This window comes from Nicotiana tabacum, chromosome 8, assembly GCF_000715075.1.
Source record: "Nicotiana tabacum cultivar K326 chromosome 8, ASM71507v2, whole genome shotgun sequence".
Classification (NCBI taxonomy): domain Eukaryota; kingdom Viridiplantae; phylum Streptophyta; class Magnoliopsida; order Solanales; family Solanaceae; genus Nicotiana; species Nicotiana tabacum.
The window spans coordinates 44565740-44637828 of NC_134087.1; the positions used below are offsets into that span (position 1 = coordinate 44565740).

Sequence of the window (72089 nt, forward strand, 5' to 3'; positions counted from 1 at the left end):
TTGTACACTTGTTTGTTTGATACACATTGCAAATCGTGTCACGGGAACCGTACCCACGATCTACAATATGTTTAATTTATTAACGTTATTAGAAGTTGCGGCCGGGTCACATAAATGTACCCCCGGATTTGGAAATTATATATCACAACTACGTCACGGGAACCGTACCCGTAGCTATGATAATTTCATTATAAATGTGCCTAAAGCAAACTACGAATGTTCAAAGTATTTTCTACACTACTTAAGAATATTCAAAGTCTTTTCCACACTAGTTTTTGCATTAATGTGAGGGACATAGATTATGGGATTCATTTGTGGATGGCACGCCTCAATTTATTTCAAAAGATTGTACTCAACTAAAACAAACTACGGATATTCATATTTAAAACTAATTTGAAGTTCAATATAAAGCTACTAATTATATACATGCTTGGGGTATATGTGTTGGACCTTTAATCATTTTGGATAAGGGAATTGGGCTAGCAGTAGCCCTTTGGTTACTTGGTCAAGGACAAATCAGCGTTGAAGCGGCATTAGGCTCAGAATTTAGCCCGGAAGCAAAAAGAAACTCAAAGGCCTTGACATGCCTGCTTTTGATCACGGCTGCCCTGATTTCTGATTGACCAAACATAATAAAGAAGAGTTGAAATGATTCAGGCCCTTTAACTCAGAATAAAACTGGCCTTTCGTGGGCTTTGGATTTCCAGCCCAATAAAGCCTTGCTAGGCTATGTGACAGATGAGTGAATGCTAGTCTGCCTAAATCGAATTTCAACAGGCCCAGTCCAAGAATCACGAGGAATCATATTTACTTAATTACTTTGCGACTCACCATTATATTTACCTTTAAGAAATCAGTGAAATTGAAAGAAATCTACATTTTGACGTCTAATGAATTTTTCAAACCTTGCCATGCATCAGTAATAGAGAAATATTGAAGGACAATGCAGAGTTCCCAAAGTCATGAATACATTCAACTAAATAAGAAATAAATGCTAGTTTAATAATACTAGGGAAACATGTTGAGTCATTAAATCACCCCACAAGCCAAATATAATCAAGTTTTACTAGAATCTAACTATGACTAAATAATTCTATCAAATTTCACGGAATACATAACTAAAGAGTTTATATTACAATGAAAATCTAATATGAATGTCAGTTACTAAAAAAATAAAAAAAATAACATTTTTGGCATTTTGTAGCATCACGAATGGGGCCCGTAGCCCCTTTTTATAACAAAATGCTCGATTCTACACATTTAACCTTTACTTCATGAAATTAAAAGCTCCATTTTAATATATGGAATTCAGACTTTGGCCTGCAGTTGCTCAAGCTTCCCAAACCTCCATTTTCCATGTTAAGCACATCACTAGCTATGGCTTTAATACAAATTTTTATGAGACCAAGAGTTATATGACTAAATGTATCATAAAAAGGTTAAATGTTGACTACTAACATGCTCCAACAGGATGAACAAATATCAACAGCATCTGAATTGGAATAGTCTTAACTTTTAAAAAAATTCAACTAATGATTAAGTAAATAAAGAGTTGATATTAATAGCTGATGCTAACAGAGAAACATAGGCAACACATGTAGCAAAACAAATACAAAAGAACTCAAACAATAGGCATAGTCATGGAATCAGCCAACTAAGGAACCTTATTTTTATACCTCAAAGAGAAATACAAAGGTGTTTTGGCATACCTAAAAGCAGCAGGTAGCAACAGAACACCAGAAATAGAAAATGAAATCCTGAATCGATGATAGCTAGCCCAGAACCTCACAACAGTCAATAGAAGATGAGCAAACACAGCAACTAATAGCTGTAAATCTCAGAAAAAGAAATCCTCACATTCAATACATTTTTCGACTTATGAGAACCAGAAATCCCAAAGAGATTCTTTAAGTTTTTGCTAAAATCAGAAGGAAAGGGAATCGACTACTAATGAAACAGTAGCTAAACTTTTAGAGTATTTTTTTAAGGTTCTGAAAATCTATCTTAATGAAAGAGTAATTTTTCTTTATATATGGCATACAAAAACAGCATCCAAAGAATATTCTAACCTAAATTCTTTGGATAGTACAGCATATTGACAGAGAATAATGTACATCTGTCCATTTTTCAGCATCTTTTCCAACAAATTCTGGACAGCTGGTACATTTCTAAAACATTCCTCTTAGGTTTGGGCCAAATGTCATGGCCAAATGGCCCAAGCTCAATACAACTTAGGCCTTGACTGATCAGGCCTTCATTGGCCAACCCAGAACCCAAAAATATGAATAAAATTGTACAAACTAACCTAGCAAAAACCAATCAACTAAAAAATTAAATTCAATTAAACTAACCTAAGACAGATTATAATTAACCTAAACATGCTAACAAATAAACTAAATACTGATTAAAATTAAACTAAGATCTACTTATGATGCAAACAGAGCTAATGAAGAAAACACAATTAATAAACAAATGGGAATATTAGTGGTGAAATCAAATTGGTACTTAAAGAAGGGGGAAATGAGATTTTACCCCATTTTAACTCAGAAAAAGTAATGATAAAGAATTTGAATTGAACCGATGAATTCTAGCTGGAATCCGGCGAACTTGTCCGAATCTGATGATCTCGCAATGACTCAAAACTATCGTCAATTGATTGATCTTGTTGAGAGCAATCTATTAACGTAAGATTTAGGCCAAAACGAGTCGGAATTGCACGAAATCAGAGAAGGTAAAAGGAAATTAGGGTTTGCCTTTTTTGGGTTTCAGATCCGAAATTAGGTGGATTTAGTTAGAATTTAGGGAAAACTAGTAATGGATTTGGAAAGAAGGGGAGGTGAGGATTGCATGGCACCCTTTTGGTCAGATTTGGAGTGTCGCCGCCGTCATGAGGTGATTTCCGGCGGGCGGCAGCTGGTGGTGAAGGGTTGGGGAATCCTAGGCGGCTAGGGTTTCAATTTTGGGGCTGGGGTGAGAGGCAGATGAGATTCTTTGGAGGGTTAGGGGATTTTCGGACAGATAAATGGAAATGGGAAGCTCAGTTCCCAGGCATTGGATCATTGAATATCAACGATTGAGATTTAGCTGGGCAAAACGACATCGTTTGGGTGTCACTGAAGGGCTGGACCGGGTAAGGGATTGGGATGAGTGGTTTGGGCGGGGCTTTAAAGTAGCCCAATTTTAAAGAAACAAGACCAAAAAATATGTTCTACCTATTTTTTATTTTTGTTTTTCCTTTTCTTTTACTCTAATTAATTAAAATCCTAAACTGCATCCTAAATTAATTTAATTTGAAAAATTAAACTAATTATCTAATTATAAAAACTATAAAATTAGTTAAACCTAAATTAATGAAGAGGAAATTACTAAATTAGCATTAAAACTAAAAATGTAAAAATGAATAATATTTTTTTGTGATTTTTATTTTAATAAAGTAATTAACTAACTAATTAATCCTAAAAATATGAACAAAAAATCTAAATACAATGCATGAGATTTTTTGATATTTTTGGGGCATTTTTCATGATTTTGACAAAATTAAATGTGCACAAAAATGCAAAAAATTAATAAAAAATACTTCAAAAACTCTAAAAATTGAAAAACAAATTAGAAAAAATCTATTTCTTCAATTTTGTAGGAGTATCTTTTGGTAGGGCAAAAATCACGTGCTCACACTTGGGAAAGTCATGTTTAGGTTAGAGAACAATGAAGAGAGTGCAATCTTAACTCTGAAGGGGGGCGGATTTGTGGTTAGGATAGGAATATACCTAGTGACTATGCTTAATTAAATATCATAATCTTAATGCGTTCTTAATAGATTGATTTCATAGGAATATAAGCGTTAATCTATTTTGAATAGGCAAGTAGTACTTCAGGAGAAGGTTATGAGAGCAATTATTCGATTAATTAGTAACCATGAGTGAATTTTATGAAAGGGAAAGTTAACTAGACCACAATAGGATTGGTAAATCAATCACAACCTTGGAATATTTGTCTCTACTGAATACACAACAACCATTTTACTGCTTGATAATTTAGTTACTATTTAAAATTATTATTTAGTATAATTACACTCTTGAACCCGAATTGGCTCGACTGAATAACAATCTTGGTGAATTTAGTGGGTAGTTGATAAAAGTCTCTGTAAATTCGACACTCGACTTATCATTTTATTACTTGTACGACCATGTATACTTGCGTGTGCGTTTGGAAGAAACAATAGACCTAAAAGATGTAGCCAAGCTAGTGTCGGAGACACCATCATATTAATATACAAATGTAGTCCTAGTCTGTCAATTTCCCATTGACGGTGTACTTGAGTTTCTTTTATACACCAGGCCGGCATGCGTTTCATATATAATAGCCTCTAGTACCCTAGATGATTTACAGTTCACATCAAATTTGACAAAAAAAAAAAAATTAATTTTAAGTGAAAACCATGAAATAGAATTTTATCCAGCTGTAAAATGCCAAGCATTGCAAGGATCAAACCAATTTCATTCAAATTAGCCATTTGCATATCAATCAAACAAATAAATTAATGTTATTAAGATCAATGCGAGAGCAAGAAGTTCTTCCTCCAGTATGCCCTTCAACTTCATCCTAAATCAACTATTTCTTCATAGCATTAGACTTAAATCAACTGCTTAATAACAAGAATCAAACACAGCAAAAGAAAAAAGGGAAAAAATGGAATACGAACAAAACTAACCCAAAAAGCTATTAAGACAAATCATGATAGCAACTATTTTTTTTTCTGACTAGACCTTCAATATGTTAGGACCGAAATAAGTCAAATGTCATGCAGAAGCTAACAAGTAAACCTTGAATAACGATAAATCAGACAACAAAAGAGAAATCTGCCAAAGAGATACAAACATTTAACGTGGTTCGATCAATTGACCTACGTCCACAAGCAGAGATGAGCAATCCACTATATAAAAAGAGAGTACAAAATATCGATAAAATAACCTCACGAAGAGGCAAACACAAGTGACATATTAACACTTGTCCCGCAAAGTTCTTCCCCTAAACACGGCTCTCAAATCTCATATGGCTACATTGTGGATGTTGCTGAATGAGAAGGAATGATCTTCAATTTATAGAACTTCAAACATTTTCCTACAAGAAAAGGGACTATCCAAATATGGAAGAATTATATTTTCCTTCTAGCAAAAGAAAAACCCAATTATGGTAAATATGTTGTTCTTTCCTTCATGAGATAGGAAAACCAATTATGGTAAGAAAACCTGGACAAACACCAAACAATTCTCCCCCTTGGCCTGAATTTTCTGACAAACTAAACTTGATCCACCTTCTTCAGATAGCCTTCAACAGTTCGCATTTCCAAATCTCCACTGCAAAGTTTGTCTCAACGTGGGTAGCACTCCGGTCAAATTTCTCAGACACAAACTCATTATTACCGTCAAATAGCTTGCGGCTTGAACTTAATCCGCCAAGATGAACTTGCTCTGATACCATTTGTTAGGACCGAAATAAGTCAGGTGTCATGCGGAAGCTAACAAAGTAAACCTTGAACGACGATAAATCAGACAACAAAAAAGAAATTTACCAAAAGAGATACAAACATTTAACGTGGTTCGGTCAATTGACCTACGTCCACAGGCGGAGATGAGCAATCCACTATAAAAAAAAAGACTACAAAATATCGAGAGAATAACCTCACAAAGAGGCAAATACAAGTGACACACTAACACTTGTCCCATAAAATTCTCCCCCTAAACACGACTCTCAAACTCCATATGGCTACATTGTGGATGTTGTTGAATGAGAAGGAAGGATCTTCAATTTATAAAACTCCAAACCTTTTCCTACAAGAAAAGGGACTAGCCAAATATTGAAGAATTATATTTTCCTTCTAGGAAAAGAAAAACTCAATTATGGTAAATATGTTGTACTTTCCTTCATGAGATAGGAAAACCAATTATGGAAAGAAAATCTGGACGAACACCTAACAATCCTTCGAATATGCTGACAAAGGCGGTGGTTGCAGATAAACATGAATTTTGCAGAAAATTGGCAGGTATAAAGCTTGTCAATAATTCCTCTACTTGAAGACATATTTGGCCCCTTGGCTGGAGGGGGAGTTTGTTGGGGTCATGTCCATGTTGTCCAACCAAAGGCCCAATGGTCTAATCCTATTCTCTTTTGGTTTCCATTCCTATTCGGAATTGGATTCGGTGTTTATTCCTATTTAGAGTTGGTTTTGGTTTTAAGAGAAAGTATCACTCATGATCTATAAATAGGAGAACCTTGGAGAATCATTCCATTCTTATTGATACAAGTCTTTGAAAGACTTAAGCACATAAGAGTGGTTTTTGAGAGAGCTTTCGTTAAGAGAGAGAAGAGAGAAGAAAAATATATGTTATTGTTGCAGCTTTGTATTCCGACTAGCCAACTTCAAATCACATTTTCCGATTCGTTAACCGTTGAATCCAGCTGATATTTTGATTAAGTGTTAGTAACATCTTGATATTTGATCTGAACGGTGAAAATCGGATTTGGAGGTCTGTAACATCTGATTTCGAGCCACGAACAGAAGCTTTATTTTTGTGCATTCTCCTTTTGCTTCAATTGATTAGTTGTTGCTCTTGTTGCTATTATTGCTCCATGTTTGGTACCTGTTGTGCAGCCAATTTGGAAAACTTTTGTAACCCTCTTATTGTTATAGTGGAGTTTTTTGGATCTTTGTGATCCCCTGGTTTTTACCTTCGATTTGAAAGATTTTCCTAGTTAAAATTTGATGTTCTTTATCTTCATTATTTCGGGTTTGCCTTTTCCGCGACATAACACAATAGCCAAGAAATATTTTGATAATCAAGACATACTAAAGAAAAAGTAAGGAAAATTAATTAGCTTACGCCTTACAGAGATAGATAAGATATTTGCAGTAAAGATATCCGGTCATAGTGGTGGAGTATATTTCTCACAATCATTGCTCATATGAGGACAATCCCATTAAGGTAATACACAGGCAATTATAGCATATGTCTAGACTCAAATCATGGCCTTATTTTCTTCCATACTAGGAATGGCAAGAAGAGGAATGGCCTTCCTCAAAGTAAGTCCGAACTGTTCCTCCATATCCAAATTCTCTGGTGCCATCCCTTTTGGTAACTTCCAACTAAATGGTTGAACAATAGAAGCCAACATCAAATTAACCATCCTTATAGCAAGTGGCATTCCAGGACAAATTCTCCGGCCGGCGCCGAATGGTATATACTCAAAGTCCCTTCCTTTGTAATCCACACTTGAATTGATGAATCTTTCAGGCATAAACTCTAGTGGTTTTTCCCAGTATTTTGGATCTCTCTCAATTGCCCATGCATTTACGAGAACTTGGCTGTTCTTGGGCACAATGAAATCGAATATTTCTGTGTCTTCTTGAGCTTTGTGTGGTAAGAGTAATGGAGCTGCTGGGTGTAGTCTGATGACTTCTTTTACAACTGCTTGAAGGTATGGAAGTTTGTCAATGTCTGATTCTTTCACTGGCCTTTCTGTGCCTATTTGTTGAAGAATTTCTTCTCTTAATTTTTGTAACTTTTGAGGATTTCGAAGAAGTTCTGCCACTGCCCATTCTGTTGTTATGGCGGACGTGTCGCTTCCAGCAAGGAATAAATCCTGTCGTCAGATCACAAATGCCATGACATTCACATACAAAAACCTATTAACTTCTTATAAATCCAGAGTTTAATGTAAGAATTTTCTTCCCTCTTCATTAATAATTATTTGGATCACGCTTTATTTTTCTTACTTTAGTTGAACATTAATTAGTCCCTTCACATGCATATATTCACAACTCCAACAACCAACTTTACATAAAACGTTCAAACTTTAATAAGCTTGAAAACTCATTTCCAAAAACAAAACATAACGAAAAAAAAGAAGGAGAAGATTTATAGGCGACCGTATATCAATCCTGGCTCCATGAAAACCCACATGTATTCCTCCTAATAGCACAACGTGTTTTGTTTTGTGATATAATTGAAAGTCTTAAAATAAGTTTGACTTTGTTGGCTGATCTTTTTCTTTTTCTTGTTTAGTTTCAGTACGTATTCTTCGTCGATCTTGATAAAAAAAATGCACTAAAAATGTCCAAATTTGATAAGCTTAAAACTCCTTTCAAAAAAAAAGGGAGAGAAAAAGAATTATCCGAACAGATAATTGTCCTCTTCACTTTAATAATGAAAAGAAAATTTTGCTTAAACATAAAGAAAAATTAAAACGAAAATAGGAAGAAAAAAAAAAGAAAAAAAAAAGAGAAGAAAAACAATTACCAGGATAAGCGGTTTGATAGTTTGGCGATCAAATCCAGACCCTTCTTCTTCACATTGATCAAGTAGTACATCCAAGAAATCGCCTGTTTTCTTCATCCCTGACGCTCTATCTTCTACTCTCTTCTCAATTACTTGGTCAAATATCTCATGCAACCTTAAATATGCTGGCTTTATATGACGTTTCACTCCTTGTAAATCAAGCCACCGTATAAACGGGAAATAATCAGACAAGTTAGGTTTCACTGAATCCTCCATAATTATCCCAACCAAATCCATAAACTCTTGAACCGTCTGGAATTCCGGGTCAACCAAATCAATAGAGAAAATAGTGCTCGACATTAAATTCAACGTCGTCGCGAAAGTAACGCGTCCTATGTCAACAGCTGCACCGCTTTGACACTGCTTTCTCATATGATTCACTAGTTGTGCAACCTTCTTGTGACGTATTTCTTGGAGAGAATCGAGTCTTCGGTTAGTGAACATTTGTGTGCTACATATTCTTCTCCTGTTTCTCCACTTGTCGCCTGTGACCCAAGCTAAGGTGGCTTCTGGATTTGGTTGAGCGGTGATAGCATTGGTAACAGTGCGTGCTGATAATGTTTTATCGTGTTTTTGGAGGATTTCTTTGGCTGTTTCAGGTGAGGAGGCTACTATGGTAGTGACTGAACCTAATTTTAGAGTCATGAGAGGGCCATGGATTTTGGCTAGGTTGGCTAGTGAATGATGAGGTTTTGAACCTAGCTCTAGTAGTGAACCGATTATGGGGAAACCAGTAGGACCAGGGGGTAGCTTTCTGGATTTAGAATGGAGATATGTTTTAAAGAAGAACCAGCAAAAAAGGGAGATGCACAAGAGAAGGATAGTATGAAGTTCCATTTTTTCTCTCTTCTTTTCTAGTGAATTGATACAAATTAGAGAGCCAGATGTACTTATGTAGAGTTTAAATTAAAGAGGCTCCATATACACTTCTCTTTCCTACATTGGCACGTAATAACTAGGTGGTGAAAGTTAAAGGAAAAAATAATATATGACTACAACTTAGGATCCGATTGGAAAGCCACCTGGCAATTACAATTGGTGTAATTATTAGTGTAGTATTTATACAGACTAGTAATTATACAGTTGTATAATTACGACGACTTGTTTGTTTGTTATAGTGTAATTTTAATGTAATTACAAGTTTACTGTTTGGTTGCACAAGTATAATTACACAGTTAGATTAAATTTTAAATGAAGTAATTATCAAAACTTAAAAGTTAATATAATAAATATATGCCTATAAATTTTTATAAGTATAACCTATAAGTATTATATATATATATATATATATATATATATATATATATATATATATATATATATATATATATATATAATATTCGAATCCTACACTAATTAGTAATCACATATTTATAACTAATATAATAAAAATAATTTTTATATATATTCCAAATTAATAATATTTAGTTTAGATACTTAAAAAAACTAAAAAGATACGTTTCATAAGAACATCATAGAATCCATATTTGATAAAATAAATTAACATTTATAATATAATATCATAACATTATTCAAATGTTTGAATGTGAACCAATACTACTAAAATAAGTAAAATTGGAACCATGGATATAACATAATTTCAAATTTTCAAAAAAAAAATAGCTTAACATATGTTAAATTCCAACGTAATAATAGTAAGTTCCACTACAATGTAAGATTTGAAAACATATATAATAAGTTTATAACCACATTTAACAACGAGATTTTATTTTAATTGCATCACTCATTATATGTCAAGGTTGATAATGACTCATTATTTGTAATATTTGGAGGTGTAGTTTCAAAAAATAAAATAATAAAATAAATAAATAAATAAATAAATAAATAAATAATAAAATACAGACAATTACATGAAATCACAAGAAATAAAGGTAGAAAAATAAAAGATAAATAATGTACAAAGAAAAATATATTTTAAAATTTTTAAAGAAATTAAAAAGTAAAATAATAGAAATAAAAATTTATAAAGAAAATAAATTAAAATTAAAACAAAAAGGAAAGAAACTAGAAAGCAACATTGCAATTACACAGTGTAATTACCACCAATTCTTACCTCTCTCTTCAGAATTGGAGAATGTAAATATACCCCTCCAACCAATTTCATGTTGACCAAGTAATTACTTGGCCAAACAAACATGTCAAACTGTATAATTACACTCAATTACACCCAAATCCAATTCCTATGTGACTTTCCAAACAGCTTTTAATTTGGTCCCTTCGTTAGTGATAATTTTTCTTTATTCTGATTCCTGTGATATTTTGGTTAAGAAGTTTAAGTTTTTTGTACAGACAATATAAAATATTTACATAATCAGATAATTTATAATTATAGATAATGTATTAATTGGCAATCCGGTAAAATTGGTACGTAATTTTGGTGTCGCAGAGTAATGACAACTTAATTAAAATGCCTTTTACACTGTGGATGTGTATAATTACCTAAATCCTTTGGTTATAAACACATAAGATCCAAATAAATCATTTTTGCAAGAATTTACAAGTAGAGGGACCAGAAACATAATTTTCACATTTTATTGATTTGTTCTATCTTAGAAGAACATAAAATTTTCGTTCGTTACATAATAGTTAGATAATGCAGTCCCATGCACTTCAAAATTTTCTAAGGAAGGCGAGCAAATGTTAGCGTAAATTGTCAACTTCATTATAGGTAAGACGCTGAAGAGCTTCCGTATGTGTTCTTCGCTTTTCATTTCTAGTGCTGTGGTCAATTTCCTCGATTCATTGTGCGTAATCACAAAGACCGAACGCTTTTGTACATGAATTTTATTATACTAATAATATATATCCTATTAATAGGTGAAGTCGGGAAGAGCTGTAAAATTAAAGAAATCACTTGGGACTAGGTAATTGCCTATATGCAAGACTGACACCTTGATTTATTAACTAGCTTTATTCTTTTCTTAGTAAAAGAAATAATGGTCCGTTCTCTTTTCGGTGCATCACTACAAATCAAAGAGAAAAAAGTATTTTAGTTTTGATCATTTTATATAGGCTTAGAACAGGGGTTAAGCACTTCTTGTTGATAAGTTGTCGTATTCTTAAAGCTGTGGCCGGAGTTGGATGTTCTCAAATTGAAGTCATACAAAGTAGTAAAAGTCTAATTAGACATGAATTATAACTAAGTTCAATTATCCCTTACGAAAATTCAAAGGGAATTTTGGAAGGTTTAGTACCTAAATTTTGTTCTGGCATTTTCCTATAATTTGAACTGAATGATTATGATGATATGACTAGTGTTTTTGTAAAAGAAAATGAAATTTGAGTCTAATTCTAAATTAAAACGTTATCCTATGAGTTGTGGATTGCGCCAAAGACCATACAAGAAAATAACTATTTATCCGTTTCAGGAAAGTGATCCATAAGCTTAACTCAATATCCAAAATTAATTTATGAGGCAAGTATTGCTCAAAATAAAATAAGAGACAATAATTTATCCCTTTAACCAATTTGGGGCATCATAACAGTTTTGGAGAATTCCAACTCAAGGAGCTGTAAGAACACTGCAATTGTCAATAATGGCTAATTCTGTTCTTCTGCGGCAGCAAAAAATTAGGACCCCTTGTTGTGTTTCCCGTGCTCCGTAATGTATATGGCTCAACAACGGGACATGCCGTCACGTCCCGACCCACTTAATTCTAAACGGGATGGCCTATGTAAAACGGGACACGTGATGGGACGGGATGGTCATTTCGTCCCATTTATCTCGTCCCGCCTATCCTGCGTCTTTTTTAATTTTTTTTTTGGGAATGAATTATAGCCGTTGGCTAACGGCTTCAATTGTAAACATAGCCGTTCCCAACGGCCAAAAAGGGTCATATTTGGCCCCCTCCCTCCAAAAAAACCCCTCCCCCAAACTTTTAATATAATCCTTAAGTTTATTAAATTATAATTTGGCCCAATTTTTTACTATAAATACCTCACGTCCTTCTTCATTTTTTCTCACAAAAATCAATCTTTCTCTCTCAAATCTCTAACATTCTATCTATATTATTCTCTCAATTTTCTCACAATCAAGTGATAAGTTTCAAGTATTTGGGCAAATTTTTGGAGCAACTTTCAAACTTCAAATTAATTCGTCAAGTATTTGGAGTAATTCTTGGGCAATTTCTTCAAGTTTCGATATTTAATCATGGTGCACTCGTTCCATTTCCTAATTTTAATATATAATTTTTGCGTATCGTTTTTGTGCTTAATTTTTGTGTTTACTTTACGTGTTATATTTTCGTATTTCATTTGTGTATTTAATTTTTTTGTTAACTTTTTTAATTTAATTTCGTATTTAAATTATGGCACCTAAAATGTATATGGCCTATTTTAAAAAAATAGTAAAAAAAGTAGTAAAGGTGATAGTAGTAGTCTTAATCCTAATCCTTCTCCTAGAATTAAAAAATATATAGTTGAAATGACTCATGTTGATGAAACTTCATTTTCCCAACCCCCGCATGTTATAATATTAATGTTAGAGAACAACTAGATCATGAAACTTTACAAAGATAATTTGGCAATAATATTTTTATTGAGGACGAAGAAAATGAGGAAGAAGAATTAGATGAAACACCCCCTAGTCCCATAACACAAGCTCCAACTCGGAGTCAATCTCAGTCTGGAGCTTTACCCCATGTACCTCCTGTAAGGGGTAAGCCTAAGGTTGAACGTCCCAAAACATCACTTGTATGAAAATATTTTAAACATGATAAAGTCAATCAACGTGTTATATGTGAAAAATGTAAGCAACAATTTGTACACAAGACTAGTAGAGGGACGGGGGTTTAGCCAGGCACTTACATAAGGAGCACAAATCTTTATGGATACAAGCTAACATAGAAGCCGGAAAAAATTACGGATGCTAGCACCGGTACTGGCGCTCCTTAGATAATACTTCTGCCAACACAACCGCAACAACTAGCTTAAGAACTAGACTTTGTCAAATTAATCCGGTAATTTTTATGTTAGATGTGCATGCCGTATTTTAAATTTGGTTGTAAAAGATGGTATAAATTTATTTTCTTGTGCTTGTAGTAAAGTACAACATGCTTGCAGCTATATTTTTAAAGCTAATAAAATAGTAGACTTCGTGAATTTGCTCAACAATGTGCTAGTGCTAACCTTCCATATAGAAAAGTTCCAAAAAATATATGTACTAGATGGAATTCTACTTATGAAATGCTTAAAGTTGCTTATGATTATCGGGTGCCTATACAAAAGGTATTTAATATGCATAATGGTATCCCCGCTGATCAAATTATTGATTCTGATTGGGATCAGATCAAAGAGCTTACTAAATTTTTAGAAAAATTTTATTATGCTACAAAATAATTTTTTGGTATATATTATCCTATTGTTACACAAATATTATGGTATATTTGTGGAATTTCTGTTATATTTGTTAAGTATAAAATCAACCTAACTTATGAATCGGCCATTAATGAAATCATTGCAAAATTCAAAAGGTATTTTTTTCATATTCTAGTTTATTTAATTTTTACTCTACTTAACCCATCTTTAAAATTAAGAGGTGCAAAGAAATTTGTTCGTAAAATTTACGAGAATTTAGAAATTCAAGAAAATGAACAACCATCGCTCGAATACTGCCAAGCTAACATATATTCTTATGCTAGATCAATGTTTGATAAATATAAATCTATGGAAACAACAGGTGGTGAAATTGCTCCTTCTACTTCTAAGTCTAGAGTAGAAGTTATATGGGAAGATATGTATTATATAACAGGTTTTGATTCCTCTATTGATGATGAACTTGATTCTTATTTTAATCAAGGATTGAAAAATATTAAAAACGAAGAAGGCAACGAACAACTTTTGGCATGTTGGAGGGAGTGTGGCAAGGATTTTCCAACACTTTTAATAATGGCCCGATATATCCTGGCTATTCAAGCATCGTCCGTAGCTGATCACGCCCAACTATTATAAAAGGGACTAATTGGTCGTTGCAAATATAATCTGGTTTACAAGTCCGGAGTCGAATCCCACAGAGAACTAAGGCTTAGCTACAGTTGTTCAATATTGCTAAGAAACACAAGTTCAAACAATTTCTTAATTATAAAGATTATGATGTTTATTTTTATCTAATTCACTAACAAATACTAGAAAGCAATAAAGCTATCAATTAACAAGGATAAGGATTGGAGACAAGATTAAGGAAGTCTAGAGTCATGATTTCCCCTATTGTCAGAATCATTTTCGCTATGTTTTCTATAAATTCGCCTAAGTATTCTCTACCGATCATGAGCACGCTGACTGTCGTAACTCTCTCTCTCGAGTAATTACCACAATTTACTAGATATATTCTCTCGAATTACGCTAGCTGACATTAAGTACGGCTCACTCGGATCGCACCCAAGGTTTCGTTATCCCGAATCCCACCTTAAAACCCTTCGTATTGATCCCTTATATACTTTAGGAGTAATGTTTTACAACAACTACCTAAATATGTACTCTCTCCCGAGTAATACACACTTAATAGGCACAGTAGATTGAGAGCTCTTCAATCAACCACAATAATAACGTAGTTGAGCAAATAGAGAAAATACTACAGGAAATCTATAATAACGTAATAGGAAAATCATCCTCCAATAGGTTCCATCAAAACCCTAGATAAGAAATTAGCTATTCATAATAGTATGCATAACCACAATACTAGAATTCATAACCAATAATGAAAATAGGAAGAAGGAAGTGAAAAACTTGTAGAAGAATTCTCTGTCTTGCTCCTAGTGTGTTCTTGTCTCCTTAGGTCGAATCCCCAATCTCCTTAGGTCTAAATTATGTCAAAAGTATGTCCCTCGTCTCAAAATAGCATTTTTACATGTATTTATATCAAGTAGGGTCGGGCCCAGACGAAAATACCTTCTCTCACGTGAAATAGGACAATCACTCTGTAAAATTTGCACTACCGCATGATCGGCTCCAATCCTACACTACTATAGAGTGGCAAGAGCGGTCGATGCAGCTTTTACCCGAAAAGGTCGGGATCGAATCCACAAGGAGCTAAGATATTTGGAGTTGGATTCCAATCTAATCTAACAATGTGCAGTGTTCTTGATTGCACTTCCAATTATTCTTTTGTTTGTTTGATATTTCTAATTTAATACTGATGATGCACGAAATTAAGCTAAGTAGATATTTTTGTAGGGTTTTTTAAATTGGTAAAAAGGCACTAGGGAAGTGATTTACTCCTAGGTGAGTATCTAACGGGATCTAAAAGTTAGGGCAATAATGTTGAAATTATTATATAGCCAATGCACGTAGCTACTCACTCTATACATATCGATAGTTTGAGTGACTTTGCCTTAATTGGCTTTCTCAAGCCCAATTGGGTGTTCAATTTGTGCAAGCAAAGTTAGCTCAAGTCGGGTATTATTATCTCTAGGTTTAACCTTTTAATTGGGGTTATCAATCTCTTGAATACACCTCAATTCCTTGTTGGCCTAAGTTTCCTAGACTTAAGCTCTCTTTCTCAAGAAGAGCCTAAGTCAAAAGGCACAAATTAGCATTTGCAATCACAAATTCAACATAAAAAGCACAAATCAGGCCAAATATCAATTACTCATAAACATCTAAGCCCTAAAGTAAGAGACCCATTAAATACCCACACTAGGGTTGAGCCACAACCCTAGCTAATGAGTTTAGCTACTCATAATTAAAGAAGAAATCATAGATTGAGATGAAATAGAAGCCATAAAAATTAATTAAAAGATAAAAGTCTAAGAATAATTGTTAAACAAGCTCTAAAATTACTCAAAAAGACAAAAGTAGGCAGTTCACGTGCTCAGATAAACAAAAGATGACCTAAAAATCTGAAAAAGAAGTATTTATACACAGCTAAATTTTTCGGACAAAAATACCTTACAGAGGTACTGCTGACAACGGAAAATAGACCCCTGCAGTGCTTGGACTACCGTAGCCGCATAAAATCAAGCGCGGACCGCGGTCTTCAACTTTTAGCTACATACTTAGTTCTCTAATTCTGGCTACCGTTGAGGGCGGTAAATGCACCGCGGCTGCGCTAAAGCTACCGCTGCCGTATAATTCCACCGCGGTCAGCGGTGACTTTATAAGACCATAATTAAAACTCTCTGATCTTTTCCACCGCGGACCGCGAGATCAAAACCACCTCAGCTGTAATGACCCGCCATGTTGTTTTAAGAATTAACGCCCTAATCCCCTATTAACAGCTTTCCCCGTGTTTGTTTTTGCTATTTTGATTTGCCGCGATGTTTGGTTTTGAGTTTTGGAGTGTTTTGGGACACTTAGTCCCTAAAAGAGAGCTTAAGCTTTCGAATATGGACCGTAGTCGGAGCAGTGTGAAGACGGCCACAGTTTGGAATTCTGTCAGTTCTGTTAGCTCCGTTGGGTTATTTCGGGCTTAGGGGCATATTCGGATTGTATTTTGGAGGTCCGTAGCTTATTTAGGCTTGAAATGCCGAAAAGTTGAATTTTTGAAGTTTCCGGTTCGATAGTGAGATTTTGATATCGAGGTCGGAATGAAATTCTGGAAGTTAGAGTAGCTCTGTAATGTTGAAGTGACGTCTGTGCAAAATTTCAGGTCATTCGGACGGGGTTTGATAGACTTTTTGATCGAAAGTGGAAATTGGAAGTTTTGGAAATCCTTAGTCTTAGATTGGAGAGCGGTTTGTGATTTTAGCATTGTTTGATCTGATTCGAAGGTTGGAATAAGTTCGTATGATGATTTAGGATTGGTTGGCAGGTTTTGTTGAGGTCCCAGGGGCCTCGGGTGAGTTTCGGGTGCTTAACAGAAGTTGAATTGGACTTAGGAAAATTTGATGTTGGCTGAACCTGTCATAACTGCACTTGCGTGAATGGGACCACAGGTGCAGCGCCGCAGAAGAGGCTGGGTGACCGTAAAAACGGGATTAGCCCAGGCTCCAGAAGTTGCAGGTGCGAGGGTTGGACGCACCTGCGGGATCGCAGGTGCGGTGAGTGAGTTGCAAAAGCGGAAATGGGAGTTTAATGAAAAGTCGCAAGTGAGACTTGGTCTAAGCAGAAGTGGGACCGCAGGTGCAGTCCCAGAGCCGCAGATGCAGTTTCACTGGTCAGAAAAGGGGCAGAACGAGGGTTTAGGCTCAAAACTCGGAAAATTAATTTGGGAGATCGGGATTTGCGATTTTGAGAGAGATTCTCACCTGGGTGTTTTGGAAAAGTAATTCTAACTCGATTTTGATTAATTTCCACAAATCTATGCTTAAATTCATCCCTTGAATTCGAATTTAGGGTGAAAGTTTGGAGAAAAAATTGGGAAAAGTTCTTACGCCTAATTTTGGAGTTTTGATCAAGATTTTGATGTCGGATTGGAGTAACTTCTGTATATATGAACTCGTGAGAGTGTGAGGTTTCCGAATTTGTAAATTTTACTCGATTCCGAGGCGTGGGCTCGGGGGCATTTTGGTCATTTTCCTAATTTTGCGTATTAGCTTAGAATTAATTAGTGGAATCAGTCACTTGAAATTATATTTATATTATGCAATTGATTTGAATAGAATTGGGTCATTTGGAGTCGAGTACTCATGGCAAGAACGTGGTTTCAGGTTGATTTTTGAGTCGGTTCGAGGTAAGTGGCTTTCCTAACCTTGTGTGGGGGAACTCCCCTTAGAATTTGATATTGTTGATATTTGAAATGCCTTGTACGTGAGGGGGCGAGTGCGTACTTGTACTAATTGTTGAAAATCTTGTTTTCATTAAGTAACTATAACTGTGTTTCCTTTCCTGTTTATACTACTTGCAATTTAAGCCTACTATTAGCTTAGGGAAGCATGTCTAATTTACTTAATTGCTTTACTTGCTCAAATTGCTTTATTTGAATTATGTGCAGCATGCTAGGTTAGAAATACATGTTTACCTTGGTATGAAATTTGGATTGAACTGAATATTCTCCGTGTTGTTACTGTGTGTTTACTTTGGGACTACGGGACATTATCTCAGGAGATCTACTTGCATGTTTTCTTTGGGACTACGGATTTGTATTCCGGTAGATCCCCCTGCACATTATATTGGAACTACAGGACTACACCCGGTAGATTCCTCCAATACTGAATATTTACATTTGGGACTACGGATCGGGATTCCGGTAGATCCCCGCGCACTATGAGTTGGACTACGGGAAAACACCCATGAGATCCACTTATATTTCCATTTGGGGACTACAGGACGGTATCCTGGGAGATCCCTGGTTGTTATCTCTGTGTTGAGTTGTATTCCTTCTGTGATTATTTTGTCTCTGTTATAGTTGTTGTTATTCTTATTATCATGAGTTACTTCATACTGTTAGCATTTAATTATATTGTCGTATTCTATATTGTTTTACATCATTTTTCAGCTATAATCAGTAGGGCCCTGACCTTCCTCGTCACTACTCGACCGAGGTTAGGCTTGGCACTTACTGAGTACCGTTGTGGTGTACTCATGCCCTTTCTGCGCATGTTTTTCATGTGAAGATCCAGATACTTCGACTCAGCCCTACTACCCTTGAGGCTAGGCGATTCTCCAGAGACTTCGAGGTATATTGTCGCGTCCGCAGACCGAAGAGTCCCTTTCCATTCTCTCTTATAGTATTAGCCCTTCTGTATTTACTTTTGTTTAGACATTCTAGAGTTAGACACTTGTAGTTATTCAACAGCTTGTGATTTCATGAGATTTCAAGTTTTGGGAAGTTGTTCAGTTTGATAGTTATATTGTATATGCCAAGCGGCATCTTTAAACCTTCACTATGTTTATTCTGCAGTTTTTATTTGTTTTATCTGTTGTTTTTCCTTTTTTCTGCAATTGTTAGGCTTACCTAGTCGTAGAGAATAGGTATTAACACGATATTTCATGGAGGGCGAACTGGGGTTGTGACAAGTTTGTATCAGATCTCTAGGTTCATAAGAGTCATGAATCACAAGCCAGTTTATTAGAGTCTCGCGGATCGGTACGGAGACGTTTGTACTTATCTACGAGAGGCTATGTAACTGTTAGGAAAATTCCACTTTATTTGATTTCCTTGTTGTGCGAGATTTTTGATATCACAATTTTAAACTTCTATCTTCTATTCTCTTACAGATGGTAAGGACACATGCTAGCAGAGATGATCAGGCACTCACGCCCCCTACTGGAGCCATCAGAGGTTGGGGTCGGGGTAGAGGCCGAGGATATGCACATGGTGCAGCAAGAGCACCCGCGCGAGCTGCTACCGAGGTGCCACCAGCAGTTCTAACCTGCTACGCCTGCTGCTACTACCACTCCAACTCTCCAGGAGATTCTTGCACAGTTCATGAGCATGTACACCACTCTAGCTCAGGCAGGGTTGCTTCCCCTTGTTGCAGCTACATCTCAGGCCGGGGGAGGAGCACAGACTCCCGCCACCCGCACTTCTGAGCAGCATGTGAATGTTGATCAGAGATTATCCCTGTACAGCTTGCAGTCTTAGATAAGCCCGAGGACAGGGTTGTGGCTTCTGAGGCTTGAGAGGTTCAAGAAGTACAAACCTCCTGTATTCAGTGGTCTAGCATCAGATGATGCTTTGGGATTTCTAGATGAGTGCTACCGTATCCTCCGTACCATGGGTATATCAGGATCGAGAGGGGTTTCCTTTACTACTTTCCAACTTCGAGGAGTCGCCTATGAGTGGTGGCGTACCTATGAGTTAGACAGTCTAGATGAGGCAGCTTCTCTGACTTAGACTCTCAGATATGTTCCTGAGACAGTATGTTCCTCAGAGCTTCAAGGACGCATGGCGCGCAGAGTTTGAGCATTTGTACCAGGGTGCTATTACTGTCTCGGAGTATGATGTCTGTTTCACTAGCTTGGCTAGATGTCACACCTCCTTTTTCCTACACCCCATAAAGGGAATAAAGGAGTTTTTCCACTTAAAGGACAATCGGAACGGGATTTAGTTTATTAATTATTCAGAGTCGCCACTTGGGAAATTAATGGTGTCCCAAGTCACCGGTTGAATCCCGAACTGAGGAAAAATAAGACTCTGTTACAGTCTGCGAAGCAGAAATCCGAGTAAGGAATTCTGTTAACCTGGGAGAAGGTGTTAGGCATTCCCGAGTTCCGTGGTTCTAGCACGGTCGCTCAACTGTTGTATTTGATTTTATCTGATTTTAGTACATGCTAGCTTATGTGCCTTTTATTCGTGAACCGCTTTTTATCTTTGCTTAATTTATAAGAATTACGACGTCATGAAAACGTATTTCGAACCACGTCGCAATCAATGCACCCGTGATTGTCAACGCATTTCGACTCCGTCGAGATTTGGATTTGGGTCGCATCAATGCGCACCCGAGTTTACGAAGGTAAATTATTTAAAACATGCCTAAAGATTCTATCGTGTTATTATTTTGGGGAAAAGCCGTGGAATTCACTAAACGACCCTCCCAAATTCTAATTATTTTATATAAACATTATTGAGGGCCCCGCAATGTAACAATTTTATTTGGCGAGGCTCGTCTCAAGTCTACTCAAAGGTCCAATTAATTAGATAAAGGCCTAGCGTGATTTGAGTCCAATCTAAACGAACAGTTGAGCTAACCTTAATAACTAACAGAAATGATTAAAATTGAATTTCAAATGATTAAATGAACTCAAACATGCGCAAGGAATTCTAAGCAAATGGAAACTAAAGGATTAATGAAAAGAATTCTCAATTCACGAAGCTAAATTAGTTCATCAAATATCAGAACAATTGCTTAAATTCGAGACCCTAAAAGCTACTATCGACTAAAATGCAGTCAATGACAGTCCCAAAACTTTGGTGCAAAGTAAGATCATTTTCTCAGCAAGCAGTCATGGTCGGACTCAGATCTCAATACGAAGATGCTACCAACTCGAGTACTCATCTCAATTTCCTCAATTAATAACACTCAATGGATTAGGACTAAAGTAGAATGAGAAGCTATTTTTTCAATTCTCAGAACTTCAAACATGAGCACAACTCACACAACTGAACATCGAACTTAAATTTTAAGTCCAAACAATTGAAACAAACAGACCAGAACCATTAAAAAGGATCAATTAATGCGAAACTACCACGAATTCAAGCTGATCTTTAGCTAAATCAGTAGCATATCTCAACAGATCCTAAAACTGAAAAGAAGATACCAGAGAATATGGTCCTATTCTGGAAGAATGACAGGATGAAGGGAATTAGACACATCAAACCGGGCTTATGGAACTCGTTTCGAGCTTATACGAACAAACTGAATCCAAACACTTACAACAAGCTCAAGAGAACACACTACTGAACCATGGATCATTTGAACAGTAATAAATCTCTTTATCAAATAGTTAATCAAGCTGATTCTAACAGCAAAGGACGTGTTTCACTAATTCAAACGACCAAAAATCAAATCTGACTTTAATCAAACGCATTCGTCAAACAAATCAGATTCGCACCAGTATTGCAGGGTAGACAATTTTAGAGTCCAATTCATATGTAAACTAGGCTAAACAGAACCAGAATAAATATGAACACATTGTTCATTTGAAATTGACGATACTTGATTCAGAATATTCTTCAAGCTTGAATAACCGTCAAGACATGTAGGTAATGAAAGACGACTATTCAAATCGACTTCTACTAAACTGAAAATACTCAAATACATCATACTAATGAGAATGAATTCATTCAACACGAGATTCGATCCCAGCACAAACAGAGCATTCGAAACAGACACACATAGTTCAAATCACTAAAACGAAACAGAATCGCAAGAACAGAGAGATGAAGATTGAACCTGAAATTTCGAACTTCTTTTGATAACAAAATCGAAAGTGATTACACAGTTTCGACTCCAAACTTTCAGCAATAAAATAACAGCAGGTCAAGGCTCGAAGCACAGCCAAACCAGTAGCAAAGACGAGCAGAAATCAGAAGTTTAGACAGCGAGGAACTCAGAAATTCTCAAATGAGCTCCATTTGTGAACCAACTCCATCACAAGCACGATTAAGCCAGAGATGATATGCAAAGAAATCGAAACCCTTTTTTTAATTATTTTTTTCGTTTTCTGATTCTAACAAAGGAAAATAGAATTCAACGCAAAAGAAACTCAAGCCATTTTTGGTATATTTTCTGTATTTTCTGGGATTGAAACTAAAAGAAAATCCAAAACAACGAGGGTTCTGTATCAATCAAACCAACGCCAAGAATCAGAAAACCAAAATAGAAATTAGAAATCCAACTTCCGAACTTTTCTTTTCCCAAAATTCTTATCCGAAAACAAAAAAAAAAATCCCCCTCTGAAATCCCAAAATCCCTCTAGTTATTAGGCAGACACCTGATGAATGAAGGGCTGGGATTAATCGGAATCCATCCCACGCTCTCCATTCATCTAGCATATGTCTTCTAGAGGCTTCCAATCACGTGAAAAGGGAATGGGGATGAGAGAATCTGTCAGAGGTCGTTACAAAGATGGTGACGAGGAGGGAGGGGGAACGCGTAAGGTGGGATGTGATCTCACTCGCGTGGTTTTGGGCTGGAAAAGGGTTGGGTTTGGGCGTGTTGGAGAAGAAGAACAGTAAGCATCTGATTTAGGGATTTTGGTTTTGGCTCTTTGTATCGTGTGTGTATTAGAGACGGATTGGGTTTGGAGGGTATCTGGGCCGGATGGGGGCGGGTTCTGGGTGAAATTCGTTTGGGCTGGGGAGAGTAAATTGAAATGGCCCAAAATGGGTCTCTTATTAAGAGGACCAAAATTCTTTTTAATTTCTTCTCTTTTCTTTTCAAATTAAAATAAAAACCTAAATTAACTCTTGAAAACTAAATTGACCTATCAAATTATATTAAGCTTTAATTAATAATCGACACAATCAATTAAATACCAAATTAGAAGAAAACTAGCGAAACTCAAAGCTAAGAATTAAGCAATGCACAAATAAATTATTTTTTGTGATTTTTCTAATTTGTAAAAACCCTAATTATTAATTAATCTAAAAATATGTGAAAATAAGTCCTAAATGCGGATGCAATGTATATTTGGTATTTTCATTAGTTAAAAAAATGCAAAGACAAAAATGCAAACAATTAATGTAAAACGTCACAAAACTTCGCAAAATTGCAAACACTGAAAGAAGTTATTTTATTTTGAATTTCTGGGAGTAATTCATATAAGGCAAAAATCACGTGCTCACACTAGACATGCACCAGCTTTGGTTCCTATTGTTCGCGAGAGGGTTCGCCAGTTTATTGCTCATTCACAGCATCAGGTCTAGCATGGCTCGTGAGTTGGAGATAGATACTTCTTATTAGCAGGTGGTGATCATTGCTAGGAGAGTGGAGGGTATGCATGCTAGGGATAGAGAGGAGAGGGAGGCCAAGAGGTCTCGAGAGTCGAGCTATTATTATGGTGTCCGTGCTCCAACTGCAGTTCGTCATGGTAGGGGTTATATGAGTCCTCCCATTCATTCAGCTCTTCCAGCAGCCAGTGGTATTCCAGCTCCTCCTAGGCTTCAAAAGCCTTATTATGCACCTCCAGTATCTAGTGCGCCTCCTGCGCGGGGGCTTTCAGTTGTCAATCCAGCAGACCTGGCCTGAGCCAGTCACAGCCGTCATGTCCTCACAGAGCTTGATTTTAGTATGGTGACATACGCCATATGGTGAGGGATTGCCCCAGACTTAGGAGGGGTGCACCTCCACAGATTTCTCAGCCACAGCGTGCCCCCATAAAGTTCTCAGGCTATAGTTACACCTCCAGTTGCTAACCCACCTACTTAGCCAGCTAGAGGTGGAGGTCGGAGAGGTAGCAGTTGCCCTAGAGGGGGAGGCTAGGCCAGATATTATGCCCTTCCTGCCCATACTGAGGTTGTCGCCTCAAATTCTATCATCATAGGTGTTGTACTAGTTTGTCATAGAGATGCATCAGTTTTATTCGATCCAGGCACCACCTATTCTTATGTGTCTTCTTATTTTGCCCCACATTTGGGTGTATCTCGGGATTTTTTGAGTTCTCTTGTTTATGTTTCTACTCATGTGGGAGATTATCTTGTTGTGGATCGCGTTTATCGGTCGTGTATGGTTTCTCTTAGTGGTTTTGAGACCAGAGCTGATTTATTATTGCTCAGCATGGTAGATTTTGATATTATCTTGGGCATGAACTAGTTGTCACCCCATTATGCTATTCTTGATTGTCACGGCAAAACTGTGATGCTGGCTGTTCCAGGTGTACCGCGAGTAGAGTGGAGGGGTACCTTAGATCATACTTCCAGTAGAGTTATTTCATTCCTTAAGGCTCACATATGGTTGATAAGGGGTGTGACGCGAATCTAGCTTATGTGAAAAATGTCAGTATTGATACCCCTACAGTTGATTCAGTCCCAGTAGTACGGAATTTTCCTGATGTATTTCCAGCTGATCTTCCAGACATGCCACCCGATAAAGATATTTATTTTGGCATTGATTTGTTGCTGGGAACTCATACCATTTATATTCCTCCGTATTGTATGGCCCCTCCTGAGTTGAAGGATCCGTTACAGGAATTGCTTGATAAGGGTTTTATTTGGCCCAGTGTATTACCTTGGGGTGCTCATGTCTTGTTTGTGAAGAAAAAGGATGGTTCTATGCGTATGTGCATTGATTATCGCCAGTTAAACAAAGTTACAGTGAAGAATCGTTATCCTTTGCCTCATATTGATGATCTGTTTGACCAGCTACAGGGTGAACGAGTGTTGTCTAAGATTGACTGGCGTTCAGGTTACCATCAGTTGATGATTCGGGAGCCAGATATCCCGAAGACTGCTTTCAGGACTCGGTTTGGTCATTACGAGTTCCTTATTATGTCATTTGGGCTGACCAATGCCCCAACAGCCTTCACGCATTTCATGCACAGTGTGTTCCGGCCATATCTTGACTCGTTCGTCATTGTCTTTATTGATGAAATTCTGGTATACTCCTAGAGTCGGGAAGATCATGAGCAGCACCTGAGGATAGTGCTTCAGACTTTGAGGGAAAAGAAGTTATATGAAAAGTTCTCGAAATGTGAGTTTTGGTTGGATTCCGTGGAATTCTTGGGCCACGTGGTATCAAGTTAGGGTATTCAGGTGGATTCGAAGAAAGTGGAAGCAGTGCAGAGTTGGCCCAGACCATCTTCAGCTACAGAGATCCGCAGTTTTCTTTGCTTGGTAGGTTATTACCGTCGATTTGTTGAGGGGTTTTCATCTATTGCAGCCCCTATGACCAGGCTGACCCAGAAGGGTGCTCCGTTCCAGTAGATGGAAAAGTGTGAGGCGAGCTTTCAGAAGCTCAAGACAGCTTTGACTACATCCCCAGTGCTAATATTGCCTACATGTTCAAAATCTTATACTATCTATTATGATGCCTCAAGGATTGGCCTTGGAGCGGTATTGATGCAGGACAGTAAGGTAATTACCTATGCATCTAGACAGTTGAAGGTACATGAGAAGAATTATCCTGTCCATGATTTCGAGTTAGCTGCTATTGTTCATGCCTTGAAGATCTGGCGTTATTATTTGTACGGTGTGCCTTGTGATATTTATACTAAAAATCAGAGTTTGTAGCATCTGTTCAAGCAGAAGGATCTTAACTTGCATCAGAAGAGGTGGTTAGAGCTGTTGAAGGACTATGATATCACAATTTTGTATCACCTAAGCAAGGCCAATGTGATGGCCGATGCTTTGAGTCATCGGGCAAAGAGTTTGGGGAGTTTGGCTTATTTACCAGCAGCGGAAAGGCCCATGGAGATGGATATTCAGGCCTTAGCCATCCAGTTTGTGAATTGGATTGTTTGGAGCCCAGTTGGGTTCTATCTTGCGTGGTTTCTCGATCTTCCTTGTTTGACAGTATCCGGGAGCGTCAGTTTGATGACCCTCATTTTTTTGTCCTCAAGAACAAGGTTCTTCATGGCGATGCCAGATATGTGACTATTGGTGATGACGGGGTATTGAGGATGTAGGGTCGGGTATGTGTACCCAATGTTTATGGGCTTTAGGAGTTGATTCTAGAGGAGGCCCATAGTTTGCAGTATTCCATTCATTCGGGTGCCGCAAAGATGTACCAGGATTTTAGGCAACACTAACGTGGAGGCGGATGAAGAAAGATATAGTTGGGTTTGTAGCTCGGTGCCTCAATTGTCAATAGGAGAAGTACGAGAACCACAGACCGAGTGGATTGCTTCAGCAGATAGAGATTTCGGAGTGGAAGTGGGAGAGGATCAACATGGACTTCGTAGTTGGACTCCCACGGACATTGAGAAAGTTTGATGCCATTTGGGTTATTGTGGATCGTCTAACCAAGTCCGCATACTTTATTCCTGTATGTACTACCTATTCTTTGGAGCGACTAGCGGAGATTTATATCCGAGAGATTGTTAGTCTGCATGGTATTCCAGTTTCCATCATTTTAGATAGAGGTACTCAGTTCACATCATGGTTCTGGAGGGCTATACAACATGAGTTGGGTACTCGGGTAGAGTTGAGTACAGCATTTCACCCCCAGATGGACGAACAGTTCGAGCGCAATATTCAGATTCTTGAGGATATGCTTTGTGTGTGTGTGTGATGGAGTTTGGAGGTTCTTGGGATCAGTTCTTGCCACTGCATGAGTTTTCCTACAACAACATCTATTAGTCCAGCATTCATATGGCACCGTACGAGGCTTTATATGGTAGGCGGTATAGGTCCCTAGTGGGTTGATTTGAGCCGGGTGAGGCTAGGTTAGTGGGCACAGACTTGGTTCAGGATGCTTTGGAGAAGGTTAAGGTGATTCAGGATGGACTCCATACAGCCTAGTCTAGACAGAAGAGTTACACGGACCGGAAGGTTTGTGATGTTTCCTATATGGTTGGAGAGCGGGTTCTGCTTTGGATTTCGCCTATGAAGAGCGTTATGAGATTTGGGAAGAAAGAGAAATTGAGTCCGAGGTTTATTGGTCCCTTTGAGATATTGTGGCGTGTTGGGGAGGTTGCTTATGAGCTTGCCTTACCTCCCATCTTGGTAGAAGTTCATCCGGTATTTTATGTTTCGATGCTCCAGAAGTATCACGGTGATCTGTCGCACGTGTTGGATTTCAATTCAGTCCAGTTGGACAAGGATCTATCCTATATTTAGGAGCCAGTGAAAATATTGGACAGGTAGGTTCGGAAGTTGAGGTCAAAGAACATTGCATCGGTGAAGGTTTAGTGGTAGGGTCACCCGGTCGAGGAGGCAACCTAGGAGACTGAGTAGGATATGCGCAGCCGTTACCCTCATCTTTTCACTACTTCACATATGTCTCTATGCTTGTTCGAGGATGAACGAATGTTTAAGTGTAGGAGGATGTAATGACCCGGCCGGTCGTTTTAAGAATTAACACCTTGATCCCCAATTAATAGCTTTCCCCGAGTTTGTTTCTACTATTTTAATTTGCCGGGATGTTTGGTTTTGAGTTTCGGAGTGTTTTGGGGCACTTAGTCCCTAAAAGAGAGCTTAAGCTTTAGAATTTGGACTGTAGTTGAAATAGTGTGAAGACGGCCTCGGAATGGACTTTCGTCGGTTCTGTTAGCTCCGTTGGGTGATTTTGGGTTTAGGGGCATGTTCGGATTGTGTTTTGGAGGTTCATAGCTTATTTAGGCTTGAAATGCCGAAAAGTTAAATTTTTGAAGTTTCCGGTTTGATAGTGAGATTTTGATGTCGGGGTCAGAATGGAATTCCGAAAGTTGGAGTAGCTCCGTAGTGTTGAATGTGACTTGTTTGCAAAATTTCAGGTCATTCGGACAGGGTTTGATAGACTTTTTGATCAAAAGTGGAAATTGGAAGTTTTGGAAATCCTTAGGCTTGGATTGGAGAGTGATTTGTAGTTTTAGCGTTGTTTGATGTGATTTGAAGGTTGGAATAAGTTCATATGATGTTTTAGTATTGGTTGGCAGGTTTGGTTGAGGTCTCAGGGGCCTCGGGTGAGTTTCGGGTGCTTAACAGAAGTTGAATTGGACTTAGGAAAATTTGATGTTGGTTGAACCTATCATAACTGCACCTGAGTGAATGGGATCGCAGGTGCGGCGCCGCAGAAGCGGCTAGGTGACCATAGAAGCGGGATTAGCCCAGGCTCTAGAAGCCGCAGGTGCGAGCTGTTGGATGCACCTGCGGGGCCGCAGGTGCGGTAAGTGAGTCGCAGAAGCGGAAATGGGAGTTTAATGAAAAGTCGAAGGTGCGACTTGGTCTACGCAGAAGCGGGACCACAGGTGCGGTCCCAGAGCTGCAGATACGGTTTCACTTGTCAGAAAAGGGGCAAAACAAGGGTTTAGTCTCAAAACTTAGAAAATTGATTTGGGATCTCGAGATTTGCGATTTTGAGAGAGATTCTCACCTAGGTGTTTTGGGTAAGTAATTCTTACTCTATTTTGATTAATTTCCACGAATCTATGCTTAAATTCATCCTTTGAATTCGAATTTGGGATGAAAGTTTGGAGAAACAATTGGGAAAAGTTCTTAGGCCTAATTTTGGAGTTTTGATCAAGATTTTGATATCAAATTGTAGTAACGTCTGTATATATGAACTCGTGAGAGTGTGAGAATTCTAAATTTGTAAATTTTACCCGATTCCGAGGCGTGGGCCCGGGGGCATTTTGGTCATTTTTCTAATTTCGTGTATTAGCTTAGAATAATTAGTGGAATCAGTCATTTGAAGTTATATTTACATTATACAATTGATTTGAATAGATTTGGGCCATTTGGAGTCGAGTACTCGTGGCAAGAGCATGGTTTTGCGTTGATTTTTTAGTCGGTTCGAGGTAAGTGTCTTGCCTAACCTTGTGTGGGGAAACTCCCCTTAGGATTTGGTATTGTTGATATTTGTGATGCCTTGTACATGAGGTGACGAGTGCGTACTTGTGCTAATTATTAAAAATCTTGTTTTCATCAAGTAACTATAACTGTGTTTCCTTTCCTGTTTATACTACTTGCAATTTAAGCCTACTATTAGCTTAGGAAAGCATGTCTAATTGACTTAATTGCTTTACTTGCTCAAATTGCTTTATTTGAATTATGTGCAGCATGCTAGGTTAGACATACCTGTTTACCTTGGTATGAAATTTTGATTGAACTGAATATTCTCCGTGTTGCTGCTGTGTGTTTACTTTTGGGCTACGGACGGTATACCGAGAGATCCCCCGGCATGTTTACTTTGGGACTACGATTTTTATTCCGGTAGATCCCCCTACAAATTATATTGGAACTACGGGGCTGCACCCGATAGATTCCCCCAGTACTGAATATTTACATTTGGGATTCCGGTAGAACCCCGCACACTATGATTTGGACTACAGGAAAACACCCATGAGATCCACTTATATTTCTATTTGGGGACTACAGGACGTTATCCTAGGAGATCCCCGGTTGTTATCTCTGTGTTGAGTTGTATTCCTTCTGTGATTATTTTGTCTCTGTTATAGTTGTTGTTATTCTTATTATTATGTGTTACTTCATACTATTAGCATTTAATTATATTGTCATTTTCTATATTGTTTTACCTCGTTTTTCAGTTATAATAAGTAGGGCCCTAACCTTCTTCGTCACTACTCGACCGAGGTTAGGCTTGGCACTTACTGAGTACCGTTGTGGTGTACTCATGCCCTTTCTGCGCATGTTTTTCATGTGCAGATCCAGGTACTTTGACTCAGCGCCTACTATCCTTGAGAGGCGATTCTCCAGAGACTTCGAGGTATATCTGTCGCGTCCGCAGACCGAGGAGTCCCTTTCCATTCTCTCTTACAGTATTAGCCCTTCTGTATTTACTTTTGATTAGCATTCTGGAGTTAGACACTTATAGTTATTCAAAAGCTTGTGATTTCATGAGATTCCGGGTTTTGGGAAGTTATTCAGTTTGAGATTTATATTGTATATGCCGAGCGGCATCTTTAAACCTTCGCTATGTTTATTCCACAATTTTTATTTGTTTTATCTGTTGTTTTCCCTTTTCCAAAATTATTAGGCTTTCCTAGTCGTAGAGACTAGGTACCATCACGATAGTTCACGGAGGGCGAGCTGGGGTCGTGATATTAGTGGTGGATCCTCCGCGTCCATGGTTGATTTTTTGTTATAGCGCTCAGTTGACTCAGCTTTGACTTGTGTAGGTTTTACTCCCTTTTGAGCTGGTTTTGACTTTCTTGTCTATTTTTGACCAAACACTACAAGCAAGCACAATAAGTTAGCTTTTGGGAATACTTGTACACACTTTTAATACAAAACTCAAGCAAAAGTAGCATAAAATAGATTAGAATCCCTAGTTATCAACTCCCCCAAACTTAAGCTTTTGCTTGTCCTCAAGCAAACAAAGTAGTTCCCACCTACTCAAGATAAAAGAAAGGAAAATTCAGTTGTCCTAAAGCAACGGCATCAAGAATCAATTGGGACTAACAATTACCCTCAACTCAAATGCATTATCAACAATACACAACCTTTTAGCACCATGGCTATAGTGCGACACAAAAGCATCAAGAGTTGATTCAACTCATCAAGAAAACTCTTTCTGTTACATTGGTCGTTGTGGAACCCAAACTCATACTCCTAAACTCTCCATAAGCAAACCTTACTTTTATATTGTAGCACTCAGAATAAGGATTGTGGAAAACACACTCATCTCTCTCAAAGGAAGGTCACAAGTCCGGCTCTAAGTACCATAAGCTTGCCCTTTATGTGAGTCACCACTAATGTAAGCTCACCCAACTCAAGATCATATAGGGCTTTTGTGGTGATGTAATGAAGGCTTTTGGTTCAGGGTAGGATATATTGGTCTAAGAAGGTTTCATCTTCCCTTAAGCACTTCATTTGCTTCATTGTGGCACACATTTTCTTGACTCTTTGAGTCATTTACTTCTTCTTTAAGGGATAGAGAGACACATTGTCACTCTTTCTTGTTCATTTCTATTCTTTTTCTCCTTTCCAATCTTTCCATGCCTTTCATCTTTTGCTTTTATTGACTCCCTTCATTTCTTCTACATTGTTCACTTTCTTTTTGAATTTTTGGCTTTTATTTCTTTTTCTTTTTGCCTTTCTTTTCTTCATTTTGTACCTTTTATCAATTTTGCATTCCTCATCTCTCCCCCCAAACTTATGCTTTTGCTTTGTGCCAAGGAAAGATAGGGTGCCAAGAGAGAATCATTTTAGAACGGATAAAGGCTTGTATCATAGTTATTGAAAGAATAAGGGTTATGGCTCAACGGGGTTGACTAAGGATATCATCATTGGTGGGCTATGAATGTTTTCAAGTCTTAATTAGGATCAAGGAGAGCCTATAATCATTTCTCAAGTCGAGTTTCACTTAGTATTTCGCCTAGACAAACATTCAGGGCAAGTTCTAGACTCATTGGCCTGGGACTTGGACTTGCAAATCAATACCTCACCACACAAACTATAGGATTGCTAAAGAAACAGAGTCGGGGGTCCACAACAACCTTAGCTAAGATTTTAGCAACACAAATGATTCCGAGAAATCACTCGATGATTGTTTAGTCAACACAAGAGTCTCAAGGTCACAACTATCACCATCATATACACACCAATTTGTTTTTAACCATAAGGTCAAAGGTAAATATGTTAGGCCCAAGTGAAGCTTTTCCTGAGGCACCATTTCTCACTAACTACTATTTACACAAAAATGAAAAGAAAAATAGACTCAAACCTTTAAGAAGGTTGTCATGCCATCCATCATCGGGAAGAGCCACCCGATTCACACAAACTTCACCTTTGGAAAGAACCGTGGCATTAAGAAAATCAAAGGCATATTGATCATTGAAACTTGTAAAATAAGAAGCTACGAACCGAAAAAGAAGCTATTAAATGAAATAAGAAGCTATACTATTAAGGGAAATTGCAAAAGAAGCTATGAAGTAAAATGTAGAAAGTAAACTAAATATGTACAATATGGGGGTTTAGATGAATATACATAAGAGGGAATGAATATATACATGAGAGAGTAACTTTATATACAGACCAAGATCGAAAAATAACAAAAAGTAAAATAAATGGTAAAGTCATATACATACCAAAAGTGAAAAATAAGCATAAAGAACGAAAATAGTATCAACATTACAGACGAACTACCAAATCATCAAAGTGGGGCCATCCCCTCAAATGAAATCTAACATTGTCCTCAATGCTAACTAACCCAAAAATAAGCTCAAAAGGAAGGGTTGAGAGTAAAGGAAACTCTTTATGGGTCCTTTGTCTTCGGGTCCTATGGCTGCATGGGGTCCTGTTGCTGGGTTCCTGGATCACCTGTCTTGGGAGCCTGTGGCTGGCCAGAAGCAACTCCATTAGTCTCTGCTAGCTCAATCTCTACATCATCAACCCGGGGCATCACTCTCCTCCTCTTGTGCTCTCTCTCAATCTCCTGCTCCTGAACCTGCTTTGTCTGAGCCGCTAGAAGTTGGTCATGTAATAGTAGCTCCAATGGTAAGTGGTCTGCTTCCTTAATCTTCTCCACCTACCCCCTTAATTCCTTCACAGACCCCTTCGAGGCCCGAGTCTTTTTTAGCTTCTTTGTTTGGTTGCTCAGCTCTTGAAGTGATTTCCCTTGAACTGCTATAGCATCCATTATAAGCTTTTGGTTCTCCAGGAGATTCTTCTGGTTGTTCAGAAGCTCCTTGAGAGACTCCTCTACCGAAGCTGGCACTTATGGCTGTGGGGGAACTGATTGGGCTGCCACCGAATTGGATAGCACAGATAACTTAGAAGTTGTTGCCTGCATCCAGTTGTTGATACTGGAGAGTGTTTGACTCAATCTTTGGGCAATCAATGGGTATGTTGAGGAGGATGGAATTTCTGAAGGCATGGAAGTAGATGGTCCGGAGGCAGGATATGGTATAGCAGTGGAAGGCTGTAAATTAGTGACTACCACAACTAGCTCTTCAGACTGGCCAGTAGAAGTAGTAGCTTTGCCCTTGGATACCTTAGCTTTGGGGTTGTCTGGACCCTTAAAGTTGTACCATGAAAAGGGCATCTTGGGTTTTACCTTGACATCAAAATTTCTTTTTTTCCACCTCCTGACCTTCCAAGTACATGGTGAGGAAGTTCGGGAAGGGGTACGATCTATCACCTACATTGACCACTCTGGTGATCACCCTAGACATGATATTCGCGATATTGATCGGGAACCCCGCCATAATAGCAGCCACTATATTTGACTGGGATACCGGCAAGGTGTTTTTGTGAGTAGTGGGGTCTAGTCTGCTGCATACAAAGGTCTCCCAACCCTTTGCCTCAAAGTTTAGGGTGTTCCTCAAGATAGGAACCCCTATTGTCAACCATGCTGGAGTGGTATCCGGGAGAGCTAGGTATTATGCCAACCACGGGCGGGATGCATCATCCATCACCACCTTCTCCAAGTACAATGTCTCATCTTCATCATTGAAGCCCAGGTATTCATTGATTATTTTCCCATCAAACTTGACTTTCAGGTTCCACACCATAGTCACTTTTGTGTTCTTTTTTATGTGGGAGGCATTGGCGTATAATTCCTTGACTAGTGTTCATTAGCATCTGACACCTTACTAGTGAAGTAATCCCATCCCACTCACTCATTGAAGTGTTGCTTCACATTGGGGTTGTGAGGCAGAAGATCCCGCTCTATGAACTGGCGCTCATGAATAAGTGACTTTTGAGGCCACCACTCCCTAAACTTGTGATATGCCAGCTCATTAACAAACCTCCTTTGCCACACCTCATGGTTTCTTATCCTTTCCACACCCCCGGTTTGGGTCTTACCCCCTCCCTCATCATCCGATACTTCATCATCTATTAGATCATGTCTAGGTGACGAAGCTGTAGGTGAGGTTGAAGTTGAAGACTTACTAACCTCTGCTGAGCCATTAGACGACTCAGCAGAAGAGGCAGCAGGAGAAGTAGGAGAGGCTGGGGGTGTAGGTTCATCTCTCAACCTATGTCTCTCCGGGAAATTGGGTACATATGCTAGCATTGAATCAGACTCTGAGGCCTCCCGGGAGGGCAAATACTCACTCCCCTTGGAATGGGAAACAGCTCTATCTGCAGCTCTGATGGTCTTCCTCATTTCCCTAATTGATTTCAGAACTGCTGGGGTCAATTTAATCTATCCTCATCCCCTACCCGGGGAGGACTCCGCTTTCCCTTTTTGTTTTTCACTGCCTCTACTAGATTTAACCATTATCTGCAAGTATAATCAGTTGAAAATTATTAGTATGAATACTAGAAAACGCAGTGCAGAAAAGCAGTAGAACATTTGACAGTGCTTGAACAAAATAATAAATTGCGAACTGCAAAAAAGAGAATGCGGCCGCAAAGGCTGCAACGCTGGACCGCAGAAAATGCATCACGGCCGCGGAAGTGTAGAGATCAGACTACCCACCCTCTAATTCTATTTCATCGTGGATCACGGAAAAAAGAAGGGTGGTCGCGGTAGTTGCACTGCTGTCCGCGAAAAATTAACCGCAGACACAAACCCTCATTTATATCTTTCTGAACTTGATCATCGTGATCGCGGTAAGTGCACCGCTGACCGCGGAAAATCAACCGCGGCCGCGAAAGTCAAAATCGGGCCTAGAAAACCTAGGGTTTCAGTTGTTCATGAATTTACACATTTTTAAGCCCCACTAGGTGTTCATTAACCAATTCCAACAATCTAAGTCTAATTTTGATTAACATTAAGAAACCCTAAGTCAAAACTAAAAGAAAAAGAAAGAAGAAGAAATAAAAACTATCAATTAAAAGAAAATAAGTAAGAAATTAAAGACCAAGGAATGAGTGGAATTACCATATGTGAGATGAGTGGTGAAAAATAAAGTCTAGTACTTATGTCTGTGCAAACTAGGGCGTGGATGAACAGTGGTATATGTTGTTTGAAAGTGAAATGAGCGAAAAGTGTTAAAGGGGCCCTGAGGTTCTATTTATAGACAAACCCTGGGACCCATACAATCTTACCTAGCACGGCCGCAGTAAATACTAGGTTCGCGCTTGTGAAGTACAGAAGGGCTGCCCGATTAAAATGATTGCGGACCGAGGGAAATTGATCGCGGCAGCGATGAGGCACCATTGACCACAATAAATGCACCGCAGATGCAACTGAAACGTCAGAGAAGTCTCATTTTGGACTTTTCAATCCCGCGTCCGCCATCAAATTCCGCCCCCGCGATAAGGCCACCGTTGTTCGCAAAAAATAGTAGCGGTCAAACTTCAGAGAGCAAAATTTTTCCAGCTTGACCTGCACTGCATCAAACATCCCTAGACACATCTCACAACCAGTTAGTTCACCAACAAATCCTAACTACAAAGAAAACCAAAAAAGAAGAAAACACATGGGTTGCCTCCCAAAAAGCGCCTGATTTAACGTCGCGGCACGACACAGGTTACCATCAATCACTTGAGATGGATCATTGCCACCACGTGGCTGTCATCAAACTTGCAAAGATAGTGCTTGACTCTGTTCCCATTAACTCTGAAGATTTCACTATTTTTGTTTTGCAAGTCAAGAGCACCAAACGGAGTCACAAGCACCACTTCAAAAGGTCCACTCCATTTTGACTTAACCTTTCCCGGAAACAATCGTAACCGAGAGTTGAACAAAAGAACCAAGTCACCCACTTTGAATTCCTTGCTATGGGCATACTTGTCATGTAAGTACTTCATCTTGTCCTTATACAAGGACGAGCTGGAATAGGCATGAATCCAGAACTCATCAAGTATATTGAGTTGCTCCACCCAGAGATTTGCTGCAACATCCTATTCAAGATTCAACTTTCTCAAGGCCCATATGGTCGTGTGCTCTAACTCAATCGGGATATGGAAATCTTTCCCAAACACCAACTGATACAGATACATACCAATCGGAGTCTTGTAAACAGTCATGTACCCCCACAAAGCATCATTCAGTTTCTTTGACCAGTCAGTCCTATTTGCATTAACCGTCTTTGACAATATGTTCCTGATCTCCCTATTGCAGACCTCCACTTTCCCACTATCTTGAGGATGGTAAGGGGTATAAACCTTGTGATTGACACCATACTTTGCAAGCAAAGTGTCAAATGCCTTATTGCAGAAATGAGACACTACATCACTAATGATTGCTCTAGGAGTGCCAAACCGAGTAAAGATACTTTTCTTGAGAAAAGCCACAACACTCTGGGCCTCATTGTTGGGTAAAGCCACGACCTCAACCCACTTTAAAATATAACCAATGGCCACCAGAATGAACGTGTTACCACATGAACTCATGAAAGGTCTCATGAAGTCAACGCCCCATACATCAAATATGTCAACCACAAGAATAGTGGTGAGAGTCATCTCATCTTTCTTTGAAATTCCACCTGCTCTTTGACACTCATCACATCTCTTCACAAGCTCACATGTATCCTGTACAATGTAGGCCAACAAAAACCACAACTAAGCATCTTTGAAGCTGTCCTCACCCCACCATGATGACCAACATAGGGGGAGGAATGACACGCATCCAAAATACTCATTTGCTCCTCTTCTGGAACACATCTCCGGATCACACCATCATTACAAATTTTGAACAAGTAGGGCTCATCCTAATAGTAATCCAAGCTATCTCGTTTAACCTTCTTCCTTTGGTTAGAAGAGAGCTCACACGGAACAATACTGGTCACAAGAAAGTTGGCAACATCCGCGAACTAAGGCATGATATTCATAAATACAGAGAGGAGTTGCTCATCAGGGAATGAATCATTAATTTCGAGGCTATTACGGGGCCTCCCTTCCTCCTCCAAGTGGGACAAGTAGTCCACCACTTGGTTTTCACACCTTTTTTTATCAGCAATCTCAAGGTCAAACTCTTGAAGCAATAGAACCCATCACATCAACCAAGCCTTGGAATCCTTCTTTGTCATCAAGTAGCGGAGTGTCGCATGGTCAGTGTGAACTATCACCTTGGCACCCATGAGATAAGGCCTAAACTTCTCCATTGCAAACACAATTGCTTGCAACTCTTTTTCCGTTGCCGTGTAATTCACTTGAGCATCATTAGTTGGTTTGATTGCATAATACACCAGGGTGAAACATCTAGCTCACTCTTTGACTCAAGACCGCTCCTACCACAACATCGCTTGCGTCACACAAGAGCTCAAAAGGTAAGCTCCAATTGGGTGCGGTAATAATGGGAGTGGTTGTCAATTTGTACTTGAGAAGTTCAAAAGTTTTCATACATTCCTCATTAAACACGAACTTGGCATCCTTTTCCAATAACTTGCACAAAGGATTCACTATCTTAGAAAAGTCTTTGATGAATCTTTGGTAGAACCCCGCATGCCCAAGAAAACTCCTAACCCCCCTGACTGAAGTAGGAGGAGGAAGCTTTGAGATCACTTCAATTTTAGCCTTGTCCACCTCTATGCCGTGCTTTGAGATCTTATGGCTGAGGAAAATTCCCTCCTCGGCCATAAAGTGGCATTTTTTCAAGTTAAGCACAAGATTGGTCTTTTCACACCGGGCCAACACCTTGTCAAGATTCTTTAAACATTCATCAAAAGAGTCATCCACAACACTGAAATCATCCATGAACACTTCTAAGAAGTCCTCCACCATGTCTGTAAATATAGCCATCATACACCGCTAGAAGGTAGCCGGTGCATTACACAAACTAAAAGGCATTCTAGAAATTGCAAAAGTGCCATATGGACACGTGAAGGTGGTTTTATCCTGATCTTTCGAAGCAATAAAAATCTGGTTGTAGCCTGAGTACCCATCCAGAAAATAGTAGAAGGCATGCCCAGTAAGTCTATCTAGCATCTGGTCAAGAAAGGGCAATGGAAAGTGATCCTTGCGGGTCACTTTATTCAGCTTGCGGTAGTCCATGCACACCCTCCATCCTGTGACAGTCCTAGTGGGAATCAACTCATTTTTCTCATTGGTAACCACAATCATACCACCCTTCTTCGGCACACATTGCGCTGGCAAAGTCCAAGAACTATCCGAGATGGGGTACATTACCCCTAATCTAACCACCTGGTCACCTCCTTTTTGACAACTTCTTGCATAGCCTCATTCAGCCTCCTTTAATGTTCCACGGAGGGTTTGGCATCATCTTCAAGTATAATCTTGTGCATGCAAAAGGCGAGGCTTATTCCCCGAATACCAGCTAGAGTCCATCCAATTGCCTTTTTCTTTCTTTGGAGCACCTCCAGTGTTGTATCTACCTACACGTTAGTAAGACAAGACGAAATAATAACAGGTAAAGTTGAACTAGGGCTTAAGAATTCATACCTGAGGTGTGAAGGCAAAGGCTTCAACTCCAGAATGGGAGGTTCCTCAATTGAGGGTTTTGTTGGTGGAGTATTTCTATTCTCAATATCCAAAGAGAGCTTTCGAGGCTCATAAGAGTAAGAGCTCATTCCATGAAAAGCATTGACACACTCCACCTGACCTCCATCCTCATTTACATCAAGGTTCAACAAGACCTCTTCTAGAGGATCCTCCACATTGATCATTGCACTAGTATCATCAACTATAACCTCCGTGACAAGATCCACAAAAGAGCACACTTCAGTACTATTCAATTGCTTTACTGATTTGCACATATGAAAGACCACTTTTTTATCACCCACCCGGAAGGTGATCTCCCTTACTTCTACATCAACCAATTCCTTCCTAGTTGCAAGTAAAGTCTTCCCAATATTATCGGAACCTCATAATCGACTTCGCAGTCCAGAATCACAAAGTCACAGGCAAAATAAACTTCTCCACCCGAACAAGAACACCATCAATAATATCAAACGGCCTTTTCATTGTTCTATTCGCCATTTGCAACCTCATTGAAGTAGCCCTCGATTGACCAATAACCAAAGTTTTGAACACGTAGTAAGGCATCAAATTGATACTTGCTCCCAAATCACACAATGCCTTTGCAAAATCCGCACTCCCAATGGTACATGGAATGGTGAAAGCGTCGGGATCTTCAAGCTTTGAAGCCATCAAGTGCACAATTGCACTTACTTGATGAGTCATTTCGATGGTCTCACAATCCATGGATCTCTTTTTAGTCACCAAGTCTTTTATGAACTTGGCGTAACCCAGCATTTGCTCAAGAGCTTCCACCAAAGGAACATTGATTGACAAGATTTTCATCATCTCAATAAACTTCTTAAATTGGTTTTCATTATTTTGCTTCGCAAGCCTTTGAGGGTAAGGTGGAGGAGGACTTGGCAAATGAGCCTTATCCTTGGGCACTACCATTTTCGGTATGTCTATTACGTGTTCCCTAGACGGGTTCACGTCATCTTGAGTCTCCACCTCATTATCATTGATATCAATTCTCACTTCCATATTCAAATTCTCTTCACTCACTTGCTCATCAACCATAGGAACATCATCATCTTGTACTTCAACCTCATCACTCTCAATTTCCTTTTGCTTGGAGGTATTCACATCACCACCTTGACTGCTTCTTGTAATCACCGCCATTGCATGCCCGGTGTTTTTCACACCCTTCGGGTTTACTACCGTATTACTAGGTAGAGCCTCCTTAGGTCGAGTATTCAAAGATTGCGAAATCTGGCCAAGTTGAACCTCCAAATTTCGGGTTGAAGTATTGTGGGATGCCAACTGGGCATCAGAGTCGGAGTTCTTCTTCATCATTTGTTCAAACATCATCTCGATCCTTCCCATATTATTGTTTGACGAGCTCAGACCTTGGGATGGAAATGGAGGTGGGTTATTTGGTTGTTGATACATTGGAGGCCTTTGAAAGCTTTGCCCCTGATTCCCTTGATTGCCATTATTCCAACCCCCTTGGTTATTGTTTCCTCCCCAATCGTTGTTGTTGCCACTCCAGTTGCCGTGGTTGTTCTGGTTGCCCCAATTCTGATTGTTATTCCCCCATTTGCTATTGCCTTGTTGGTTTTGATTCCCCTAATTTCCTTGGGATCTCCACTGTTGTTGTTGGTTAGGAGCATTGCCCCTTTGGCTTTGGTAATTGTTCATGTACTGCACTTCTTCACTTTCCTCATCATAGCCATCATCTTGATTAAAACCACCACTACCTTGCTCATATTGATCTAAACTACCTTGACATTGTTGACCTCTTTGTCGTCTCTTGTTGACACCTTCCATAGCATTTACTTGTCTAGGAGCTTGAACTTGTTGCAACTGAGCTTTTGCCAACTAGTTCATTGTTGTAGTTAACTTGCTATAGCCTGGCCATGATCATTGAGCTCTTTGTGCAACTGGATGATAGTGGGGTCACCCTATGATGCATTGGCTCGACTTTTCCAAGCTGAGGAAGTATCTATCATCTCATCCAATATCTCACACACCTCAGCATAAGGTTTGTTCATAAAATTTCCCTTGCTAGCTGGTTCACTACACACTAATTGGTCGTGTTAATGCCACGGTAGAATGTCTGCTGAATCATTGCTTTGGTCATGTCATCGTTCGGACATTCTTTCACCATTGTCCGATATCTCTCCCAGATCTCATGAAGTGATTCATTAGGTTCCAGTTTAAAGGCCAAAATCTCATCTCTCAAAGTCGCCATATGCCCTGGCGAGAAAAACTTAGTTGTAAACTTGTCCGTCAACTCATCCCACGTAGTGATGGAATGGTTGGGAAGCCTTTCGAGCCAGTCCAAAGCTTTCCCTCTAAGTGAGAAAGGGAATAATCTCAATCTCAATGCATACTTTGACACATTTGTTTGCTTGCTTCCCCAACAGGTATCCACAAAGCCCTTAAGATGTTTATATGCATTCTGATGGAGAGCACCTGTGAAATACCCTCGCTGCTCCAATAAAGTCAACATCACATTTGTAATTTGAAAATTGCCCGCCCGGATTCGGGGTGGGACAATTGCACTTGCGTATCCTTCATTTGGAAGCACCCTAGGAGGCACTCTTGGAGGTGGCGGGGGAGGGTCTAGAACATTGTCATTGGCCTGGAGGCCTCGTCTTTGACCTTAAGGTACTAGAGGCACCTCATCCTCACCATTATCATCTACCTCCTCCCCCGGCAGAACATTTCCAAGGGGATCATTGTTTGCCATTTTGTACCTGAATTGATGACACACACAAGTTAGTAACACAGAAGGAAAGAAAAATAAGACATAAAACTAGTCAGATAGATAGCCAAAACCGTTTAGCTCCTCGTCAACGACGCCAAAAAGTGATCGGCTCCAACCCTACACCACTATAGAGTGGCAAGAGCAGTCGATGCATCTTTTACCCGAAAAGTCATGATGGAATCCATAGGGAGCTAAGATATGTTTGGAGTTAGATTCCTATCTAATCTAGCAATGTGTAGTGTTCTTGATTGCACTTCTAATCATTCTTTTGTTTGTTTGCTATTTCTAATTTAATACAAATGATGCACGAAATTAAGCTAAGTAGATATTTTTATAGGATTTTTTAAATTGGTAAAAAGGCACTAGGGAATTGACTTACTCCTAGGTGAGTATCTAACGGGATCTAAAACTTAGGTCAATAATATTATAGTTGGTATCATGATATAGCCAATGCACGTAGCTACTCACTCTATACCTCTCGGTAGTTTGAGTGACTTGCCCTAATTGGCTTTCTTAATCCCAATTGGGTGTTCAATTTGTGCAAGCAAAGTTAGCTCAAGTCGGGTATTACTATCTCTAGGTTTAACACTTTAATTAGGGCGATCAATCTCTTGAATATATCTCAATTCCTTATTGACCTAAGTTTCCTAGACTTAAGCTCTCTTTCTCAAGAAGAGCCTAAGTCAAAAAGGCACAAATTAGTATTTGCAACCATCAATTCAACATAAAAGGCACAAATGAGGCCAAATATCAATCACCCATAAACATCTAAGCCCTAAAATAGCAGACTCATTAAATACCCACACTAGGGTTGAGCCACAGTCATAGCTAATGGGTTTAGCTACTCATAATTAAAGAAGAAAACATAGATTGAGATGAAATAGAAACCATAAAAATTAATTACAAGAAAAAAGTCTATGACTAGTTGTTAAACAAGCTCTAAAATTACTCAAAAAGTCAAAAGTAGGCGGTTCACATGCTCAGCTAAACAAAAGATGACCTAAAAATCTGAAAAAGAACTATTTATACACAGCTAAATTTTCGGAGAAAAATGCCCCTACGGAGGTACCGCTGACAGCGGAAAATGGATCGTTGCAGCGCTTGGACTACCATGGCCGCATAAAATCAAGCGCGGACCGCAGTCTTCAATTTTTAGCTTCATACTTAGTTCTCTGAATCTGGCTACTGCTGAGGGCGGTAAATGCATCGCGTCCGCGCTAAAGCTATCGTTGTCACGTAATTCCACCGCGGTCAGCGGTGACTTGATAAGATCATAATTAAAACTCTCTGATCTTTGCCACCGCGGACCGCGAGATCAAGACCGCCTCAACGGTGGATCCTCCGCATCCGCGGTTGATTTACCGTTGTAGCGCTCAGTTGACTCAGCTTTGACTTGTGCAGGTTTCACTCCCTTTTGAGCTAATTTTGACTTTCTTGTCTCTTTTTGACCAAACACTACAAGCAAGTACAATAAGTTAGTTTTTGGGAATACTTGTACACACTTTTAATACAAAACTCAAGACAAAAAGGACCATAAAATAGCCTAAAATCCCTAGTTATCATCACACTGTATGGGGTGATGCACCATGTGGGGCGGTAGTGGGGAAGTTCAGAGAGCGGATTCTGATGGGATGCAGGAAATTTCCACAAGTGCGGCGTGCTCCGCGCCGCCCAATGTGCTGTGTTATTGGGAATCCGCAAAAATGCAAAACATGAACTTTGTAGCCCTTTCTAATATCTTTCCAACGATATATTGTGGAGCCCAAACAGAGTTCTGAGCAAAAAGTTATGTGTATTTTACTATACAATGCATTGTATGCCCGCTCGATTCTTCGTTTCGTTCTTAACTATCATCCATTGATCCCCGAACACGATCCCGGTTTGATTATGTGGGCTTTTACTCAGACTTCAAAGCTCCAAATTACTTGAATTCATTCCATAATAACTACATAGCTCGGAATCACTCCTATAAGGCATAAAATACACAATTAATACAAAACACTAGCGATTAAAGTTCAAACTCAACTAAAGTGCAGTACATTAGAGTGTAATAAGCTACTAAAATATGCAATTATAGCCTATCATCAACACCCCCACACTTAAATCATTTCTCGTTCTCGAGCAATCAAACTACACTTTATATAGACACGACCTTTTTAAACAATTCTCCTAACTCATCACACCAAGAATATTTAAAATAGACTAAGCACAAAACCGTAACATCTTCACCTCAATATTTGACTCACAAGTACCACGCATTATTCATAACTCACTCACTTACTCTAACATAGAGGTCACTAAAATTAACTTTCCTTCATGAATCAAGAGCCCTCACATAACAAAAGAGAGCAGTTCCACACAATAAAATTTAAGAACAATTAGGAACTCAAGATTTAAAGAATTCACTCGCTCTCATAAATAATATTCATATGCCACAAAAGATGCACCATAGGCTTGTCCGTAATATACTACTCTACTAATCGAGCTCATTCAGTCTAGGATCAAGTAGGACTTTATTTGATTGTAATGTAGGCTGTAAGACGGGTAGGATGCCTTTAGATACAAGAGTGACTACACCTCCCTAAGCACTTTAACACATACACTTTAACATTTAAAACCCCACACTTATATCAAATTATAACCCCACCTTCACATCAATATATATATTAACTCCATACTTCTTTAAGCACAAGTATATCACTAGCCACCACCATCAAGAAATATTTTTCACAACAATACAACTAATTTTTTTTCTTTTTCAATTCAAGTGGCTTTTATTTTTTTCAACACAGTGCACTTTTCTCCTTATTTCATTAGTTCCACTCAGAGGCCAAACCACCACCCCACACTTTAACTTTTACACAGTTCATAACAATTCAAGTGCTCATGAGAGGTGAAAAATTTCAAATAGATGGTTAATTCAAACAAATGAGTAAGGCTTGTAATGTGGTTACCATAGAAATAGGATTACAGGTTCAAAGAAGTTAACTACGATACATAACAATTAGGCGGATAAAATATATATCTGGCTCAATAAAAAAATAGCTATATCACTTCCAAAACTAAATAAAATTACTATTTTGCTTTGCAAACACACGGGGCAAGTTCTAGACATCAAATGCAATGCACTGAATACATACAAACCTTACACACACATGGCACATAACTCACTCAGGATTGGACTCATCAAGACACTCTAGTCAAAGCAGTTAAGCAAAGTTAAGGTCATACAATTTAAGGTACTTCTACAAGAGTCAAAAATTGAGCCTATGTGTCACAACCAAAGTACTGACTATTCTCAAGGCGTCACAAAGCTCAGAGATATTGCTGCAATTCATTTCATCTCACACTAGCTCATACTCCTAAAAAAATAAAACTAACTACACCCGGTTCAAACAAAACTTTTGGAAAAGAACTGTGGCACAAAGAAAAATCAAGGGGGGATTACTACACTACCTACAAATAAAATTATTTTTTAAGACTTAAATCCTTCAAGAAAAAAATTAATTAATTAAATTAACACAACTAAAATAGCATAGAAAGTCACTCAGACAATCTCCTCACCCAACACTTAAAATTGTGCCTTGTCCCCAATGCACACTATAACTAATAAGAGGGTAAAAAACTCCCTGGTAGGCCAAAAGCGGAAGCACTAGCAGCTCATGAGGTACTCAGACTTCTCCCAAGCCTGGTCCTTCGTGCAGGTACCTCACACTTAGTTCCAACCATCTGGTTTGTTGTTGCATCCTTCCAATAATTTTGCTTTCCATGCTCCTAGAAAATTAAAAATTGACACTACAAAAATAATACAATAATAAATAAAATAAAAACAAAAAAACAAAATAAAATAAAAGAAAGTTGTAAAGCTGGGTTGCCTCCCAACAAGCGCTTGATTTAACGTCGCGGCGTGACGCGAATCACTTTCTACCTCCACTTTGAACTTATGAATTGGACCCCAAGTTTTGATTCTGCTCTATGATCATGCTTCTGGGGCAATACAAATAGTTGCGGGCTAAAAATTAAATGATACTTTATGAAATTTTTGGCTTTCAACCGAGGAATGTCACTTTGCGTAGGCGGCCTTGGAAATTTTAGAATATAAGGCTCATCTACCTCATCTTTTGACTCTTGCATTGGCTCATACGGCTCAGTTTCCATTTCACCATCTGAACATAATGTAGAGAAGTGTTTGGAATAAGGTCTCACACGCTCAAATACATGAACTTCAAGATTTTTAACCTCCTCAACACCAATCACACTATAGTCAACTAAATTTGTATCTTCAACATCCCTGGTTGACTCTAGTATTACTTCTTCAACATCGGGATCCTCAAATTCTAGCTGGTTAGAGTGTTGGGGTTCTACTTTGGACCCCTCCATTGACCTCAATTTCCATCTCTAATGCACACTGCTCCTAGCTACTATCCACAATACTGGTATATTGAGCATTAAAAGCTTCAACTAGTTGACTCACTTGAGCCTCCAAGTTGCGAATAGTTGCATTTTGCCATTGTACCTGTAGTTGTATCTCATCATATTGTTCCACAAGGCACTTTAGCATATCCTCGATCTTTTTCAGGTCATCATCCCTGGGTTCTTTGTTCCTATTAACTTCACAAGAAAAAGAAGAACCATCAAAGTAAGAGGTTGGGGGAAGATAAGAAATATAAGCACAACCATGAAAGTGACCATCTTGACCACCACACATATCACACACATTCCACATATAAGATTGAGTTGGTGCACATAACTCGCTCTCGGGAATATTTTGATAATTTTTCTCTGGGTGGTTTCCTCCACAATATGTATAAGGAGAATCAAAAGTAGAATTTCCAACATCAAAACTCTCATAATTCCAAGATGTCATGTCTCTCTAGTAAAAAATAAAAAATAAATAAAAAATAATCAAATACAAAATAACAAAAATAAAAGTTCAAACTTGTAACCTAGAAATATGTACACCTACAGCTACACCGTTAGTTCCCCGGCAACGGCGCCAAAATTTGATCATGCCCAATTATGCCTTATAAAAAGGACTAAGCGGTCGTTGCAAATATAATCGGGTTTACAAGTCCGGAGTCGAATCCCACAGAGAACTAAGACTTAGCTACAGTTGTTCAATATCGCTAAAAACACAAGTCCAAACCTAATTATAAAGATTATAATGTTTATTTTTATCTAATTCACTAACAAATACTAGAAAGCAGTAAAACTATCAATTAATAAGGATAAGGATTGGAGATAAGATTAAGGAGGTATAGAGTTATGATTTCCCCTATTGTCGGAATCATTTCCGCTACATTTTCTATAAATTAGCCTAAGTATTCTCTACCAATCACGAGCACTCTGACTGTCGTAACTCTCTCTCGAGTAATTACCATAATTACAAGACATATTCTCCCGAATTATGCTAGCTAGCATTAAGTAAGACTCACTCGGATTGCACCCAAGGTTTCGTTATCTCTAATCTTACCTTTAAACTCTTCGTACTGATCCCTCACATACGTTAGGAGTGATGTTGTTCAATAACTACCTAAATATGCACTCTTTCCCAAGTAATACATATTAAATACGATTGAGAGCTCTTCAACCAACCACAATAATAACGTAGTTGAATAAATAGAGAAAATACTACAGCAAATCTATATTAATGTAACAGGAAACTTATCCTCCAATAGGTTCCATCAATACCCTAGATAACAAATTAGCTATTCATAATAGTATGCATAACTACAATACTAGAATTCATAACCAATAATGAAAATAGGAAGAAGGAAGCGAAAAACTCATAGAAAAATTCTCCGCCTTGCTCCTAGTGTGTTCTTGCCTTCTTAGGTCGAATCCCTGATCACCTTAGCCTCCTTAGGTCTAAATTATTGTCAAAAGTATGTCCCTCGTCTCAAAATAGCGTTTTTACATATATTTATACCAAGTAGGGTCGGACCCAGAAGAAAATACCTTCTCCCGCGCAAAATAGGACAATCACTTTATAAAATTTGCACTACCATGCCGCATGGGGCGACGCACCATACGGGGCAGCAGTGGGGAAGTTCAGAGAGCTGATTCTGACGGGATACAGGAAATTTCCACAGGAGCGGTGCGTGCCGCACCGCACTATACGCCGCGTTATTGGGAATTCGCAAATATTCAAAATATGAAAATTGTAGCCCTTTCAAATAGCTTTCCAACGATATATTGTGGAGCCCAAACGGAGTTCTGAGCGAAAAGTTATGTGCATTATACTAGATAATGCATTGTATGCCCGCTCGATTTTTCATTTCGTTCTTAACTATCATCCGTTGATCCCCGAACACGATCCCGGCTTGATTCCTTTTACTCAGACTTCAAAGCTCCAAATTACTTGAATTCATTCCATAATAACTACATAGCTCGGAATCACTCCTGTAAGGCATAAAATACACAATTAGTACAAACACTAGCGATTAAAGCTCAAACTCAACTAAAGTGCAGTACATTAGAGTGTAATAAGCGACTAAAATACGCAATTATAGCCTATCATCAGTAGCATCGGAGAGTACTTTTAGCGCGGCAAAATTTCAAATCGGAGATCATAGAGATTCATTAGCGGAGGACAACCTAGAGATTTCCGTATTATTCAGAGATTGGATTAATTCAGAAAGAAGAAATCTTGGTTTTGAAAAATTAACCACTAGGGAAGAAGACTTAGCACTGGGAGCGATTACGGCCTAGAACTCATGGAACATCAATCAACATTGCCAATTCCACAACAATGTCCGAGAGAAATCATTGATAAGTTACAACGAAGCTATATGGGAGCGTACTAATATTAGTATGATAATTTGTAATTGGCTACTAAGAGGCCTAGTTCAAACAGAACCCTTCCTACAAGGTGGCTGCGTAGATTAGGTACTCTTCAAAAGAATTATATTTATATGTGAAATTTGAAAGTTTTATTAATAAAATAACAGGCTCTAAACCTTCAATTATTTTTATGAATTGTCTTACACTCTTACTTAGTTACTTAATGGTTTGAAATTATATTAAATAAATTATAACTCTATTATAATTACTAGAATATTTCATTACAAGTCATTTGTTTTAATAAACAATTCTTTACTTAGTTTCCTAATTCCTTATAATTTATTAAGTTTTAACTTTTATGTTTATTAAATAAGTCCAAAAACTAGCTGTTGCAAACTTTAAAAACTTAGTCATTGTCAAAAAATTAGTTGTTGCCAAACTTAATGCTTAAATTTTTTTTTAAAACGGCTCACTTAAGGCCTGCGAAACCGTCTTGTCCCGTCCCATCCCGTTTGTTAGCGGGATGGGATGGGCCTACCGTTTCGTCCCGTTTCGTCCCCTCCCACCATCGTCCCAGCTAAATGTCGTCCGTCCCGGCCCGTTGGACAGCCATAGTAATGTATAAGGGCGTATTTGGTTGTTTTTTATTTTCCCCATAATATATTAGGTTATTTCACCCGTTGCCTTAAAATTTTAGTTGGATGTTCATATTCTTTTTACAATAATATGAGTTATTTTAATCTAAGTGAATGATGCGGGAATAAATGTTCAACTATTTACAAACAAAGAAATTTAGATCTGTCTTCTTAATATGATCAACCAGAACACTCCTATGCACACATATCGTTTATGACTATAAACGATGTTTAATTACTTCAGTTGCATATAATTATGTTCAATGATATTTTACTATATCATGTATAGAAATAGTAGTAGTCTGCTATGCTAGGTAGTTTGGCCCAACTACTTAAGTGTACCCAACTTAGATAACTGTTCTATTAATCAATAATTAGGAGTTTAAATGGACTCTGTAAATACTTTTGTCACTGCCAAAAAATTGCCCATGGGTTTGCAAAAAAATGTTTATACTAGTATTTGCTTTAAAATTGTATTACTTTCTATACCTAAGGGTTTTCAAACAATAAATTTTAAAAGTCTTTGCATATTTTTTAAACTCCACGTCAAATTCAATAATACTACATAAATTGGGATGGAGGTAGTATAAGCTTGTCGCTAGAAAAAATAGTGACAGTAATAAATAAAGCATCTTGTTGTAACTATTGCATCTACTATAAATTATAATACCATAAAACTTACATGCCAAAATTATGTTAGACCTTAATATATAAACACATTTGGTAGTGCTTATATGAGCAAATTACTTCAGGAGGCATAATCCCTTATGTGATAGCTTAAAGAGAACATGCAACGCCCTGATGTATTACCTTTCTGCTCCGGTTCCAATCTTTTCATTCTTAAAAAGAATACACTTTTTCATATTGTGAAAAAGTTTTATTTTACTTTTATTAACATGATTTCATAGTCGCAAAAATATCATGACAAGCTATAATTACAATAAGTTTTAATAATCTCTGTATACCCAATTAAATAGGTTCACTCAAGTAAAATTTTATTTTTTAAAAATAACAATAAATATAAAAAGGGGTGCTCCCATTGCGTGGTACTCCATGAATTGACTCATAAAACTATAGAAGAGATGCTGCGAGAGGGCCCCAGTGGAGGAGACAGAGACAACGAAGAAGGAATAGATTGCGTAACTAATTACAAATAGAAGTCTAACCCCCACTTAAACAAAAACACATCACATGACAGTTGGGCTAAGTTCCTACCTCAACTTAACTAACAGCCTCTGTTTTTTTCTTTACTCATTTAACAAATGATTCTGTCGAACCAACACTTTTGTTCTTATCCTCAGCTTCTCAACTTATTTACTTCCAAGATGTAGTAAAATTAACTAACCGATCATACAGGCAAAACCCAACTAGCTAAACCCCACCTTGTTACTTCTATCTCCCTTTCATTCTTTCTTTCTCTGAACTAATATCTAGAGAGAATAGAGTGTGTGTTAGAATTCTTTAGAGAAGAAGAGGATCAAGACACACCCTTTTGGCTTTTGGGTGCGGCGTTGTCATAATATGGTGGGCATTTTTTCTAGATTTTCTGTTGGCAGATCAGCTGGCCATCGTCGGACTCAAAGTGCACTTGTCAGCTTCCCTCTCTCTTTGTTTTTACGATTTAGATTTTTTGATATACTGGAATTTGAGGTTGACTAATTCTTGGGTTTCAGTCTCTAAATTGTGTCTAGTTTAACTGTTCTTTTGGTGCCTACCTTTGGTCTTTGTTTTGCAATTCATTAAAATAAAGCTTGTTTTGATTTTTCTTTTTTCCGATGAATTGACTGGTTATACTCATTGTATTGATTGTTAACTTGTTAAACTTATCAGTGGCCAAGTGCTGTAATTAACCACTCAACAATGTTTCATAACTTGAAAACACAAGAATAATGTCTTCTAGCTGTAAACGAATGGATCCCAACTGAAAATTTCTCGGAAAGCCATTTTCCTTTACGCAAAAAGTCAACTTAAGACTTCTTTCCTAAGCGGAGATTTATATCTGATTTAGGTATAGCAATTTGTGATCTAATTTCAAATGCAGGATGAAAGGGAAGTGTTTCCCCCAAATTCAGATGCAGTAGATGCTGCTACTACAGCTGGAGCTCCCTCTGTTACGCCTAATGGTATTGAAATTGCAGTCGAGTTCAAGCCAGTGGAACACCCTATGGAGCCTCTCAATATTGATCGACCAATTCAATGTCCATTTCCAGAACCTTCAACATTGAATGTAAGATCTCAAGTCTCCCTACGTCCATAGAGAAGTACTTAGGTCGACTGTTTCTGTTGGCATAATTTTACTCCCAAGTTAGTTCTGTTTATTAAGTGGTGGACTCAATGACTTTGTTTTGTGCTTGAATGCGGTAATGGAAATGAGGAATATGATGGCTGGTAATAGTAACAACATCATTATTAACCCATTGGCTCATAAATCTTGTTACATTACAAGTTACAACTGCTGATCACTAAGGATTTGTATATTTCGTCACTCACAGGATGGAAGAATATGGAAAGAGCGAGTCCCTGCTGTGCGAATTAGAAAGCCTGATATTCCAGTTATGAAGGAAGGAAGAGCTACCGACTCTGAGGCAATTCGAACAATACCTAGACCTCCCATGAATCGAGTTATTCTTCCATCAATAAGTGCACCTGAACATAGTCTGCTTAAACTGCTGGAGGACTCTGGGATTTGTTGATGGATTGCTATACTAAAGAAAGTTGATACTCTCAGCTCGCCTCTTTCGACATATCCTTCTTGCTTTTTCAATTAAATGCTTGGTATAGTGTATTCCACAGGAAAATACAAACACAGTTTCATGTAGATATTTATAATAATAATAAAGGAAATCTTTTCTGCAATTTACGGTACTATATTTAGCTAGCTTTGTATCTTTTATATCAGTGTCGATCGATTTTATGCATGTTCTAATACACTGACACTGATGTAAGGGAGGGTAAGAATGTTACAAGAAGATGACAAAATGTGGATAGTTCTTCTTGGAGAAACAGGATTCGAAACGTTCCAGAGGTAATATTACAAGACTATCCACATAACTAAGCACATCATTTATACAGTTAACCAATGTGGATGAGATGAATGCACGGTCCGAATACTTAAACCCAACTCATTTCCTATTTCCCTTATCAATTCTTCTTAGCTATGCTCAGTGCAAATTCTTGGAGATTTTATTATCTGAAGTCTTCATCACTTGACATTTCCTCAGTGCAAAATTATGACGGACTTGGTATGAGCTGTACAATAATAAGTTGATATTCAAAACACAACTAGAACTAAGGAAATAAAAGGATTCTTCGTTCATTGATAAGCATGATACATACTACCAAAAGATAAACAAATACCAACTTTCATCAACCTCAAAAAAGCTTAACAGTGACTCTGGGATAAGAAGAGCTAACAATCATTTAAAATGTGTTGGTTATCAAGCAAGAATCACATTCACTACATTCTCACCGTGAATTTTCAGCCTTCCATTTAACTGTGCCCAGGGAATAACCACATTTATGTGAAAATCCTCTCTAGGACCGGAAAAATCATGGTCGTGATTGAAGGAAGTAGGTGATTTATCCCACTTATTTCATCCAAAAAAAAAAAAAGCATGTGGTTCTCCATGTCTTTGCAAACATAGAACTGCCGCTTTTTCCTTCCACCCCACAACAAGCATACAACATGGATGATAGGAAATGAGACAAGCCAGGTGTTTTTTTATGCGATCAATGTTTATAGAGACATAGAATTGATAGTTTTACCACCACCCAACGAACCTCCTTATCTCACCTCTCTCAGCCTTTATGATGTGAGGAAAGGGTACAACAAACAAGAATGTAGAAACAAATGAAGGACATAAATCTGATAAACAGTGACCAACTCCTTCACATTCTAGGAGAAGTCTATCAAGGAGTCAAATTACTTTGTCAAAATCAAGATTCAGCTGATTGAAAAATCCCCTAAAAGCCCACTATATTTTACCTATTAAATATCTTAAAAAGCAGGGATATTGTTCTTCAAGAAAACATAATTTATGCTGAAGTATAGGAATAAATTTGGTCAGCTGAGCTTGCAGCTAATCTTTTGGGGTTGGTCAACAAAGTGATGCACGAAGCGAAATAGCAAGATACAAACTTGCAACTCTCTGCTGGGGTTGGTCAATAGAAAGAAGCATGAAGTGCAGGAGCAAGATATATGCTTTCTTTAACTTTGTTATTGTCCCACGCCATCAGATTTTTGGACACCAAGATACATAGATATTAATCACAAGAAGGATACTAAACAAATAAAACCACTAAAAGTCTAAATGTAAGGGGAAGGACCATATTACAAATTAGTCATGTAAAGTATACACTTGGACAAAGCATCTTTTCGTGCTACTACATAGAATATATAACTACCATTCTGGCAGTGACTACAAAAAAGAGGCCTCAACAGAAAAAATGAGGAAGGTACTCACTTTGAAGTGTAACACCATTTACGACGACAGCAGTGTACTCAGATGGAACCAAAATTAGCTCAGCATTTAGAACATTTGATGGCACTGTTACCATTACAAGATTGACTAATTCTTTGTGAAAGTCGAGCCGGCTTCTTGGAGTAGCAAGAATTCCACTCCCCACCATCCTGAGCATAATAATCCATCGGATAATCAACGAGTACCCCTTCCTTCACTTTCTCACCTCCATTATCACAAGCACCGGAAGATTCATTCTTTGAACACTTCAAAGCTTCATCGCAACATACATCTGAATTCACTGCTTTCTTTCTTTCCCACCACCCAGACAAATCACCCAATGCAATCTCGGCCTCAAATGGCGTAAGCAAAGGCTTAGTAAACGCATCTCCCCAATCAATCGACAACCTAGGACACGCGATCTGAATCCAAGCATCTACTGCACCCTCAAATAACGCAATCCTTGTAGGAGATATCTCTGACATCAACACAACTGTCCAAGTCATCCCCTTCTCCGCCATCTTCTTCTCCAACCTATCCAATATCCTCGGATTCCCTTGCCTACCTAATGTCCCGAGCACTATCCCCCAATTCTTAGCCTCCATCCTTGCCTTCTCAATCGCTCTCTTTCTCTCCTCCTTCATTCCCTTATGATCATACTCCTCCAAAAACAACTTCCCTACATACGGATCATACCTATACGTCTTTATCCCCGGATTCGCTATCATAAACGCCTCCAAATGGAACCTACCATCAGCTACAAACACCAAAACCACACTCTCACAATCAGAAAACTTGTGCATAACACTCGGGGCAGTACAGCCGAGTACTTCCCCAGCTGATAAGGGTTTAGCTTGAGGGATCAAAACCTTAAACCCTATTTTTTCCAACTCGGGCTTAACAGCACGAATTGCACCAGCAAATTGAATTGTTCCAGCCATAATGATATTGTCATAAGTACTAGTATTATTAAAATTGAGCTTGAGTTCATGTAACAACCTGTAGACATCGATTGAGATTTCGACGAATATGTAAAGGCAAGGGATAGTGGTGGAATCAATAGGGACGAGGCAGCTATGGCCGAAATGGATGAGGAGATCGGCGGAAAGAGCTGCGGCGGAGAGGTCGTCGACGCAACACGCGCCGTAAGTCACGTCGCCGAGGATGAAACAGTGAGCGGCGGAAGTGAATGTGGAGATTATATCGGAGATGATGAGGGAGTACATGAGGAGACCCTCGGGGAACTGGAGGGCCACGCGCTTGGCAACTGAAGTGCGTACGCGCCATACGCATTTGTGGATTTCAAAGTTGTAGTTTTGAGGTAGAAGGGATATGGCGGCGTTGAGTGCTGCGTCGTTTAGAATGGAGTCTGGTATTTGGTTCTTCACGAAACGCTTCGGGCGTGGCCGACTTGATTGCTGCAGTTGCTTATGGTCGCCTGCCTCCGCCGCGTCAACCGCCGGAGTAGGCTGTACCGGGAGAGGGTCGCCGAGTTCCTTCTCCATTGTTTTGTTTGTTATAGCCACGGAGACTAATAATACCGAAGCTTTTAAATAGGGAAGCTTTGTATATTAATACAATATGTATGGTTGTTACACATTGTATCGTATTTACAAATTACAATGTATTTTGATTTTGATTTAAATTTTATTATTCCGTATCATAAATTTATTGTCGTGTAACGATAAAAAGTGCTACTTTATAATGACTGATTTGGTATGGTCCTATTATTATCTTGTTTTTTTCTCTCGCCTTGCTCTTTATTATTATTAAATAATTATTTATCCAACTTTTTTATATAATAATTCTACTTCATACCCATAATTTTTGTTTATAATACTTTAAGTTTATTCTTCATATTGTTGGTACGTGACAGCATAAAACAACGACAAACGATATAATTTATTCAAACATTATATTCATCAAAATATGTAGTACAATATAACACAATACAGTACGATACATTATGAAACGATATGTAACAACCATCCAAACAAGCTATAAAGCTCTAAAATTTAAAATTTATTCCTCGTCCAAATACAATCTTATTAATGCTGGCTTTCCAGTTCATTACATTGTCTTAATAGTTGATACACAATGGTATGCAAAGAGAAACGTTTTTTAATCTATATATAAAATACTTGTAATATGGTTAATATTTTGGCTGGAATCTATCTCATATAAGCATAAGCCTATTTGCAAAGTAGGCTTTGTTGGCAATATTATTTGATACCAAAGTATTGCATTGTGTGGTGGATATCATTTGCAAAAAATGTATCTTTTCTTTTACAGCTTGGAGGCCAAGGCTTTTTACCTATAAAAAGAAAGGTTTTTAGTTCATTTTCAATTGAGTCTCCATTTCTTGTTTCTTCCTCTCCTCCTTTATTAAGAGTTGTTTGTAAGGGAGTTAAGTGTTAGGAAACACTTGTGTGATCCTCTTTTTTTGGAGTGATCTTTTGAGGTTATTCTTTCGGGAGTATTTGGGTCTAATTAGAGTATTTACTCTTATTGGTATAGAATTTGCTCCTCTCCGCTTGTGGATGTAGGTCACTTTGATCGAACCACGTTAAATTTGTGTCTTCTTTATATGCTTTAATTGTCGTGTTATCAACTTGCATTGTCTTTGTTATTGCTATTATAACATTGTTTGGCTAAATTCTGCACTACCCGATTTTTCGATCTTAACAAATTTGTATCAGAGCCGGATTTAACCGGATTTGTTTCAGTAGTTAATATAACTCTAACAAAGACTTATGTTAAGAAATTTGATCGAAGTGCAAACTTCGGAATGTGGCAATTAAAGATGAAAGCTATACTAATTCAGGATGACTTAGATTTGGCACTACAAAGAAAGGAAAAGAAGCCGAATAAAATGACAGCCGATGAGTTTGTCGTCATTGACAAAAAGGCAAAACATGTATTATTTTAAATCTCTCAAATGAGGTTTTGCGTGAAGTTGGTACAGAAAGCTCAGCCAAAGGCGTATGGGAAAAACTGAAAACCCTGTATATAAAAAGAACAATAGAAAACGGGCTTTACCTAAAACAAAAACTCTACACTTTTGTATGGCTGAAGGTACATCTATACTTACACATCTTGATACTTTTGATTCTCTTCTTATGGATTTAAGTAACATAGATGCTGAAATCAAAGATGAGGACCAAGATGTATTATTGCTTATTTCCTTACCCAGTCGTTTAAACATATAAGAGATATTATGCTTTATGGAAAGGATAATATCTCTTATAAAGATATCAAATCTATTTTAAAATCAAAAGAACAAATAGATAGAGATATTACTGGGGAAACTAGTGGGAACCAAGGGGAATGCTTGTTCATAAGAGATAGATCCAATAAGAAAGATTCAGGCAGAGAGAGACGTAAATCAAGGCCAAAATCCAGATATGAAAATGTCATGTGCAAATACGGTCATAAAAAAGGTCACATTATTTCTGAATGCTTTAAATTGAAAAATAAAGAAAAGCATACAGAAAAGAAAAATGAGCACAAAAATACTGACACGGCCGAAGTAAGTGTAGCTGCTGATGAGACTAAGGGAATTATTTTTATTTTTTGCAACTAATAATAGTTTCAAATTTAACAATGAGTGGATTTTAGATTCGGGTTGTTCTTATCATATATTTCCCAATCAGGATTTATTTATCACATATGACTTATTGGAGGTGGAGTTATCATGATGGGCAACAATGCTGCCTGCAAACTGTCCGAATCAAAATGCACGATGGTGTGGTGAGAACTCTTAACGATGTTAGACACGTTTCTAACTTGAAGAAAAATCTTATCTCTTTGGGCACTCTAGAATCTCTTGGGTGCAAGTACACAAGTGAAGGTGGAGTTCTGAAAGTTTCTCATAGTGCTCTTGTGATCATGAAAGCACGCAGATCTGGTACGTTGTATACTCTATTGGTATCTACTATTACAGGTGTTGTTGCAGTTTTAACATCAGATAAATTTAATTCTGACATCACCAAATTGTGGCATATGCGATTAGGGCATATGAGTGAAAAAGGTCTTTCCATCCTCAACAAAAGAGGTCACTTGTGTGGCCAAAGTGCTGGAAATATGGAGTTCTATGAACACTGTATGTTCGGGAAGCAGAAAAGAGTCAACTTCAAATCTCCAGCAATTCATAGAACAAAAGGTACTTTAGATTACATTCATTCAAATCATTGGGGTCCTTCACGTATCCCGTCAAAAGGTGGTGCCAGGTATATGTTAACTTTCATTGATGATTATTCAAGGAAAGTTTGGGTTGATTTCCTAAAAAATAAAAGTGATGTTTTCTTAACTTTCAAACAATGGAATGTTTTGATTGATAAGCAAACAAGAAAACAGGTTAGGAGGCTTAGAACAGATAATGGCTTGAAATTTTGTAATGATGAATTCAACGAATTTTGCAAGAATGAAGGGATTGTTCGACACCGTACTGTGAGAATGACACCTCAACAAAATGGTGTGGCAGAAAGGATGAATAGAACTCTTTTGGAAAGGGCTCGCTGCATGATTTCAAATGCTAGGTTGACTATTACGCCCCGCAATATTACATCGATATTACGTCCCGCAGTACTACATTACGATGATGTTACGTATCGTAGTACTATATTACGATGATGTTATGCTTCGCAGTACTACATTACAATGATGTTACTCTTCGCAGTACTATATTACGACGATGTTGCACCCTGTAGTGTTGTACGTTGAAATTGTCGTAAGGTAATTGACATCAGTCTAAGGAAAAGATTATTTGGAGATTTTAAAGATTGTGCTATTTCAAACAAGTAATGAGTAAATTCGCGAAGGTGAGAGGGAGAGCAAGTCAAAGAAAATAAATTTTCGTCCAAGTTTGGCATGTTGGGATAAAATTTGGGCCGAGTATTAATACCCGATATTTATGGACTAGCACCATACAAGGTACCACATGGCCATGATAGAAAAGTGTATAAGGTGTGTTAAAAATAAGTGGTACTTTGAGTAATTTGGGATAATTCTTCATTATGTGGGTAGTTGATTAATTATTAGGTTATGAGACATTACCTTGTTAATTCATAATTAGTGTTGGATAATTAAAGTCTTTTGGATAAAGACCAATGAGTCTCACGTGGCAGCACATTAAGCATAAATAGGTGACTTTTACCCATTTTAGCAAGGCGTCACATTAATGGAAAGTTGTTGGTTTAGTCATCAAAGTTGGTGCCACTTAATTACCACTCTAACGTCACATTAGGTAACTGAAAATTGGCAGCAACCTTGTTTCCCTTTAGTTGCTCAATATCATTCTTGCTACTCATATCCATTGTAGAATTGAATCAAATTTACATAAGCTAATAAAAAAGACAATCCAGGAAACAACCTATAACATACAAATTAAACAATTGGCCACTTCTACAAGTTCCACCAACGTCCAAGAATGCAAGTGAAGATGCAATGGGATTTTGTGATTCTAAGAAAGAACGGTGAAATCTTTCCCAAGAATTTCACACGAATTTTTCCCTACTCTGATCTTGTTATCACGTATTTTGTTGCAATTATCGTATGATAGAGGGATTGTCAAGAGAATCGACTCAGGTATGTTAAGGTTATCCTTTCTTTCTTTTTGGCATGATCTATACGAACGAACGAAACGAGCAAATGCACAACTTCCATAAATTATTCTATTCATAGAAATACTAGAGATATCTATGTTCTTGTTCTCCCATATGTCATATTATTCTATCATCTGTTCATGGGCCTCAAAAATACGTGAGTTGGTAAAGTTTATTTCATGATATTAATCAGAGGCATAATAGTCTTATGACGTACCGAGAGATTTTATTAACTTATTTTCACGTGCATTTCATGCATTTACATATGCACATTAACCCATGACCAGACAGCGTTATATACGTGTATATATATATATATATATATATATATATATATATATATATATATATATATATATATTATTTATATGGGATATGAAAAAAGGTTACGGCGTTATATACGCACCACCACCTGATTAGCTGATATATGTTGATGATGTTGCCCACAGTGGCCGAGATGATATAATGGGATGCCTTCAGAGGCCTGATGATGTTATGAAATATGTACCTATGCATGACATGACATTCATAGGCATATGCATGACATTATAAATATTTCATAATTTACAGAGCTATCTATACTTACAGGTTGAGTTATTTACTTTATATTTCTTCCATGTTTGTTATGTACTTATTTATGTACCTTACATACTCAGTACATTATTCGTATCGATGTCCCTTTTGCCCGGGAACACTGCATTTCATGCATGCAGGTCCCGATAGACAGGTCAAAAGCCCTCCAAGTAGGCTATCAGCTCAACGGAAGATGTTAGTGCGCTCCATTTATTTCAGAGTTGCTTGTTTGGTTAGTATGATTTAGACATGTATTGTTTTGTATGACAGGGCCCTGTCCCGACCTTTATGATGTTTATGTACTCTTAGAGGCTTGTAGACATATGTCGTATACGTGAAAGATTGTACGGCTTTGTCAGCCTATGTTTTGAATTTACAAATGATCATGTTGACCTATTAGGCCAGTATGTCACGTGTATATGATGATGTAATAAGAAAAATACATTATGTGGTTACTCGGTTGAGTAAGGTATCGGGTGCCCGTGGCGGACCATCGGTTTGGGTCGTGACAAAAGTGGTATCAAAACAGTTCTGTCCTAGAGAGTCTACAAGCTGTGTCTAGTGGAGTCTTATTTATGGGTGTGTCGTGCACCAAACTTATAAGTAGGGGGCTATAAGGCATTTAGGACTGTCACTCTTTCTTCTTACTCTAGATCGTGTGGTAGAGATCACTTATAAGAATTCAAATACCGAACTTCTATTCGTAATAAGATGATGCCTACATTTAGAAAGACGATCGATAAGAGATATAGTCGTGGAAGTGTTGGGTTAGAGGAACTCGATTTTGCATCTTGCTTATGATGAATAAATGAGAGGTCTTCAGCAGATCATGTGTGTACCAAAAGGTGTACGGTTCTTGATTGTTACATCTCGCGTTTTCGTACGTTAGAATTTCATTTTCAGTTAACCGACGTAAACTCGGGGATGAGATCATCTTGACGTTAACGTACTTACGCTATTTATAACAAGTGATAAATAAGTGTTATGAAGGATAAAGGGGTACACGGATTAAAGAAAACGAGTTTCGTTGAAAGTGACCAATTTGGAATAAAATACAGGTCGAGCGATAATACTCGATAATTATGAACTAGTACCATGCAAGGTACCATATGATCACGGTGGTATAATATATAAAGTATTTATGATGTATTTTAAAAATAAATAGAATTTTAAATATTTTATAATAATTTTTAAATTATATGGGTAATTGATTAATTACCGGGTAACAGAACATTACCCAGTTAACTAATAAACGAACAAAACTTTATTAATTACAAAAAGAAATGTGGTGCAAGGCCACTATTCAAGAAAGGTGACTCATTAATCATAAGTGTAGGTGTCTACCTAATAAGTTAACCAAATATGGCTTAAAGTCTTAGTAAGACTTATAAAGTTTTATCCAATTCTTGCCAAATTAGCTTCATTTCATGTCTTTGGCTTGAAACCAAGACTTGATATTTGAAACCAAAACAATTTGTTATTTAGCCAAGAATTAACAAAGAAGCAACGTTCAAAGAAGCAAGAACATTGAAATCAAAAACTTGGAAACAGAATTCTTTCGTCCAAACTTTAGCCAACCTTTCGATTAAAATTTCAAAGAGCAACCAAATATCATTTCAAGATTTCAAGCAGAATTTCATCCATATTTCGCAGAAGCAGATTCGTTCAAATAATTCCAGGAACAATATGTTAAGGTCCTCTCTTCTTTCTTTTGGCATGATCCAAATTATACTGAAGAAACGAGTAAACACATAGTTTACATAAATTACTCTATTCATAGAAATAGTAGGGGTGTCTATATTCTTGATTCACCATGAAAAATATTATTATCTTCTGTTCGTGGGTCTCAGAATAATACACAGTTGAAAAAGTTTATCTGGAAGGAATATTGAGATTATTACGTATTTTTCATGCATTTCACTCATTTATACATGTGCATTGATCCATGACCAGATGGTGGCGTTATATATGCGTATATATGTAAATATATGTATATGGGATATGGGAAAAGGTTACGGCGTTATATACGCACCACCACCTGATCAGCTGGTATATGTTGATGATGTTGCCCACAGTGGCCGAGACGATATGATGGGATGCCCTCAGTGGCTTAATGATATTATATACACACATACCTATGCATGACACGACATTTATACGCACGTGCATGACATTATAAACGCTTCAGAATTTACAGAGTTACTCATATTTAAAGATGTGTTTCTATATTCCATGTTTCATTTATGTCTTTTACGTACTTATTTTCATGCCTTACATACTCAGTACATTTTTCGTATTGACGCCCTATTTCACGGGGCCTGCGTTTCATGCCCACAGGTGCAAGCAGGCAAGCTGACGATCCCCCTTTTTAGGATCCCTGATCAACGAGAGTTGGCGTGCTCCACTTAATCCGGAGCTGCTTTGATTTTGGTATGATATGTTTGTATATATATATATACATGTATATGGGTATGATGTGGCTCAGTCCCGTCTTTGTACAGTTATGTTTCTATTAGAGGTCTGTAGACAGTATGTCTAGTTGGGTTGTATGTGGCCTTGTCAGCTTTCAGTTTTGGATGTATAGTTGTCCATAGCAGCCTTGCCGGCTCGCCCACTGTATTCTGCATGTATACGTACATATGCCTTATTGGCAGGTTTCCTCCATGTATGTTATTTTCATAATTCAATAGATGTTATTCAGGTTCATATCTTAGATGCATGCTTAGGGGTGTTTGACAGGAAGGACTCAGGCACCCGTCGTGGCCCATCGGTTTGGGTCGTGACATTGATAAGGAGCTTTTAGGAAAGAATACTTATCCACTCTTACGGTAAAAAGGAATAATGGAATTAAAAGTTAGACACGAGTTGCAGCAAGAAAAAGAAGCAAGGTAAAGAAGGGTACGAGGTACCCAGTTAATAAAGATTATTCTTATTTGCTATTCAGAAAGAGAGATATAAGCATTTTGAGTTACCTTCAACAGTAACAGAGGTATGTACAATTGGCCATACCGATCTAAGTTATACCCTATGGGAGCTAACAAAAGTAGTATAAGAAAAGGACGGATATCAGGATCCGACTGGGGTTAGAATAACCTAAAATGGTGAATTGATTGTTTGCGTTGGTTGACATTCCGAAGGATATTATAAATGTGCTAACGGATCTCCTTGTGAGATACCCAGATGGTGCACTCTACAATAGTACAGCCATATATGAATATTACAAAGATAGGCACTGGAAGACTGGAAGGGATAAATATTACCTTAGTATGGATCCCGTCCCTAGTAGGGAGAAAATGTTAGGCAACCCAAAGAGCCCGTGGATGGAGCATGGGGAGCTAAAACGCAAAAGAATGTCTTGTCGAAGTTTTCGGAATAAAGTGATTGACGGAAATGTTAGTAAGAAATAAGAAGAGAATTAATGGAGCATTATGAGTAAGACGCGATTCATGGATGACAATAGTAGATCCAAAAAAAACAGTATTACAGAGTCGATAGTCAAGTGAAGGGAAATAGGAGAGGTGACAGGCCTTGAGACAACAAAAGATTATAGGCCATAAAGTCATAACCTCACTTCGAGAAATAAGTTTGTGACTCCAACGCAACTACCGGAAGGAAAAGTTAGACCCTAAAACAATAGAAATCAGTATGGGTTGGTGAATAAGTTAAACTAAACACGAATTAGGGACTGAGTGATTGGATAATAGTCAGCATCGTGAGAATTTCAGATTTCATTCCAGCGATAATAGATTAGGCAACAGAAGAAGATTTATGAGAAATTCAGAGAATGGTCATTTAGGAAGACGCTTCCCTAAAGAAAGCAAGGTGAGTAAAGTTCAGCTTAAGGGATTGTATGTGCTAGTTACACTAAGTGTTACCATTGCGAGTAAGAAATTTTATTATCCTTAGTACAGAAGGATTATCGCAAGGCGAGTGAGGGTCATAGACGATGTGAAAAGACGTCAGATATGAAAAGGTAAAACATTTATACGTAGATCATCATAGCACTAAATTTTAGTACCCTCTTAAAGGGGGGAATATGGAATGATATGGCATTAAGACAGAATTAAGTAGTTCTAGTAACTATGAAATGGTAAAGGAAGAGTGCGATAAAAATGAGAAAGGAATGAGATTGCACTTATCTGAATACTACAGATAGGCTATGATTCCAGAACATTATGTAAGCACGACGTCAGAAAAAGGAAGTAAGGGTTCCTGCCCGGAAGGTTATTGATAAATAAGGAGTCAGTGCAAGAGGTAAGTTAGACAAAGGAAATAACCCAAGAGAGATTATGCAAAATATGGATATGAGAATAGGCTGACGAGTAGTTAGTAGTTGATTCAGTAAGAGCCTAGTCATGACTAGACAAGAAATTACAGACAAATCAGCAAATCATGCAAGATAAATGTAGTAAACCCCAACATGGAGAATTCAGTCTCGCAGTAATGTTATTATAATACTTGAGATATATCCAAATAGGAGTCGGGGTAGTTAAAGGTACCGTATGAGTGTTACGGGGATAAAGGAAAGTGTCACCAGGAAGACAGTCAAAATATCAGTTCAGAAGCAACTCTACAAGCATAAAGATACGAAGGTAAGCAACTATGGATGTGTCACGACCCCAAACAGGACTCGGTCATGATGGCGCCTCTCGTGAAACAAGGCCAGCCGACACCAACATCAAACCATTTAAGATAGTTATAATAATTGATTTTCAGTCATAAATAAACTATAAATCCCAAAATAAAGAGTGAAATAGAACAATTGTGGAAACAACACAGCCCGACATCGGGGTGTCACCAGTCATGAGCATCTAAACATCCATCTAAGAGTATGAAAAAAGACTACACAGTCTATTACAGATCTAGTACAAATGAAAGTAAAGATAGGAAGGAGAAGCACTGGGCTGCGAACGCCGAGCAGCTACCTAGTCAACTCTGAATAAGCCTGCGGTAGAAGCAAATCAGCCCTCGCTAGCATGGCCCGAGACTCCTGAATCTGCACACAGGGTACAAGGAGTAATGTGAGTACGTCAACTCAGTAAGTAATAAAAGTAAAGGCAGCTGAACGATAAGAAAACACGTAAATCATAGCAAAATGCTACAAAGAGGCAAAAATAAAATCAGAACAACGTAATAAAATAGTAAAAGCTCGTAGAAACATCTTAGTTCAATAAAAACCTCATTAAAACATCTTTTAGCAGTTTAAACGAGTAAATGATATCAGGGAGAAAAGATAGATACATAAATCAGCTCATCGGGCAAGATACCAATAGAATCAGCGCCTCGGGTTATCTCACAATCACTCGTATCAGCCCTTTGTGCAATAACATGGAACAACATCAGCCCCTCGGGCTATAGCACATCTCACACTGGGTACCGCGCTCATTGGGGGTGTACAGACTCCGGGAGGGGCCCCTTACGGCCCAAGCATAATAACAAGCCATCTCGTGGCATAATCAAACAGTCTTTCGGCCTCATATCAAGCCACCTTGTGGCGTAACAACTCAGGCCCTCAGCCTGATAATCATGAAACAGCACAATACCGCTGTAGCGCGCAGCCCGATCCTATAGTAACCTCACAACATAGGCCCTCTGCCTCAATCAGTCATAAATTGCTCAAAGCCACTTGGGCACAGTAAAATATGATGCTCAGCCCAAAATATCATTTAAGATTTCAAAACAGAGTACATATGGCTGAGTTGTGAAAATAGTAGAATACAGCATGACTAAGTACAAATATGAAGTCAAAATAGTAAGGAATAGTAGTAAAAATCCCCTAAGGGTCCAAAACAGTTGGCACAAGGCCCAAATATGGCATTCAGCCCAAAACATGATAATAGCAAATAGTTTTCAATCAAATACGCGATTAAACAATCATATGAGATGGACTAAGTCACAATCCCCAACGGTCATGACCCCACGCTCGTCATCTAGCGTGTGTGTCACCTCAAAGTAGCACAACGATGTGATATCCGGGGTTTCATACCCTCGGGACAACATTTACAATCATTACTTACCTTTATCCGGTCCAAACTCTAGCCCGCGATGCCTTTGCCTCTCGAATTGGCCTCCGAATGCTCCAAATCTAACCAAAATCAGTACATAACCATCAAAATATGCTAAGGGAACAAAGCCCACTCAAAAGTAATCAAATTACAACACAAATCCCAAAAATTACCAAATCCGACCCCCGAGCCCGCGTCTCGAAATCCGACAAAATTTACATCAATGAAATCCTTATTCCCCCACGAGTTCATTCATATCAAAAGTACCAAAATCCGGCAACAAATGACCACTCAAACCCTTAATCAAAGGTCTCCAATATCAAGCCCTAGTTTCTTCAATATTTACCCACAAATTTTCATAAACTTCAAGCCTAATCAATGAAATAACACCATAGGAACGGGTATTATGTTCAAATATCTTACCTCAATGAAGATCCCTTGGATTCCCTCTTCAAAATTCCCCAAGAAGCTCTAAAATCGATTTAAAAAGGGCGAAGAAAGGTTGAAAATTGCGAAGGAGAGTTTATATACTTTCTGGCCCAGGCTTCTAGCACCTGCGGTCCCTATACCGCACCTGCGATACCGCATCTGCGGCCCAAGCACCGCATCTGCGATTTTCACTTAAAATTCCAATTCTGCACCTACGATCAAACACCCACACCTGCGATACCGTAGGTGCGCTTAAACAGTCGCTTCTGCGGTTCCAGCTCCCCATGGCCATTTCCGCATCTGCGACCCGCTGGGCACTTCTGCGAGCCCGCACCTGCGGTCCCCAAGCCGCAGGTGCGGTTATGACAGACTTCTGCAGCTTCAGCTGCAACTCCCCAACTCCAACTTTTTCGCCAACCATCGTAAATCACCCTGAGGCCCCCGGGACCTTAACCAAAAGCACAAACAAGTCACATTCCACTATCCGAACTTATATCAATCTTCAAAACACCTAAAACAACATCGAGTCAACCAAATAACATTAGATTCAAGCCTAAGGTTCCAAAAACTTCCGAATTCCGCTTTTGATCAAAAAGGTCCATCAAACCTTGTCCGAATGACCTGGAATTTTGCACACACGTCACAAATGACACATCGGACCTACTCCAACTTTTAAAATTCCATTCCGACACATATATCACAATCTCACCTATTAACCAGAAAATGCCAAAATTATAATTTCTCCAATTCAAGCTTGAATGTACTCTGGACCTCCAAAACGCATTCCGATCAAGCTCCTAAGTCCCAATCACCTCCCGAAGCTATCCGAACCATCAAAATTCATATTCAAGTCCTTTTTCACATAAGTCAACATCCGATTGACTTTTCCAACTTAAGATCACTCAAAAGAGACTAAGTGTCTTAAACCTTACCAAAACTTTTCCGAACCTAAGCCAACCAACCCGATAACACGTAATACAGCTAGACAAGACAATAAGAAGCAGAAATGGGGAAACGGAGCATTAACTCATGAAACGACCAGCCGGTCGTTACATCCTCCCCCTCTTAAACAAACGTTCGTCCTCGAACGGGTCAAGAAATATACCTGAAGCCTCAAATAGGTGAGGATATCTGCTCCGCATCTCCCGCTCGGTCTCCCATGTAGCCTCTTTCACGGGCCGACCTCTCCACTGCACTTTCAATGAAGCTATATCCTCTGACCTCAACTTTCGAACCTAATGCTCCAAAATAGCTACTAGTTCCACATTATAAGTCAAATCATCATCTAACTTAACCGTGCTGAAGTCTAAAACATGAGACGGATCGCCAATATACTTCCGGAGCATAGAAACATGAAATATCGGGTGCACACTCGACAAGCTAGGTGGCAAAGCAAGCTCATAAACCACCTCCCTAATCCTCTGAAGCACCTCAAAAGGCCCAATGAACCGAGGACTCAAACCAAATCACATAACACTCTTCATGGGTGAAACCTTCAACAGAACCTTCTCACTGACCATGTAGGACACATCCCGAACCTTCCTATCAGCATAACTCTTTTGTCTTGACTGCGCTGAACGAAGCCTCTCCTAAATTACATTCACCTTGTCTAAAGCATCCTGCACCAAATCTGTACCAAATAGCCTAGCCTCACCCGGCTCAGACCAACCAACTGGAGATCTACACTGCCTCCCATACAAATCCTCATATGGAGCCATATACTCGACTGGTAACTGTTGTTATAAGCAAACTCTGTGAGCGGTAGAAACTAATCCCATGACCCTCCAAAATCAATGACATAAGCACGCAACATGTCCTCCAATATCTGAATAGTGCGCTCGAACTGCTCGTCCATTTGAGGGTGAAAAGTTATGCTTAACTCAACCTAAGTACCCAACTCTCGCTGCACAAACCTCCAAAACTGTGAATTAAACTGAGTGCCCCTATCTAAAATGATGGAAACTGGGACACCGTGCAGACGAACAACCTCCCGAATATAGATCTCTACCAACTGCTCTGAAGGGTAGGTAGTACACATAGGAATGAAGTGCGCAGACATGGTCAGCCGATCCACAATCACCGAAATAGCATCGAACTTCTTCAAAGTCCATGGGAGCCCAACTACAAAGTCCATGGTGATCCGCTCCCACTTCCACTCTAGAATATCCATATGCTGAAGCAAGCCACCTAGTCTCTGATGCTCATATTTCACCTGCTGACAATTGAGACACCGAGCTACATATACCACAATGTCCTTCTTCATTCTTCTCCACCAATAATGTTGTCTCAGATCCTGATATATCTTCACGGCACCCGAATGGATAGAAGACCGCGAGCTATGAGTCTCCTCTAGAATCAACTCCCGAAGTCTATCTATATTGGGCACGTATATCCGGCCCAGCATCCTAATACCCCATCATCACCAATAGTCACATCTCTGGCATCATCGTGCTGAACTCTATCCTTAAGGACAAGCAAATGAGGATCATCATACTGGCGCTCTCTGATACGATCAAATAAGGAAGACTGAGAAATCATACAAGCTAATACCCGACTGGGCTCCGAAATATCCAACCTCATGGATCGATTGGCCAAGGCCTGAACATCAACTGCAAGAGGTCTCTCCCCAACAAGAATATATGCCAAACTCCCCAAACTCACCGCCTTCCTACTCAAGGCATCGGCCACCACATTGGCCTTTCCCTGATGGTACAAAATAGTGGTATCATAATACTTTAGCAACTTCAACCACCTCTGCTGCCTCAAATTGAAATCCTTCTGCTTGAACAAGTGCTGGAGGCTACGATGATCAGTAAACACCTCACAAGACACATCATACAAATAATGCCTCCAAATCTTCAACGGGTGAACAATGGCAGCCAAATCCAAATCATGAATAAGGTGGTTTTTCTCATAGGGCTTCAACTGACGAGAAGCATAAGCAATAACTCTACCCTCCTGCATCAACACACACCCAATACCAACTCTCAAAGCATCATAACACACGGTATATGAACCTAAAGTCAATGGTAAAACTAACACTGGAGTTGTGGTCAAGGCAGTCTTGAGCTTCTGAAAGCTCTCCTCACACTCATCCGACCACCTGAATGGAGCACCCTTTTGAGTCAACTTAGTCAAGGGTAATGTTATAGATGAAAATCCCTGAACAAACCAACGGTAGTAACCCGCCAAACTAAGAAAGCTACGAATCTCTATGGCTGAGGACGTTTTGGTCCAACTCTGAACTGCCTCTATCTTCTTCGGATAAACCTGAATACCCTCACTGGACACCACGTGCCCCAAGAAAACCACTTAACTGAGCCAAAACTCACACTTGGAGAACATTGTATAAAGCTTCTCCTCCCTCAATCTCTGCAACACAACTCCCAAATGCTTCGCGTGCTCCTCCTAACTACGCGAGTACACCAGAATATCATCAATGAAAACTATGACAAACGAGTCGAGATAAGGCTGAAACATGTTGTTCATCATATGCATAAATGTTGATGGGGCATTGGTCAGCCCAAAAAACATCACAAGGAACTCATAATGACCATATTGGGTCCTGAAAGTTGTCTTAAGAATATCTAAGTCCCTGATCTTTAGCTGGTGAGAACCTAAACGGAGATCAATCTTGGAGAACACTCTCGCTCCCTGAAGCTGGTCAAACAAATTATCAATACGAGGCAAAGGATACTTGTTCTTGATTGTTACTTTGTTCAACTGCATGTAATCAATGCACATCCTCATCGTGACATCCTTCTTCTTCATAAATAGAACTGGTGCACCCCAAGGTGACATATTAGGCCTAATAAACCCCTTATCAAGAAGTTCCTGAAGTTGCTCCTTTAACTCCTTCAACTCCACTGGTGCCATACGATATGGTGGAATAGAAATGGGCTGAGTGCCCGACACCAGATCAATACCAAAATCAATATCCTTATCCGGTGGCATGTCTGGCACGTCTGCAGGAAACACATCGGGAAAATCCCTCACAATAGGAACAAAATCAATACTAGGAGTATATGCACCGACATCCCTCACAAAGGCTAGGTACAAAAGACAACCTTTCCCAACCATTCGTTGGGCCTTCAAGAACGAAATCACCCTACTAGGGACAAAATCAGTCGAACCTCGCCACTCAATCCGTGGCACACCCGGCATAGCTAATATCACTATCTTAGATGATAGTCCAAAATAGAACGACACGGAGATATCCAATCCATGCCCAATATCACATCAAAGTCTACCATACAAAGCAATAACAGGTCCACTTGGGTCTCCAGACCCCTAATAGTCACCACATATGACTGATACACACGGTTCACAACAATAGCTGACTGGGTGGGTGTTGGTGAAGTAACTGGCGCTGAAGTCGATGGCTGACTCCTTTGTTGAGATGAACCTCCAAGATAGCGAGGACACTGCCTCCACATATGACCCAACTCTCCACGCTCATAGCAACTCTCGAGAGCTAGATACGAGGACTGAAGGGAACCCCTAGCACCGAAATGACTAGCAGATGCACCTAGCATAGAAGAGCCCTGAACTGATGGAGCACGGGACGAACTCTAGGATAGAAGGCACTGAGTGATGAATGGCCCTACTGAGAACTGTGAGATCCATGACGCGATGATACCCCATGATAACCTGGGCGAGCTGACTGAGCATGCCTGAACGGATGGCCTCTACCGTGCTGAAACTGACCTCTCGAAGGAGCACCACCATAACTACCAGATCCCCGAGGCCTCTTGGCCTCTCTCTTATCTCGCTTCTGGCGACGAGTTGACTCAATCTCGCGAGCAATGTCAACATCCTCTTCAAAAGTAGCACCAGACACCCTCTCCCTGATCATGAGATTCCGAAGCTGATACGTGATGCCATCAACGAACCTCCTAATCCTCTCTCTTTCCGTAGGAAGCAACCAAACAGCATGACGAGCTAACTCCGAGAACCTCATCTCATACTGTGTCACAGTCATATCTCCCTGACGCAACCACTCAAACTGCTTGCGTAGCTCCTCTCTGCGAGACTGTGGCACATACTTCTCCAAAAAGAGAACGGAGAACTACTGCCAAGTAAGGGGTGTTGCACTAACGGGCCTACGCCTCTCATAAGCCTCCTACCAAGTGAAGGCAGCTCCAAAAAACTGAAAAGTAGTAAATGCAACCGCGCTGGTCTCCAGAATACTTGTTGTACGAAGAATCCTCTAACACTTGTCCAAGAAACCCTAGGCATCCTCGCCCTCTGTACCACTAAAAGTCAGTAGGCTGAAGTCTACCAAACCTCTCCAACTTGCGCTACTCGTCCTCTGGCATAGCAAGAGCTACATAGTCCTGAACAGCTACAACCGGTTGGGCTAGAGGTACCCTCGGTGTCTGAATTCCCTACACGACCTGCTCAGGAATGCGAGCGGCTATAGTCTGAGTGCCTCCTCCGGCCTGAGAAGTAGTTGCGGTTGTAGTGACTGAGACCGCCTGAGCTAGGCTAGTGCATACTGATAGAATCTGGGCCAGGGCCTCTTGAAGACCCGGAATCACAATGGGCACAACTGGTGCTGAGTTGGTGTTGTTGGAGCGTCCACAACTAGGACCTGATCATGAACTGGGTAGCTGGTGGATCTGCAGGTGCTGCCCTAGCTACTGTGCGGGCCACACCCCTGCCCCTACCACGGTCTCGATCGCATCCTCAACATCTAGCTGCCCCAACTGGTGGTACTGGTGGTCATCCGTCCTGACTGGTAGCACATGTCCTCACCATCTGTGAGAGAATAGAATGACATAAATTTAGTACTCGGATCAACAGATTCGCACGACAAGAATTTCAAGAATATGAAGTTTTCCTAAAGGTTCTGGAGCCTCCCAAGTATAAATACAGACGTCTCTGTACCGATCCACAAGACTCTATTAAACATGCTCATGATTCGTGAGACCTATTAACCTAGGTTCTGATACCAACTTATCACGACCCCAAATCGGACCCGATCATGATAGCGCCTCTCGTGAAACAAGGTCAGCCGACACCAACCTCAAACCATTTAAGACAGTTATAATAATTGATTTTAAGTCATAAATAAACTATAAATCCCAAAATAAAGAGTGAAATAGAACAATTGCGGAAACAACATAGTCCGTCATCGGGGTGTCACCAGTCATGAGCATCTAAACATCCGTCTAAGAGTATGAAAAATGACTACACAGTCTATTACAGAGCTAATTCAAAGGAAAGTAAAGATAGGATGG

General features: G+C 38.8%; 3 protein-coding genes and 1 pseudogene across 3 annotated transcripts; 1 reads left to right on the plus strand and 3 right to left on the minus strand.

Annotated features, from left to right (window-relative positions):
- Positions 1-6917: 6917 nt before the first annotated feature.
- LOC107822236 (geraniol 8-hydroxylase-like) lies at positions 6918-9323 on the minus strand. The gene is made up of 2 exons (XM_075220855.1): positions 8298-9323; positions 6918-7641 (listed from the first exon to the last, which is right to left on the minus strand). The coding sequence occupies exons 1-2, from the start codon at positions 9171-9173 to the stop codon at positions 7018-7020; spliced, it is 1500 nt and encodes a 499-aa protein (XP_075076956.1). The 5' UTR covers positions 9174-9323; the 3' UTR covers positions 6918-7017.
- Positions 9324-34493: 25170 nt separating this feature from the next.
- On the minus strand, positions 34494-36633 carry LOC142163071 (uncharacterized). Its single transcript, XM_075220323.1, has 2 exons — positions 36174-36633; positions 34494-34504 (listed from the first exon to the last, which is right to left on the minus strand). The coding sequence occupies exons 1-2, from the start codon at positions 36631-36633 to the stop codon at positions 34494-34496; spliced, it is 471 nt and encodes a 156-aa protein (XP_075076424.1).
- Positions 36634-49961: 13328 nt separating this feature from the next.
- On the plus strand, positions 49962-51633 carry LOC107822238 (uncharacterized). The gene is made up of 3 exons (XM_016648759.2): positions 49962-50367; positions 50819-51004; positions 51270-51633. The coding sequence occupies exons 1-3, from the start codon at positions 50299-50301 to the stop codon at positions 51468-51470; spliced, it is 456 nt and encodes a 151-aa protein (XP_016504245.1). The 5' UTR covers positions 49962-50298; the 3' UTR covers positions 51471-51633.
- Positions 51634-54777, minus strand: LOC107822237 (uncharacterized; annotated as a pseudogene).
- Between the last annotated feature and the right edge of the window lie 17312 nt (positions 54778-72089).

What these genes read in the sequence shown, in the direction of transcription:
- LOC107822236 (XM_075220855.1), bottom strand. Translation starts at nt 9,173, where the DNA reads ATGGAACTTCATACTATCCTTCTCTTGTGCATCTCCCTTTTTTGCTGG. An exon ending in CTATCAAACCGCTTATCCTG is followed by an intron (nt 7,642 to 8,297) that starts GTAATTGTTTTT and finishes ATCTGACGACAG; the next exon opens with GATTTATTCCTTGCTGGAAG.
- LOC142163071 (XM_075220323.1), bottom strand. Translation starts at nt 36,633, where the DNA reads ATGACTCTCACCACTATTCTTGTGGTTGACATATTTGATGTATGGGGC.
- LOC107822238 (XM_016648759.2), top strand. Translation starts at nt 50,299, where the DNA reads ATGGTGGGCATTTTTTCTAGATTTTCTGTTGGCAGATCAGCTGGCCAT. An exon ending in GTCGGACTCAAAGTGCACTT is followed by an intron (nt 50,368 to 50,818) that starts GTCAGCTTCCCT and finishes TTTCAAATGCAG; the next exon opens with GATGAAAGGGAAGTGTTTCC. An exon ending in CAGAACCTTCAACATTGAAT is followed by an intron (nt 51,005 to 51,269) that starts GTAAGATCTCAA and finishes CGTCACTCACAG; the next exon opens with GATGGAAGAATATGGAAAGA.